Below are 72,089 nucleotides of genomic sequence, written 5' to 3'. Positions count from 1 at the left end.
GTCCTATTTATTTTTGAAATTTATATTTTGATCACTATCTTCGTTTCTTTTGAGTTAAATGCTAAATCTCGTCTGTTTGTTCTCATTTCATTCTTTTTTAGTCCTTTATTTTACTGTATAAAAATGATAATATACCTACCAGGTCCTTAAAGTCATCTTTGTAGGCATTTGTAGCCCCTGCTATTTAGTTTAATCTATTTACATGTTTAAACCTTATTATGTTAATTAAGTTTGTTTTAGACCTATTTTAAATTATGCATGCATTATTTTAGTACTTAATATTCTATTTTTAGGACCTTGTTTTTATGTCATGTGTATACATATTATTTAATAGATATTTTATTATTATAGCAAACTTTAATTAATTTATAACGTAGTTGTTAAACCTATATACTTTTAATTTGCTTGATATCGATAATTTCCTTTTTATGAATGTTACTCAAATATTTTCAAGAACTTTATTTGTAGAACGAGAGTAGAAAACACCATTTGATCGAAGTGGTATAATCTGATACGAAGTTCAAACGTAATATGAACTTGAAAGCACGAGCCTTTAATGTATTTTTTAAAATCATAGTTTTATATTTTTATTCTTTATAATGTTTTATGTTATTTTAATTTGTTTACTTTCATGTGGTTATATTTAATGTTGGTATTAATGATGTATGTTTTGGGAAAATGAGTCATATTTTATTTTGTGCAAAATTTTGATATTAATTTAAATTTTTTATATATATAATTCAAAGATAGAATATTCTTTACAGATAAGAAATAGGTGAGACAGATTTCCCGTTACGTCGAGTTTTTTGGTAAGCGCAGACCAACTTTTTTCTTAAAAAATGATTTTTCCTTAAAATGGTTTTAAATGAAGTTTTTAAGGTATTCGACCTACTAAACCCAAAGTTCGATGGTGACTCCCATTAAAAAAGTTTAAATTAATTCAAAATCATCAAATTTTCAAATAAAGTCATAATTATTTTTTAAAACTTAATTGTTTTTAAAAAATGGTTATGACATATACAATTTTTGGCATACTAGTTACTACGTTGGTAGACTCTGGGTCAACCCATTCTTATATTTGTTGTGACCTTATCCAAGAGAGTGGCATCTCAGCTAAAGACATAGAGGTGAAAGTTCGAATATCAAGTTCCCTAGGGCTAAATGTGCTAGTTGGCAAGGTCCACTGTAGGTGCCTGGTAGATATTAGAGCACAAATATTTTTTTTAACTAAATGGAACTACCCTTTCGAGAGTTCAATGTAATCATTGGGATAGATTGTCTATCCGAGCATGATACTAGCCTAAGGTGTAAGGCTAAATAACTCAAACTTCGTAGGTCAGATGGTACCAAGATTGTAATGGCAAGCTGAGAACAACTTACCATGTGACATTATATTCATTGGTAGAAACTTTTTAGCTCACATGGTCGACACTCGTGTTCCCAATCTAGTTTTATAAGAGATCCATGCTATGAGAAACTCTCCTGATGTGTTCCAAAGAAGTTGTCGGGTTTACCGCCCGATAGAGAATTAGAGTTTGGCATTGAAGTTATGCCAGGGTCAATCTCGGTGTCCATTGCTCTCTACCGCTTGGCACCAAGAGAGTCGAAAGAGCTTAAGTCTCAAATCCAATAACTTATAGAGTGAGGATTCATTCAACCAACTATCTCTCTGTGGAAAGTGATATTGTTGTTCGTAAAGAAGAATGATGGGTCGATGAGGTTGTGCATTGACTATCGCCAATTGAATAAGCTAACCGTGAAGAACCAATACCCGCTTTCGAAGATCAATGATTTGTTTGACCAGCTTAAGGGAGCCAAAGTTTTATCTAAGATTGATTTGAGGTCGGGTTACTGTCAGTTGAAGATTAAAGAGGCCGACATAGCGAAGACAACTTTTAGAACCCAATATGGACACTAAGAGTTTTTAGTGGTGTCGTTTGGTCTCACCAATGCCTCAAAAACGTTCATAGATTTGATAAATAGGATCTTTCATCAGTACTTAGATCAATTCGTAGTGGTGTTCAGTGATGTCATCTTGGTGTACTCGCGTTTAGAGGAGAAGAATGACCGTCACCTCTATATTTTACCATAAATCTTGAAAGAGCATCAACTATATGCCAAGTTCAGTAAGTGTGAATTTTGGCTATCAGAGGTATCATTCATGGGTCATGTGGTAGCCATCGAGGGTATCCAAGTTGACCCACAAAATATTTAAGCCCTAGTCGAGTGAAAGCACCAACAAACATGTCTTAGGTGTTGGGACCGTCGGCGCACCCCATGGCGCAGTGAAAACAAAACTCGACGGTCTCACCAGTGATCCAAGTACAAAAAACCAAAATCGAGAGAAAATGATGTGAATACTTATAATGGGTTCATTGAAAAATAGTAAAGGCAGCAGCGACTAATGGTGATCACGAACTATTCGAATCACAAGTCTCCACGAAAACATGTCTCGACCTCTACTTAGTTCACCCGATTGAGAGAAAAATTTACTTTTCCAAAAACAGTTTTGAGAAAAACAGCTGAAGAAGAAGTGGCTACTAGACCTTACCTCACTTTTAAATATATCAATTACCCTAACCTCTTAGGGATTTTAAGTTATTTTGAATTAATAAAAAATCTTTTTTAATTAATTCATATTAAATATCCATTAAAGACTTATAATTTGAATTATAATCTTTAACGTTTATTTAAACTCTTATTTAATTATTCTGAATTAAATATTTATTAAAATAGTTGTAATCAAAATTACATTCTTTTAATGTTTACTTATTATACTCGAGATAATTAAAATCATATGTATATCAAATATACATATATTAACTCCAGATATATTTTAGTAACATACAAAAAATTGTACATATTTGCTCATTTCAATCCTACGGTGTGACCCTGTAGGTTCTTGTAACGTTAGTAGTAATTATTAGAACAATTCTAATATTACATACAATGAGTGAAATCTAACAACATATCATATTCATGATTAACTCTTTTATGTATTACATCATTTTGTCCTTTATATCTAGAATAGGCACGAGTCTTGGAATAGCCACACTTGTATAACTCATCTATTGTTTCTTGATATCTAGAGTAGACTATAATTAATGAATAATTTATGATATCTCATATCAACTTATTCAAGCATGGTCAAGCATTTATAGTCTCACTCAATCAAGTGGCTTGTGATATATTTCCTATTATGTAGGAAGGACAAATCCTATTTTAATCATACGCACCCACTATATATATCGAGATATATTCAATAACAGTCTTTATAGTGCAACCAGTTATGGAGCATGTTTAACTGTATCAAAATATACAACAATATATATTGGGATAACATTGATTCAAGTCTAAGGATCACACATATAGTCATCACCATGAGCAATGTTATGAACGTTACATAATAATCCAAGACATATGCTCATGGTGGGTCAATCCAATACATTGTTCTTTAATAATATAATCATGTATCAATTCTGACATCTCTATGTCAATGACAACTCGTTGTCATCAATTAATAACATGTTAGTCTTAAGCGTATTATTTTGTCCATGCCCATAATAATACTTGGCAATGGATCTTTTAATAATAATAATAATGTTATTATATGGACTTTATTATATTTCAGTTTATTTTAAACACATACATATAACTGAAAATAATAGTGGCAATGCCTTTATTCAATAAAATCGGTAAACAAATGCATTATTACAATTATCATATGATTGGTCTTTGGGCATACTCTAACATGAGGTGCACAATTTTCTAGGACTTGCTGGTTATTACCAAATTTTTGTGAAGTGGTTTTCCATGTATGCTTCCCCAATGACTAAGCTACTTCAAAAGGGAGTGACATTTGTTTGGGATGAAAAGCATTAGTAGTGTTTCGAGAGACTAAATGAGATTTTGACTCAAGCATCGATGTTGATGCAGATGAAATTGGGAAAGTATTTCACTGTTTTAGTGATGCTTCACTGAATAGTTTGGTTGTGTTTTGATGCAAGATGGAAAGATAGTCGTGTATGTGTCCTGATAACTTAAACCACATGAACATAACTAACCCAATCATGATTTAGAACTAGTAGTTATGGTATTCACTAACCATAAGAGTTTCAAGTATTTGCTCTAGCAAAAAGAGTTGAATATGAGACAATGACTTTGGGTAGAGTTACTCAAGGATTATAACTGTGTGAAAGACTATCACCTGAGTAAAACGAATAGTGGCATATGCTTTGAGTCGAAAAAACATGTCTAATCTTTAAGCTTTGTTTGCACATCTGAGTTTTACCGTAGACGGTGGTTTGTTAGACAAATTACAACTTAAACTCAAGTTGGTTAAAGAGGTGAAGGAACATAGAGACGAAACCACTTTCTAGTTAAGGTTGAATAGACTCATCGTGGTGAGATCCTTGGTGAGGCTCATTGTAGTCTACTTTCGGTCCATTCCTAGAGGAAACAAGATGTACCAAGACCTTTATCAACAATATTGGTGGTCAAGCATGAAAAGTTAATATTTGAGTTCGTGTCTAGGTACTTAGCTTATCAACAAGTCAAAGCGAAACATTAGGTTCAATTAGGGTTACTTCAGCCCATCCAGATTCCATAATGGAAGTGGAATAGAGTAACCATGGATTTTGTATCTGGATTACCAAGGATATGAAGGAAGCACAACATAATATGGGTTGTGGCCGACCGGCTGACCAAGCCAGTTCAAGGAGTATTTCGTCAGATTTTGGATTTCCAGACTTGATCGCATATCAAAGTACATCTCGAGTATTAAGTGGGAATGTACTTTCACAGACTCTTATTATATATTTGAGTCATAAACTTTGTCATATTTCTATTTACACATTTAGAGACTGATGTTGGGAGCTCTCTAAATTTTAAATACTATATTTTATAAACGTATTCTATTTTGGTTTTTACGTCTCATGTGGATGATAAGTTAGTCAATGATTTTAAAAAAAATGGTTAGCTACTTAGGTGGTTCCATGTGACATTATAACACACCAGATTTTGGGTCGGATCATAGTAGGGTGTTACAATATATACATACGCACATACATATAAAACATATATATGTACACACATGCATATATATATACTTAAATATATACATATATTTATATATACATATATACATATAAAACATATATCATTGATCATACATAATTGTGAATAGCCCTGGTGGATGCTTTTGGAAATTTTATTTTCAGCCATCAGATTTAATATCAATCAATGGTTCAGATGTAAAGCCTCCTCCTTCACTAGGATCGCTGACGTGGTATCATCATCAATGTCACCCTAAAAAAGTTGGGCCCTCATTTATTAGATATATCTTTCAAATTTCAAAGTCAAACTTCTTTCCCTCCTACAACCAAAAGTGACGACAGCAACACATTTTCTTATGGGCTAGTGATGAGTGTCTAATTTCATTATTATTTTATTGTTTATTAAACCTTGATTCATCAATTTATGTTGCTAAGTTGGGCATTTTCTCTTATTTTCTATTCAGGACATTGGATTCCAGAAACTATGCTAAAAATGAAGAATTTCTAAAGTTTTTATTTTCTGGAATCAAGGTTGGACTAGTAGCATGACTTGGGGCATGACTCTACTGATTTGGCATCCAGTCAGCATCTTTTAGAAGGTACAGTCAGTATTTTAGTGCAAGCAGAAGACTTCTTGTGGACACACTTAGCATCGGTCTGCTATGGGAAACTGAGATTGGATTCGATTATCAGCGAGGCACTATCTGAGTCAAGTTTTCCCAAAGCTTTTAAATCAAGTGGTGCTAATAAAGATTGTCGTGATTTGTCTACATAAGGACTTACAATCAAAGATTATTTTGGATTGTCGGTTTAATTGAAATAAAAACAAGTTATAGGGTTTGAGCCATTTAGACTGTAATTGGCATGAATTTGAAGCTAAGATCTATTTCGATGATCGACGAAATTTAAGGCAAAAGGAAGGACTGATGCTGATTTTTATTATTCAAATTCATTTTAAGATATAATTTTTTTTTAATTTTACTTTCTTTATTCTTCGATCAAACAAAATCCCCCATTTTTACTTTCTTTGTAAATTCGCGCCTAGCCTTAAAACAAGACCAATTCATTGGCAAATATGATATTCCTTACGGATCTATCCTTGCTTTCTCTATTCTAATTTTTTCTATTTATTTTTATTGAGACTAAGGCATATTTTATTTGATATCAAAATGATGTGTTGTCAAATTGGTACAATTTTCAGGGAATACACCAAATTTATGATATTTTGTTTTTGTTTTTATGATCTGGCGAAACCTTGGCACATTAGAAGAATTTGACCCAAAGATCAAAGCAAGAGCTAGAAGAATTCACAGACAGATGCTTCGTGATAAAAGAAAAATATGACAAGAGAAATCAAATTCCAAAAAATTAGATACCACCTCCCATGAAGAGTTGTTGCATTCCATTAAATCATCACAAGCCGAATCGCACGACATACCTGAAGGATCAAATGCTATACTTGATGCCCCACCTAACACGATAGCATAGAACCATCAATATCGATGGACAATCAAACTATTAGAGAGTTAGACACAATCCCTGTGGTTCAAAAACCCCTTTATATCATCTTTCTTTAAGATAAAACCCGTTATAACTAAAGACAGGGCTCATTCATTGTCTTCCTACCTTCAACTATTTCCCAATGAGAGTCTGCGTAAGTATGAAACCATACGAAGTTTTCGATGACCAAATTAAATTAAGAGTTTTTGATGAACCCGAATTTTTCTAAATAAGTTTTCCCATTGGCAAATGCAAGGAAATTGAGGAGAAGCATTATGAGAATTAAACAAAAAGATGGGGAATCGTTTGACGATTATTGCAAGTGATTTAAAAAACTTTGTACAAGTTGTCTGCAACATGGATTAATTGAGCAAACACTTCTTCAATATTTCTACGAAGGGCTCACTCATTTAGAAATGAAAATGGTCAATGTTGTCAGTGGAGGAGCTCTAGTCAATATGATCCCTAAAGCAACAAATGAGTTGATTTTGACGATGGCAGTGAATTCACAACAATTTTTAAGTAAACCCTGTCGACGGGTTCACAAGATAAGTTATATTTAACTAACATAGTTAATTCTCTTACTGCATGTATAATTGGTGCAGCAAGACTATGTGGTATATGCACAATGCCTAACCATTTGACTGATTATTGCCTAATGCTACAAGAAGAAGCGAGCATTCAAGTGAATATCGTGGGTAATTTTCTAGGACCTCCCCAAAAGTCTTACAACCCACACATCAATACGTACAATCCATGATGGAAAGACTACCCAAAATTTAGCTATGTGGAAAACCTGATATTGAATCAAGCCTATCAACTAAGGCCACCACCACAGTAATAATATCAGTAGCAAAAGACATCACTTGAATCCATAGTTGAAAAGCTGGCCCTTTCCCATGAAAAATTACATACTCAAATTGGGGTGAACCTACAAAAGATTAACAAGAATATCATGCAATTAACTCAGACTATCGGGAACCTAGAGTCACAGGGTAAGCTTCTGTCGCAAACTGAAACAAACTCGATGGATAACATGAGCGCAATTACCCTCTGAAGTGGAACGTTATCGTACAACCCATCCCAAAGAGGGTAGATTCATAATCCTAAAGAAAAGAGGAAGAAATGGAATCCCATAATGAATATGAAGTAGGCGCAAACCTTTAGAAAGAAAAGAAAGTTGGCGCAAAATTTGGAAGTTGATTTCATGCTATCTCCCTATATCGTTCGACCACCTTTCCCCTCAATATTAATGAAAAGAGACAAACAAGCCCAGGAGAAAGAAATCTTGGAAGTATTCTGGAAGGTAGAAATTAACCTCCCACTTCTTAAAGTTATCCGAAAGTTTTCGAGGTATGCCCAATTTCTTAAAGAAATTTGAATGAAAAAAAGAGAAAACTTATCGGGCATGAGAAATTCAATTTGGGAGAGCATGTTTCAGTCTACTTCAACGAAAACTTCTGGCAAAGTTGAAGGACCAAAGTGTGTTTGCCATTCCTTGTAAAATAGGTAAAGTTGGAATAAAGCATGCGATGTGTGATTTGGGTACCTCTATTAACGTAATGTTATTATTTTTTTATAATCTAATTTCAATTGAGCCATTGAAGGATACCAGAGTCATGATACAATTGGAAGATCGCTCAGTAATTTATCCCAAAGGATTATTGGAGACTATTTTAGTAAAAGTAAATGATCTTATATTTTCGGTTGATTTCTATGTCATTGACGTGGAAAATGATGGCATAAATATTGCTTCTAAAATTCTCATTTTGGGCACCCATTTCTTAATATGGCATATACGAAGATTGACGTAAGAAGCAAAATTCTTATAATGGAATTTGATGAAGAAGTCGTGAAATTCGACATATACAAAGTGATGCGCATCCTGATAATGTCACAAGTTTAAATTTTGTTCATGTAATTGACCATGCAGTTGATGAATTTATGGAATCTAATTTTGTTGATGATTTATACAGTGAATTGGAGGAGTACGTCGAGGAAATTAAAGAGTTTGAAAGATTTTTTCTATTTTTCTGATTCATGGTTAATTATTTATTCATACTCAAGCTCTAAAATTTTACCTTCTATTTTTCAGCTCCTCAAAGCGAATTAAAGGAATTGTCGGAGCACTTGATATATCAATTTTGGGTGGAAATGAGACTTTATCGGTGATAATTTCGAACAAATTATCGAAAGAATAAGAGAAGGCCCTTGTCATAGTGTTTCGCACGCACAATGAGGCCAAAGAATGGACAATCGCCGACATTAAGGGTCTTAGTCCCTCAACATGTATGCAAAAAATCAAGATTAAAGAAGGAGATAAGTAGTTACGAGAAGGACAACAACAATTGAATCCACCGATGATGGAAGTAGTAAAAAAGGAGATTCAAATGTTTCTTGATGCCAATGTGATTTACACGATTTCATATAGTAATTGGGTAAGTCCAGTCCATGTGGTTCCAAATAAAATCGGAGTTACGATAATTAAGAACTCGAAAGGTGAGTTAGTTTCAACTAGAGTTCAAAATGGATGGTGCATCTTCATCGATTAAAGGAAGTTAAAATCTTCAACTCAAAAGACCATTTTCCTTTTCCATTTATAGACCAAATGATATAACATTAAACTGGAAAAAAAACTCATTATTGTTGTCTTGATAGATTTTCAGGTTTCTTCTAAATCCCTGTGGCGCCAACAGATCAAGAAAAATGACTTTTACATGCCCTTTCAAAAAGTTCGCTTATTATTGAATGCCTTTTAGACTATGCAATGTGCACGCCGTCTTTCAACGATGCATGCTTTGTATCTTTCGGACTACGTTGAGAAAAGTATTCAGTTCTTCATGTATGATTTCACGATATATTGTAACTCTTTCAACGAATGACTTCTCAATTTAACAAATGCATTGAAGCAATGCCTATAATACAACCTAGTTTTAAATTACATAAAATGTTATTTCATGGTTGATAAAGGGTTGATTCTATGCCATATCATTTCTTCGGATGGAATTGCAGTTTGAAAAAGCCAAGACCAACATTATACGCTCACTCCCTTACCCCGCAATAGTAAGGGAAAATAATATTTTCTTGGTTATGCAGGATTCTACCTTGGATATATTAAATATTTTTCAAAGATAGTTGTTCATGTTTAATATGGACGTGAAATATGTACAAGTATACACAATCGAAAAAGTAATAAAATGATGAGTGAGTATCGTCTCCATAGGGATTGGTTGAAATTTTGAGTTTAACCAAAGCAAAAAACTACTTTATCTAGTATAGTTAGTGTGATGGTATGTACCAATGGGAATGTTGAGGCAAAATGAAATGTATGTTGATGGTGTGATGTGATAACAAATGGAGATGTCGTGGTAAGAAAAATTAAATTTTCGTGACAAAATAAATTGTGTGTAGTGCAATCAAATGAAAATGTAAACAATGGATTTGAATAAAATGACTTGATAATCCTTGTACAACAAGCTACCATGGGAATTAATGATAGGAGTCACTTAGGAAACTTAAGTTTATCTTCTCAGGATGGTCTCACTTCTATGTTTTATTTTCCCGACAGAGTTTACTAAAGGTGCCTTATGTTATCTCTATTTAAGGGACTCGACATGATGAAAATGTCATGGCAGTAGCTCTTCGAGTTAGCAGGTACACGGATCTCATCAACTCAATAGAATATGTCATGGCAATACCACTTAGGATTAACACTAGCATCTAACCTCTTGACTGAGCACTACTTCTTTTAGTCGATTGAAATCCTAGCCTTATGTTTTAAGGGTGGATTAGGTCTAGTTACTATCTAAAATCCATTGCTTATGTTAATCCTCCTTAGTTTCTCTCGAACACTAAAGATGAGTTACTTAGTTTCTCTCAAATACTAAGTATTTTCCTAAGGAATGGCTACTCTCATAGCTCCTACAACCTTAAGTTAATAAGCACCATAAACAAAACAAATAAAATCATAGAAAAAGAAAAATCATCCTTTAAAGAAAAAGCTTAAACATCCATAGCGAACTCCCACCAATAAAATTATATCATGGTGGGGTTCGAACAATCCATGAAATAAATCATAAAATCCATTCGTTCCTTGCAACCCAAATATGATAAGTGATAAATAACAAGGGGAAGGAGGAAAAAACCTTCGACGTGCACTGCTAGAGCTCTCCTCGACCACCACAAACTGTCTTAGCTAGCTAGCTCTATTCGGATGACTAGCTCGCCACTCCTTAGAGCTTGCTAAAGGAGAAACACCATGAAAAGATGGAGGAAGAAGAACGATGGAGACTTTGAAAAAGATGATGATTTCTAAACTGGTGTAACCGTCTTTTCTTCTCTCTCTTATGTGGTGTCTTTTAATAATAAAAATATCCAAGGGTATTCTTAGGATTTTTCACTCAAAATGCCCATCACCCCTAGAGTCATTTCTTATGCATGAGGTCTATCTCTACAGGTGGTAGTGGTCCCCAACAGGTGGTTACATGCATCAGACACGTGCCTTGCCAGTTGTCTTTTTGTAAAAATATATTTTTGTCCTTTTCTATGCAGAAATGCCAAGGCATTGCAGTCTAATTCAGTAACATGTGATGCCACAACATTCTTTCCCAGCTCGCCCTTTTGTCGTTATTTCCTGCACATCACTAACAGCCACACCTTCCTCCTCAAATAACACGTTAACAAAATAAAATAACTCAACCACCACAAATGCAATTATATGCAGCTACATGCATCTAAAATTACTTAAATGAACCCTTTGAAAACAATAACTTAAGTGAAAAAGGCCTTAAAAATATCCTTTTTACGGAGTTATCAATAGCACAACCATTATGCAATTTGCTTCAAAAAGATCAAGTCTTAAACTTTAATCCGAAGTGCAAGGAGTCATTCACTATATTGAAAGATAAGCTTATATCGACTATGAATGTACAATCGCCACATTTGGACAACCTCTTTTAACTCATGTGTAATGACTTGGATACAATCGTGGGTGTCGTTCTTGGACAAAAGATCGACAAAGTGTCGCACGTCGTCATAGCGTATGCATCTCATACTTTGGATTCAGTGTTTGCTTTAGAAAAATTTAAATTGTATTTTCTTGGGACTAAAATAATTGTTTTTTCTGATCATGCAACATTACGATACTTGATGAGTAAAAAAGAAGCAAAGTCAAGACTTATAGGATGGATTCTACTTATTTAAGAATTTAATTTGGAGATTAAGACAAAAAGGGATGCGAGAACTTAGTAGTTGATCACCTTAGTCGCATAACCCTTTCCTCGTCTGACCCGCCAATTCACGAAGAATTTCCTAAAGAGAATATAATGTTGGCGCACAAAATTACTCCCTGGTTCGCTGGTATGGTAAATTATTTGGCCAAAGGTAAATTACCTTTAGATTTACCAAGAGCAAAAATTAATCGGATTAAAAGGGAATATTGGTTTTATATTTAGGATGTCCTTACCTTTGGAAGCACTACTCTGATCAGGTAATTCAGTAATGCAGAGCCGTAGAAGAGGTAAATTCAATTATGAATTTTTGTCATTCATATTCATGTGACAGTAATTTTGGACTGAAGCGAACTACTCATAAAATTTTAGAATATAATTTCTTTTCACTACACTTTTCCGCGATGCTTATCTATTTTGTAAAACTTGTGAGTGATGTCAATATGCAGGAAATTTAGGCCAAAGGAACGAAATTCCCCAAAATTTGATTCAAATATGTAAGATTTTTTATGTCTGGGGAAACGATCATATGTATCCCTTTACTATGTCATTTAGAAACACTTACATTGTTTTAGCAGTTGATTATGTTTCTAAATGGGTAGAAGTTAAGGCTACGCGAAATAATGATGCCATAACCACTGTTAATTTTTTAAAAAAATTTATTTTTTTCCAGGTTCTGTACACCCCGGGTGATTATTAGTGATAGAGGGACTTATTTCATTAATCGGATCATTGAGGCGCTAATGAAGAAATTTGGAGTAACTCAAATAATTACCACTGCATACCATCCGCAAATAAATGGGCAAGCAGAAGTATCAAATCGTGAAATCAAGGCAATTCTTGAGAAGATCGTCAAGCCATATCGAAAATATTGGAGTCTAATGCTTTCCGATGTGCCATGGGCGTACATAATAGCTTATAAAGGCCCCATTAGAATATCTCCTTACCGCCTCATTTTTGATAAATTGTGTCATTTACCGGTTGAATTGGAACATGGAGATGGAAGTAATTGGCGAAATGCAAAATCTATATATTCCAAAATTAGAGAAAATTTGACTAAATGCTTACGATAACAGTCGAATCTTCGAAGAAAAAACAAAAGAATTTCATGAACACAAGATTTCTTTTAAATCTTTTTTTGGCAGTCAAAGAGTTTTAGTGTTTAATTATAAACTTAAACATTTCATGTTAGTTTTAAGCCTAATGATCATACATTTACTTTCTTGCTCTTTGTTTGATTTGAGTGTGCCAACTAATTCTTTGCATTCCAGAACTTGTAACATAATGCTTGTCGAAACTATAAGATTGAATGTGATGCTTTAGTGTGATAGAGTCATTAGGATTTAACCTCTTTCTCTTCCCAAAAAAATAGCCTACCCTTTTATTTATTTTACCCTTTAGTTAGCCAATTTTTAGTCTTATCATTTTCTTTGTTCACCACATTTTTAAACTCGAGCCTATTTTATTTCCCCCTCTTTTGTTACCCTTTTCAGGACAAAGGTGAGGTTATTTCGAAAAAACAAAAAAATTGTTCGAAATAATGCAGAATTGAACAAAACATACCACAAAATTCGATTGTTCGAACTGCAAAAAAAAGTGCAGTTTGATTCGAACAGTGCATAAAGTCATTGCAAAAAATATGAGCAATGTAGTTTTGATTCGAAGACAAAAAAACAATTTGATTCGAACAACAACAAAAAAAGAAAAAATAGAAAGTTTTGAAGAAAAAGAAAGAAAGTGAATAAAGTTTTGATTGTTTGATTTCTTTTCTTTGATTTTTCCTTCCCTTTGAATAATTCTTTGGAATAATTTTCTCTTTGCCTTGAATCTTTTAAACCTGGTTTTAGGCCTTTACTCTACCCAAACCTTAGCTCAGTTACAACGCTGTTTAAAGATCTCTTGATTATTGCATCATGTTCATACTTAGTATTGGAGATTGGATTTAGTTACAAGCCTATGGTAATGCTTTGATTAGTTAGGCTTGAGCGGCTCTTTTACCCGAAACACTTGAGCAGAATGAACGAACCATGGTGGGGTACTAAGTCATATTTCTTTGAGATTAACAGATTATTGGAATGACATGCTTTGTGTCATAACTGTTTTTCGGTGAAACAATCGTTTATTGTTTTTTTCAAAACAGTTATGACTTTCATTTGAAAAATTCAACGGCTTTGAATTTGATTGGAATTAAAATAAAAAGGAGTCGCCATCGACCTTTGGGTTAGATAGGTTGAATACGTAAAACGAATTTTAAAAATAATTTTAAGAAAAATCATTTTATAAGACAAAATCGGTATGCGTTAACCAGAAATTCGATTTGATGGGTCCGGGAGTCAGTTACGCGTGGGGAAGGATTAGCACTCCCACAACGCCCAAAAATTGGTATTGTGTCACTTACACGTTGTTGTAATTGTGGAAAATATAAATCAAATATAAAGTTAAAATATGATCCATTTATTGAAATTTAATTAATTTACTTCCAATTAATTAATTAGAGAAACTTCATTAACTCGATAAGAAATATCGAAATCAGTAATCCTCCATCGGGAAAGCTAAGTCGACTATTTCTTGTCAGTAAAAGAATATTCCCTCCTCATTGATTTAAAAAATGTGAATCGAATATAAAATGAAAATTGATCTTTGCATAAAGTAAACCGCTATTTAGTAATATGCATCACATTATTTAATATAAAATTAATTAAGAAAATAAAATCAATTTTATTTCAAGTTCACATTTGTTCCAACGTCATATCGGATTACAACACTTCCATCAAGCGAAGCTTTCTACACTCATTCTACAAATTGTGGTTCTTGAAAATATTCGAATAAATAAAGTATTAGCAACTAGATATTTTTACAAGTTAAAATAAATCATATTGAATGAAATGGAATAAACATTTACAACATATTTTCATATATGAATATACAAGGACAAAAAATAAATTTAATAAATATGTGTATAATTACATATGATACAACATGTGCGCGAAATAAAATAAATTAATATGCATGAGTACATTTGAGACATGATATATGTAAATATTACAATGCGGTTAAAAATATAAATATATAAATATGGCAGACCATAACACAAATAACATGAAATAACTAAACTTTATAAACAAGTGACTAAAATAAAATAAAATTGAACATGCAACCCGAATTGAAATAACCAAAACAAACGGTCAACCTAGTGCTCTAAATAAAACACAATAAAAGTATAAAGGATCTAAGGGAGATTTACCCACGAAAATGGTGACTGAAACACAAAATGCACTAATTTTCTGGGGACCTGAGCGTGGTATTCCCTAAAATTCCTAAATATAATTTCTTTTTCTTCTTTTGGTTTCACTCGGCCTGAACCTTTTCTACACCATAACAGCTCTCTTCCTCTCCTGTTCGTGCACACACAGTGGCTGACCCTGAAGAACCAGAGCCCGACGCTCATGCCACCCTGCACGGGTGGTCATTCCCCTCGACTAGCTACCATCGACGCCCTAAAACCCAACACCAACAGACACCCGATGAAAACCGAGCCTAATCCCTTATCCTTTCCTTGGCCGAGAGGTCCCAATTGTAAGGTAAGCCACCACACACGATGGCGCTGCGGCCTAAACCATGCTAGCTCGATCTCTACCCTCTCCTTGGTGACCCTATTTCTCCGACGAACACCATAGCCAGGTAAACTTTGATCCCTCTTAATTTGCTTGAAAAAATGTTCCTTCCTGAGAAATTTTGTTACCGTGTTTTTATTGCTCAATTTTCGTTCACATTAAAACACATACACACACGAACACCATCTGAAAATAAAAAGAAAAATGACTCTAAAAAATGCTTGTATTTGTTTTATTTCTGATCAGAAAAATGGGGAGCGAGAGACCAATTTTTACAATGCTTTTTCGGATCTTTTCTCTGAAATGGGACCCCCCCTTTACATTGTTCATTTCATTGGGCTTTATATCCATTACATATGTAAAGATAATAAAATAATTGTTTGTTGGTAGATGTGGATGGGGAACCAAACTACTCAGTCAGAGTGCTGTCGGGCGTGTGTGCTCGTGGAACAGTATTGGCATGGTCACGATATGGGGGCTGTTGGTAGTGGTCAACCAACATATGCATGGGAAAATGCACAGCTTTGGGAACAGCAAGGTATGGGCAGCTCGTTGGCCAAGGTGGAGGCATGGGCATGGTGGATTAGTGCTTCAAGTGGGGCATGGGTGAGTGGATGGTTTTTTCATTCAAATATGGTGCTCACAGCTTCCCCTCTTTGCTCATTGCTGTGAAACGGGAATGAAGCAAAGATAATATAGCATCATTTTCCATCTTGGTATATTCTTGTCACATTGTGAACTCTTCACAGGGAATATCAATTCTTTCCTTTCTGTGAAATTGTTGAGTCTTTGCTGCAAATGATGTCATCTTGTTTTGTTCCCTTGGCTGAGTCTTTATCTTCCGTTCTTCGAGTCGCGGGTTCTTATGGAAATGTTGATCTAAGGTTGAACAAGTTCTACATTATGAATTATCTACTAGCAATGTTGGTCCCTTGAATGAGGCGTGCTGATTCAACTCTATTTGTGATGAACCGAGTATCAAAAATATTGAAAACACCCTGCCCGAAGGTCTTATGGATGGCCCGAAGGACTTACAAATCAAGAAACCCCTGAAGGCTTAGTTTCTAAATCTCATTTGAAAACATCCTGCACTGAAGGTCTTATGGATGGCCCGAAGGACTTACAAATCAAGAAACCCCCGAAGGCTTAGTTTCTAAAATCTCATTTGAAAACATCCTGCACTGAAGGTCTTATGGATGGCCCGAAGGACTTAAGCATCATGCTCGAAAGATTTACTGATGGCCCAAAGGACTTACAAACCAAGAAACCCTTGAAGGCTTAGTTTCTTAAATTTGAAAATATCCTGCACTGAAGGTCTTATGGATGGCCCAAAGGATTTACACATCATGCTCGAAAGACTTACTGATGGCCTGGAGGACTTAATCATTAAGAAACTCTTGAAAATCAAGCTCATTTTCTTAGTTGTCATCAAGGAACCCCTACATATCACGATGGTCCCTCAAACTTGTCCTCAAGAAACCCCTAAAAATCATGCTTAGTTTCTTAGTTGTCACCAATGAACCCCTACATATCATGTTGGTCCCTCACGTGTATCATTAAGGAACCCCTACATATCACGATGGTCCCTCAAACTTGTCCTCAAGAAACCCCTACATATCACGATGGTCCCTCAAACTTGTCCTCAAGAAACCCCTACATATCACGATGGTCTCTCAAGCTTTTCTTCAAGAAACCCCTGAAAATCATGCTTAGTTTCTTAGTTGTCACCAAGGAACCCCTACATATCACGTTGGTCCCTCAAGTGTGTCATCAAGGAACCCCTATATATTAAAATAGTCCCTCAAACTTGTCCTCAAGAAACCTCTACATATCATGATGGTCTCTCAAGCTTTTCTTCAAGAAACCCCTGAAAATCAGGCTTAGTTTCTAAAAATATTGTGTTTTGAGCGAAACTATCTCAAGCGAGATAAAATCTTCTGTTTCAAGTGAAACAATCTCAAGCGAGATAAAATCTTCTGTTTCAAATGAAATTGTCTCAAGGCAGACTATCTCAATGGAGACTGTCTCAAGGGAGATAAAATTTGTTTCAAGGGAAACCGTCTCAAGGGAGACAAAATTCCTTTCAAGGGAAACTGTCTTAAGGGAGACTGTCTCAAGGGAGACAAAATTTGTTTTAAGGGAAACCGTCTCAAGGGAGACAAAATTTGTTTCAAGGGAAACGGTCTCGAGGGAGACTGTCTCAATGGAGACAAAAATATTTTCGGGAAACTGTCTCAAGCGAGATAAAATCTTCTTTAAAAACAATCTTCAGTGAAATGAAAAGTCTTTTTTGAGTAAAAAATGTTTCAAGTGAGACAAACCGTTTTTTTGAAAAACAATAAATCTTCTGTATTAAATGAGATTGTCTCAAGCGAGACAAAATTTATATTGGAAATATTGAATCTGAAGATTATTGTTTCCTCTTGTTGAGGACGTCTTGTTATCTTTGAATCTCAATCTTTCCTGAAAGATTTGCAAAAATATAGCTGAATGCAACTATCATGAATAGATGTTTGATGCAAAGTTACAAATTCATGTAGGTGTAATTCATGTTCTTCAGTGAAAAGGTGCTCAAGCAATCTTGGTTTTCTTCTTGATCTGTTCGTCTTCTCCTACTAGGGTTTACCACCGCATTTCTTTGCAAACATCTGCTTTCCTGGCTCCCTCACATTCAAATTCTTTGCCTCAATTTTTGATTCTGAGCTTCTAGGTCTGAGGGACCTCTGTTAATTTCCAGGCTAAACTCTCCAGAGATATTGTCCTGTTTGAAAATGTTTTCTTTCTTCTTTTATTTTCGAGATCTGGAAATATCAATTAGAAGAGTTTTGAAAAATGTTTGATCAAAAAGTTTTGAAAATATTACCCCTTTCTCGGTTTCATAATTGAGACGAATCATAAAACTAGAGTTCATTGGACATCAAAGAATTAATTACACTATTAATCCTTCAATAAATTATAGCTATTTGACAAGTGTCAAGATCAAAGTTATCTTTGGGAAATGGTTAAGTAAGAAAATGATAAAAAAAGTCTTAGGTTATTGTGTTTGGTCAATGGTTTGGCCTTCTTATTTCTTTGATGTTCACTGATTTGACGGGGTAGCTTGTAGACTTCTTCAATGGAAGTGTTCTCCGACTCCCAACTCTCTTGGTCACACTCGGATTGTGCAATGCCTTATAAAGGAATTTGTGTGATTACTTCAGCCACACTATTTTATATTCGAGCCACCTTTTCAGTTTTTCAACTCGAATCCTCTTTTGGTTTCAAAACATCATTCAAAATTTACGTCTTGAACCCTCCTTTGTTATTTTTCTCTATCATGCATTAAAGATTTTAGAAAACCTTTTGCAAATAAAAAGTAATCCTGATGTGCGGGATGAAATCTGAAGATAGTCTCTTCTGTTTAGAAATCCATGTATGATTAGAAGAGACTTTTTAGGCGCGTAATGTGGGCCATGGTTCATGGTTATGAAAGAAAATGATAAATAGGCACAAACAAGTGTTTCAGGGTATTGAACCAATGATCAATTTATTCTGATGTCTTCAATCATGTCTTGCTCAATTTGAATATGCTCGTATGTGTCTCTCTCTTGATGCTCTATGATCTTCGAGTGAAGTGATTCTGGAATAATTGCGCTTGATCAATCTCATAGTTTGAAGCTTGATGCGCCATTTGACTCGAGGGAATCTTTACATGTGTTTCTTGTTCCTTTTTCTTTTTCTTCTTTTTCTTCTTTTTCTTTACTTTTTAGTTTCTTTTTCTTTTTTCCCTTTTTGCTCTTTGTTCTGATTAGATTTTCATACTTGTCATTTGATTCACCTTTTGATGTCTCCTATGGATTAATGTCTTCACTCATGTGAGCATATTTCTTTCACATTGCCCCCCAGTGTGGAGGGTAATCCTTGGTTAGAAGAAAATACTATAGGCTCAAAAGGGGACAACAAGGGATATATATATATATATGGATAAATGAAACAAAGTCGTTCATAATCTCATACACGGAAGTCTTTGTAAAAGAGGTATCCCCAGGGGGACGAGTATTCAAGATTAATTGTATTTACATGAAAACAATGTAATTAATGCATGATAAAATTATTACTTTTCTGCTTCTTGCTCCCAGTATGTCTCAATGTTCGGGCTCATCTTCAGGAAGTTGATGTGTGATGCCCCGAGTTGTGTCTTCTGATAGAAAGGTTCATGCTCAAGTGAACATCTTGCACTCAATATCTTTAGGTTTTATTGGTAGAAGAAAATGTATGTTTTACGTCTAAGAAGACGATGGTGTAACTTATTGACTCAAAGAAAGGTATGAGTATGACATTTTTTTGTGTATCGAAAAGATAAAGGCAACATTTCAAAGTCTCAAAGAGAGTGAATGTAAAAATTTGGCTATATGGTAATGACCATGAATTATTTTGGGCAGAGAATCAAGAGATTTTATTTATGGGGTTTTAGACAGGATAAGAAAGGTCTAATCTTGTCATATATCAAAAATCCATAATTCTTGAAGAATTAGGAGAATCTTTAACTCATTTGATATTCAAAGAACTAAAGATTAAAACTCATTCAATTATTACTCCTTAGAAGGTAGCATAAATTCAGTCGTTTAAAAGATTAAACAAATATGAAAGACAGAACAAAAACGTGTTCAAACAAAACAATGCTCTTGATGAAAATGGTAAATGCAATGCCCCAATTTTTCTTTGATTGTTCATGCCCCTGAATTTATCAGGTTTGCGCTTCAGTTCCTTACAGTTCTCAGAGGAATGTCTGAAGCTTTCTATGTGGTAACTGTACACGAGATTAACATCGTAGCCCTCAGGATATGGGGACTCTTTTCTCAGATCATTTTGGAATGCTCAGTCCTACAACCAGCTGAACAAGCTCTAACTGTATTGATTTTAGCTTTTTGCTTCCATGTGGTGTAACGTGGTTAGGACCACTTTATAGAATCCTCCATGAATATATTTCTCATGAAAATGCTTAAAAATGAAATGCAAATGCAAAGATGTAAATGCAGATGCAGATGCAAAAATGTTGATCCCAACGATGAATATCGTAGAATAATTTTCACCAGTGATAAAAGCTTTCACATTACAAGACATTCCACTTTACAGACATGCCTTCGATTAGATATTGAGCCTGAAGTGGATCGTCGCTTCATCATGGACCTTCGTCCTTGAAAATACCCCTCAAGTATTATGTATCTTAATTCTGTTAATGCCCCAGCGATACGGAAGTCAGTGCGTTGCTCCTTGATAACTAACGACGATATGATCGTAGATGAGAATATACTGCTGGGTTAGTCCTCGAATCGATGGATCGTCTTTTCCATCTTGAATGTTGCATAATCTTCGAGCTCACTACTTCGTCTCAGATCTTCATATTTGGAACTGATGTCCCTCAATGTTCTGTAAACTAACTCCATTAATGCCTCGGCGATGTTGAAGCCAGTGTGTTGCTCTTTGGTGGTAAGCAATGAGATGATTGTAGTTAAGACTCCACTGTTGGATTACTCCTCGGATTAGCGGATCATCATTTCAATCTTGAATGTTGCACGATCTTCGAGCAAGTCTCATTCTTGAAATCTAAACTTCCTTTAGCCCTTGGTGCATGTGTGTGTATGTGATTGCTTGATTGAAAACTTTTATCTCTTCTTGTGAAGATTTTCTCATGAGTATCCCCTTGCTGATCAACACTCTTGCATTATGTTATGACGATGCAATGTAATGCAAAAATGATTAAATATGACAGACAAAAGAGGAAAAAAGGTTAGTGTACACAAACAAAAGAAGTGAAAAATAGTTAATATAGGTAAGACGATCGGTACAAATAAAAATGTTATTCAAAGATAAATATAACACCTAACCCATCATGATATCTACCCCAACATGCTTTTTATTAGATAACATTCCTACCCATACATGTTATCTACCCAAAATGATTTTTCAAGAAATTAATCCTAACCGCATGGTATCTAGTTCGCATGCTTTTATTCAAAAATAAATATATTCTATAAACTTAAAGCAAAAGATAAGGGTTTAGAAACACTCATCCTTTGTGTATACTTATTTTGGGTACCTACTAACGGACAGAGGTTCAGTATGATTATACCTAGGGTGATCATTCTATGGTTCACTATATGCATGGTTTCAGCTCTAACGAGGAAAAAGGTACTCGAATTGTCCTTGATGTAGGTGGCCCTTGGGCTACCAAACCCTCAATCCTCACCCATTATAGGCTTAAATGGATCGAGTTCAATTCGAGGGGATACATTCCCTTATGCCCATACGGAGAATAAATTCACACGAAGACATAAGGTATATGAATCCCGAAGGTTACTTGCTAGGCCCATACGGAGAATAAATTCCCACGAAGGCGTCGCTTTCACCCCCTCACTTAAAAGGGTTCGAAGCTCGTGTCTAGAGCTCATGTCATGCAATTGCACGTGATGTGTGTGAGGAGGACCATTCAACCATTTGACTGAAAAAGTAAAACGAAATCACTCGATAAAAACTTAGACAGATCTGAAAACAAAAATCAAAATGTTAGTATAACAAAAAATGAAGCAATTACAAACTTCAATAAACGAATAATAAATTAACTAAAAACTCGAACTCATAATTTCCACCAAAACAACAATGTGTAAGCGACTTTAAGCATGACTCTCTAAAAATATCCCCAGCGGAGTCGCCAAGCTGTCGTAACCATTTCTCGGCGGAACAATCGTTTATTATTTTTTAAAAAGAAAACAGTTATGACTTTCATTTGAAAAATTCACCGGCTTTGAATTTGATTGGAATTAAAATAAAAAGGAGTCGCCATCGACCTTTGGGTTAGGTAGGTCGAATACCTAAAAACGTCTTTTAAAAATAATTTTAAGAAAAATCATTTTATAAGACAAAATTGGTCTGCGTTTACCAGAAATTCGATTTAATGGGTCCGAGAGTCTATTATGCGTGGGGAAGGATTAGTACCCCCACAATGCCTAAAATTGGTATTGTGTCACTTACACGTTGTCGTAATGGTGGAAAATATAAATCAAATAAAAAGTTAAAATATGATCCATTTATTGAAATTTAATTAATTTGCTTCCAATTAATTAATTAGAGAAACTTCCTTAACTCGAAAAGAAATCTCGAAATCAGTAATCCTCCATCGGGAAAGCTAACTCGACTATTTCTTGTCAATAAAAGAATATTCCTTCCTCATTGATTTAAAAAAAGTGAATCGAATATAAAATGAAATTTGATATTTGCATAAAGTAAACCGCTATTTAGTAATATGCATCACATTATTTAACTTAAAATTAATTAACAAAATAAAATCAATTTTATTTCAAGTTCACATTTGTTCGAACGTCATATCAGATTACAACACTTCGATCAAGCGATGCTTTCCACACCCATTCTATAAATTGTGGTTCTTGAAAATATTCGAATAAATAAAGTATAGGCAACTAGATATTTTTACAAGTTCAAATAAATCATATTGAATGAAATGGAATAACATTTACAACATATTTTCATATATGAATATACAAGGACAAAAAATAAATTTAATAAATATGTGTATAATTACATATGATACAACATGTGCGCGAAATAAAATAAATTAATATGCATGAGTACATTTGAGACATGATATATGTAAATATTACAATGTGGCTAAAAATATAAATATATAAATATGGCAAACCATAACACAAATAACATGAAATAACTAAACTTTATAAACAAGTGACTAAAATAAAATTGAACATGCAACCGGAATTGAAATAACCAAAACAAACGGTCAACCTAGTGCTCTAAATAAAACACAGTAAAAGTATAAAGGATCTAAGGGATATTTACCCACGAAAATGGTGACTGAAACACAAAATGCGCTAATTTTATGGGGACCTGAGCGTGGTATTCCCTAAAATTCCTAAATATAATTTCTTTTTCTTCTTTTGGTTTCACTCGGCCTGAACCTTTTCTACACCATAACAGCTCTCTTCCTCTCCTGTTCGTGCACACACAGTGGCTGACCTTGAAGAACCGGAGCCCGACGCTCATGCCACCCTGCACGGGTGGTCATTCCCCTCGACTAGCTACCATCGACGCCCTAAAACCCAACGCCAGCAGACACCCGATGAACATCGAGCCTAATCCCTTATCCCTCCCTTGGCTGAGAGGTCCCAATTGTAAGGCAGACCACCACACACGGTGGCGCTGCGGCCTAAACCATGCTAGCTCGATCTCTACCCTCTCCTTGGCGACCCTATTTCTCCGACGAACACCACAGCCAGGTAAACTTCGATCCCTCTTAATTTGCTTGAAAAAATGTTCCTTTCTGAGAAATTGTGTTACCGTGTTTTTATTGCTCAATTTTCGTTCACAATAAAACACATACACACACAAACACCATCTGAAAATAAAAAGAAAATTGACTCTAAAAAATGCTTGTATTTGTTTTATTTCCGATCGGAAAAATAAAGAGTGAGAGACCCATTTTTACAATGCTTTTTCGGATCTTTTCTCTGAAATGGGATCCCCCATTTACATTGTTTGTTTCATTGGATTTTATATCCATTACATATGTAAAGATAATAAAATAATTGTTTGTTGGTAGATGTGGATGGGGAACTGAGCTGCTCAGTCAGAGTGCTGTCGGGCGTGTATGCTCGTGGATTAGCATCGGCATTGTCACTGTATGGGGGCTGCTGGTAGTGGTCGACCAACATAAGCATGGGAAAATGCACAGCTTTAGGAACAGCAAGGTATGGGCATCTCGTTGGCCAAGGTGGAGGCATAGGCATAGTGGGTTAGTGCTTCACGTGGGGCATGGGTGAGTGGATGGTTTTTTAATTCAAATAAGATGCTCACACTTTGCTTAAACGTGCTTTTAATCGTTTCTTTTGCTTGGTTGCTATTTAATTTTATCAAATGTTATGATTCTGATTCACTTGAAAGTCTTTGGAATTTTAATTCATTGTTTGAGAAATGTTTGAGGAAAAGCATTAAGTAAGTGAGAGGAATTTGATGAGTGTTTAATTTTGTTATTATTTTATTATTAATTAACCCTTGTTTCGTCGGTTTATGTTGCTAAGTTGGACATTTTCTCTTATTTTCTGTGCAGGACATTGGATTCTAGAAACTATGCTAAAAAGGGCGAATTTCTAAAAAAAATATTTTTATGGAATCGGGGTTGGACTAGTAGGCATGACTCTACTGACGTGGCATCCAGTCAACATCTTCTAAAAGGTCCATTTAGCATTTTCATGCAAGAACAAGTCTCAACCGTAATTTCCAACTTGAATTTAGGAATTATCTTTGTTTTTGAGATTTTATTCAAACAATTAGGGGAATTATCTTTTGTGATTTTTAGGGATTTATCTTTTATGATTTTTAGGAATTATCTTGAGCATTTTTAGGGTCTTAAGAAGCTATAAATACCCATTATGGTGAGCTTCGAACACATCTACCACCTTCTGGTTTTTACTTGTTCTTATTTATTTTAGTTTTATAAAATTTCATTCTTTTATAGCCAAAGGCTAAAACGACGAGTCAATTCCTATCGTGATAATAGAAAAGCACTCAATACCCTTCGGGTTACATTTTTAGTTTTCTGGAATCAAGGATTGGTAATTAACCATCCTTTTATAATCAAAACAATTTCAAATCAAAAAGAGCTCGTTGGCTTGTTAATTGTTTCGATTAACATTTGGGAATGAAGGATCGGCTTGTAGCACATTGGACTTCCTGTGAGCACACTTAGCAGCGGTCCGCTAAGGGAAATTGAGATCGGATTCAATTCTCAACGAGACATTATCTGAGTTAGGTTTTTCCAAAGCTTTTAAATCAAGTGGCACTAATAACGATTGTCGCAATTAGTCCACATAAGGACTAAAATCAAATATTATTTTGGATTGTTGGTTCAATTGAGAGAAAAACAAGTTATAGGGGTTGGGCCCTATAGATTGTAACTGGCATGAATCCGAAACTAAGATCTATTTCAATGATCGGCGGAATTTGAGGCAAAGCGAAGGCTTGAGGCTGATTTTTATTATTGAATTTTACTTTTAGATTTATTTTGTTTTAGTTTTACTTTCTTTATTGTTCGATCAAACAATATCCCTTTTTTTTCTTTCTTTCCAAATTCACACCTAGCCTTAAAACAAGACCAATTCATTGGCAATTACGATATTCCCTGCAGATCAACCCTTACTCTCTCTATTCTACTTATTTATATTTATTTTTATTGAGACTAAGACATATTTTATTTGACATCAAAACGATGCGTTGTTAGATAGGTTTTTTAAAATTTCTAACAAATTATAGGCTTGTAATGGGCTAGAGTTTTTATTTTGTAAAATGGGTATTTATTTTGTAAATGGACCATATATATATATATATATATATATATATATATACATGAAAATGGACTTATTCATTTTGTAAATGTACCATATATAGATTTTTTTCCTAATAGGGCAAACAATTTTATTAATAAACCCAATAAGGCATAAAGAAGTTTATTTTGAGATATATGACATTTGTTACAGTGTTCAAGGAACATGTCACGTCGAGATGATGAGTTTACCAAATAATATTTTTTATTCTCGTCACGTTGAGGTGATGAGTTCTAATAAAATAAAATAAAATAATTAAATTTTATTACATCAAAGGTAAAAAGTTTGAATAAAAAATATTTTTTATTAGAAGTCACTGAAGTAAAATGCCGAAAATTCCAAAATAAACTTCTATATGCCATGTTGGGATAATTAATTAATTGTTTGCCCTATTGAGCAAAAAACCCATATATATGGATAAGTATATTATATATATATATAGATATAGATATAATGGATGCATAAATGTAATGTACATAATATACACATGTATCATAACATTCATCATACATATATTATATAATACATATATTATAGTTGTTTTAATTTGATCCTTTCATGTTGTTTAATTTATTTAAATTATAGTTTGTAATTTCATGTTTAATCAATTTAGTTCTTAAAATTATATAGTAATATCTAAACTCTATAAACTTTTGTTCACCAACTTTTTAAATGGATTCAATTTAGTCTATTTTCATTTTAATTTCAACTTAACATTTTGTAATTATTTTGATTTGATCCCTCGTCTATGCCTGTTGTTTAATTTATTTAAATTTCAATTTTAAATTTCATGTTTTTAATTTTAGTCATTAAAATTATATTTTATTAAAATTGACCCATAATTATTTATATTTTTTTATAATTTATTCCAAATCATATACAATTACAATTCGTCGCTTATGAAAGACAAATAATTAACCAAAAAATGACCCGACATGAACTCAATTCATAACCAGTAAGATCCGACCTAAATTTTGTCCTTCAATGATGTGATCTGATCTGAATGAGATCTGACTGAAGTCCATCCGAACCTGAATTAACCTGATATTTAACTGTTTCGAACCTGAACCGTTTTGGCCTAAATTGACATCGATCCGAACTTAAACTAACCCGACCCGAATCCGAATTGAATCTGATGTCAAATCAACCTGAAAATGACTCGAATTGATTTGACTCAGACCCGACCTGATCTGGGTCAAGTCATCAAATTGACCTGACACGATTTGAATCCGATTTGAGCTGACCTGACAAAAGCCGACTGAAACCTGAACGATTACCTAATTTCACATCCATAAAATTTAGGTTTCAATTTGATACTCACAATTAAAAAAATAGAAAAATTGTTGACTTGATATTTCAATTTTTTAATTATAATATGACATTATATTATAGTGACACATCAACATCATCGTTAAATAAAACTAAACTAAACATTAGGTACGGTTTTGAAAAAAATAAAGTTTGGGGTATCAAAATAGACCAAAAGTAATCTTTTAAATATTAAACATGTAGTTTACCCTAAATAGTAATACAAAACATTTGAGATATCCATACATACATATAGTGTGTTAGTTTTGCATTATTGTATTGATGGCGAGGGCTCCTGGATGCCATACTGTTTTCGTTGTAAAATCATTCCCCAAAACTAGTTTGGAAGATGTTTGAATTCTATGGTGCTGTCATTGATGGTTTCATACCAAGGAAACGCAGCACATGCACTGAACAAAAGATTTAGCTTTGTTGGATTCCCCAACGCATCAAAAGCCATCGTTAGATTAATGGTTTATGGCAATATGGATGGATACTCTCGGTCTCCTTGATGAGTAGACAGACTAATTAAATTGGGTTGAATTTGATAGAAAGAAGTAATTATTATTAATAATGGTAGGATTATAATAAACGTAGCCCGGATAGAAGTATATCACAATTAGACCAAATCTTACAAAGTTGAGGCTATAATCATGGTAAATAATATTACAGAAACCAAGAACATTGAATATATAAATGTCGGGTTTGGGCAATGGATTATAGCGATACATACGACTGAAAGCATTCGTCTTATTTTGCCGGAATCATCAATGCCATCTCGTTATATTGAATACAGTTTCAGTGTCTTCTTGCCTACTCAACACGATGCCTGTGATTGTTCGTTGATCCATCTTCTTTGATCTCCATATTTTCTGAATAAGCTCCGACGAAACGTTTGACAAATAAACCTGTTTCAGATCACGCAAACTTTTCCAACCATGCGGCAACATCGTAAACCCTCGACATTCAACGATAAACAGCTCTTGAAGACCAGGCATCACTCCTTCATTGATCACAATTTCTTTCAATCCAGGGCATCCTCCAATTCTTAAAATCTTGAGCTTTTGGAATCCTTCAAGGAAGTCTAACCGCTGTCCCTGGTATGCATTTAGTAGTCTGAGTTCTCCAAGATTAGGCAATGTTTGGATTTGAGGGAGAAAATCATCCCTCAATCTAGACCAGCGTAGAGACAATTGTGTGAGGCTGTGGAGCGAGTTAAACCAGTTGGGTAACTTGTCCAATTTCCCGGCTAAAACAAGATTTTCGATGTCAGAGGGAGCTGATTCAAGAGCATCCATCTTCACTCGCTCGTATTCATTACACGACTTCACCCCCAACGATCGGAGGTGTATCATTTTCGCAACGGCGAAGCACAACTTTTCCTCGTCAGCTTCCTTGACATTGTCAATGTCAAGCTTTCTCAGTTGTGTCATTTTGCTGAGTCGACTGATGAAATCACCTCTTGCTTCCACAGCGGTCAAGACTTGTAAGTTGTTTAGCAAACAAATGCCGGATGGAACTACCGTGTTGAACCAAGCGTCGAATGCCCATTGGTTTACATTGTAACGATAAGCAATTAGATACCGAAGACATTTCAGCCTCACGATTCCTGCAGGAAGCTCTTTGATTTTGGTCCGCTTCATAACTAGAGACTGTAAGTTGTAAAGCTTGCCAATGTTTTTCGGAAGCTCTTTGACTTGAGTTCCTGTAATGTTAAGATATCTCAAGTTGAATAAGTTCACCAATTCATCTGGTAATTCATGGATTGGAGTGTCTTCTAAATCCAACACTCTCATCAACTTAAAACCAGAGGGCAGTCTGTTGAAGGAAGATTTAGAGGTTTCACTAACAGCAAAAACAAGCAATGAACGAACCCGAGATAGTGCAGTCGTTCTTTTAGTTTTCATCTCTCCCTCCTTTGCTTCAATTGACCAACGACGGATTCCATCATCTTCTACTTCTTCTTTCCCATCAAATTTGGTGAAAAACTTTATGGATTTCGATATGGAAACAGCAAACTCCCTCAAAATGTCGTGCATCTTACATTTTTCAGGCCTCCCTGATTCATTCCTCCTTACAACTTGAAGCAGGCCTCTGCAAATCAACTCGCTTAGGTATCCTTCTGCAATAACTTCTGGACTTGTTTCACTCAGTGGTTCAACAAAGCCTTCTGCCATCCATAGTCTAATAAGTCTTTTACGTTTAATCACATAGTCTTCTGGGAATATGCAACAATATAGGAAACATTGCTTGAGTTTGTAAGACAAATCATGGTAGCTAAGCAATGAAATGTACTTGAGCCTTTCAAAATATGCATCATTTTCGCTCAGCTCCCGGTGCAGGTTATTGTAAACTCCATTCCATTCAGCAATTGAGTTCTTGGAAGCCATCAAACCACCCAAAGCAACTATAGCTAATGGCAAGCCTTCACATTTTGCAACTAGCTTTCTTGCTGAAGATACAAGATATGGAGGGCATTGTCCGCCCTTGCCAACAAAAGCTTTCTTACAGAAAAGAGCCAGACTATCATCAAACGGTAAGGGTTGAAGCGGAAGGATGTGCTTCACAACTCCGAATTCAAAGGAAGCAACGTCCTCCTTTCGTGTAGTGAGCAAGATTCGGCTTCCATTCATATTGGCAGGAAGAGCTACGCTAATATCTTGCCAGAATTTGGTGTTCCAAACATCATCTATCACAATAAGATACCTCCTTGGCTCCAAGAAGTCCACCAGTGCCCCCACCAAATCTCGATAGCTCATGGAGTCGAGGTTGATCGCTCGATCGGTTTTTCCTTTTGCCTTGTCATAGAGCTCTTTGATCATGGACTTGAATAGCTCGTTTACAACATATCGTTGGGAGACAGAAACCCATGCACAACAATCGAAATGTTGCTCGACAACTTGTTTGTTGAAAGTGTTGGCAACGAGAGTTGTTTTACCTAAACCGCCCATCCCGACAACAGAAATCACGGTCCTTTGGAGCTCTTGATCCATTAACCATCCCAACAATTCACATTGTGCCTTATTGATTCCAACAAGACCATCATCCTTAAAAAAGAGAGAAGATTCACTCAGATTTTTCACCCAGTTGTTACAATGATGTTGTACTCCAATCTGCTTTTCATCAGATTTTCCTGATTCTGACCAAGAAACTCGATATCGATGGCTTCTCTCTGCAATGCTTTTGATCCTTCTGTTGATATTTTGTAACTTGACAGCTACTCCATGCCTGACCAATACATTCTTGGGAAAATGAATAAGCTTCAAGAAAAATCTTGAGGGTTTACCCCTCCATTGTTGTTGCTTGTTGAAGTGGTACTTGAATTCGTCTATGACATCTTCAACTTCATAGGCAATGTCTCTGACGCTTGCGACCCATTGATTATCAGTTTCACTGATGGTTACTACTCCTGTTCTTCTGTCAGCATCCTGAAGGAAAGCTGCAATGGCCTTGAGCTCAAGCTTGATTTCATTGATTTCAGCTCCAATCTTTGTCAACAACGAGGCTTCATTTTCTAAAATGGAGATGACCTTGCTCGTTATCGGATCTAGAGAGCTTGATAACTCCATTATTGTTTCCGATTCCAAAGGAGCAGAATTATATGATGTTTATCTCTGCACATGAAAAACAATTCCCAGGAAAAGGTTTGTACATTCAATTTCTTATATCACTAAATAAATAAACCACCATAATGATTATGATAACAAACCAGAAAACATTTAAAGTAGCATGGAATTCAGCTCTCTTCCAGAGAGAACAAATGAGAAAGTGCCAAAATTCAATCCGGAACTTGGAGAAGCAGAGATGAAAATGAAAGAAATCTTGAGTTAACTGTAGTCGGGCGACGAATGCCCGAAACTGAAAGAGTTGATTTTTGACTTGCGGAAATTTTCATTGACCGGCACCAAAAGGGTCGGTCAAGATGCATTTCAAACGTGCCTTAGACATATTGAAACGTAACATAGATGATGTCAATACTATAATCTATATTTTACACTAGGCGTTAGGGTTCTATACTTACTTAACTAGTAATTTTATAAATTTGACTTGGTCAAAAAAAATTAAATTTGAGTTGAATTATAAAATAGAAATCAAATAACTCGAATTTTTTAATAATTAGTGGATTGATTTTTAAGTTCAAGTCGAGTTTCTCAACTTTACATTGTATATGTTTATTACATATGAAAAAAATATATATCTCATATATAAATATAGAAAATAATTTAAATTGAGATCAAATAGTACTATAACATTATAAATATTTACAATTAAATCTAAACACAAACTCAAACGACTCGACTTGGAAAAATGAAACCAAAGTGTAATGCTTTGTGAGAATTTGAGAGTGAAAATAGTTAGATGACAAAAACATAATAAAAGATATATTTGGGGTCTTAAACATGTACTTTACCCTGAATTTTTTAAATGCAAATGATCAAAGTGTAAAATTCAGTATGACTTAAAGAAAAATATAATTGAATGACCAAAATAAAACCGTAAAAATAGATAAGTAATTAATAGAGTTGGCTAATAAGGGGAGCAAGGTGAGCGATTACTCAGAGCCCCATTTTCTATTGGGCCCTTAACTTTTCAATCATACATTTTCTAAGATTTATTAATATAATATAAATTAATTACTTAAATTAATAGAATATAGGGTTAATTACTTCAAATAACACTCACCTCTAAGCCCATGTTCGTTTATGTCACTAAAATTTCAATTTTGCCAATTTTAACACTAACGTTCAAACCATAGACCTTTTAGAATAAAAGCTAAACACCCAACCACCAAGCTAACTTAATAACTTATTAAAAACTTAACAAAACTATTATAAAACTTAAATAACATTTTGAATTTTGAATTTTTATAAACACAGCTTAATAGTCATCTCCTTCCTTCCTCAACAAAACCCTAAAAATGGAAGCTTCCTCCCATCATCATCTTCTCCATTCTTCCTTTACCTTACATTAACAACCACAAAAACCCAAACTTTCTCAATCTATTCCAACGTCATTGTTAAAAAAAATGGAAGAAACTAAAGAACCCAATCAATACCAATGTGAGAATGAGGGTGGCTGGCAAGTTTTAGGGTGGGAAAGAGTTTAGCACAGTCAATACCAACGTGGAAGCTATACATCTCGCACATATATCCAAGTTTAGCATATCTTTTACAAGCATAGCAGCACCCGTAGTTATACATTATGCTAAGAGTGTGGCTAAGATGAAAAGGATGAGCAACTGTCCTTGGTATCTTATCACTGCATTCGATGTGAAGATAGAATTTGCATCTTTTTTCGAAACAACCGTAGCACACTCCCGATAGATGTTTTTCACACCAGAAACAATCCAAGTCTTCTCCATGTATCTTCCTATATTTGACGAAGCTCAGCTTGTGAACGTGGTTGTAATGCTGGATTGTATTTTTCTTCCCATCTTTAAACCTCAGCGGCTCTTCATCTTTAGGAAGCTGACCACTGGTCGAAGAAGCACAGGCGAAATTAAGTGGGAAATCACAGGAAACACAACTGTATCTATAGCCAACATATATATACAAACATTTATCACAATGACATTGGAATGAACTGAGAAAGTTTGAGTTTTTGTTGTTATGGATGTAAGGGCAAAGAAGAATGGAGAAGATGATGATGGGAGGAAGCTTCCATTTTTAGGGTTTTGTTGAGGAAGAAAGGAAGGAGATGACTATTAGTATGTGTTTATAAAATTAAAAAATTCAAAATGTTATTTAAGTTTTATAATAGTTTTATTAAGTTTTTAATAAGTTATTAAGTTAGCTTGGTGGTTGGATGTTTAGTTTTAATTCCTAAAGGTTTATGGTTTGAATCTCATTGAAACCATTTTTTATCAACAAAACGTCATTTTGAGCTTTTTGAACATCAAAACAGTCGTGCCAAAACGACGTTTTTTTGGTGAGGGAGCCATATCATCACCGTCACAGAATGGAGATGTCATGTCATCGTCCCATTAATGGATTAACGAAGGGATGGCATAATTGCAGTTAAAAATAAATGCCGGTGTTAAAATTGACAATTCGTTAGTGGCATAAACGAACCTGAGTTTTAAAACTCATAAAAAGACATGAACCGTAAAACTCATAAAAAGAAATTCCAAACATGCATGTGAGCTTTTAAGAATAATTTTCAACTTTTTTCAAAGAGGAAAGATTCGATATTTAAACACAAAATGAACCCTGGCATGGATAAAAAAAACCCTGTTATCTGACGTAATAAGATTTCTTTAATAGAGATTGGAGAATTTCCTAGAAAGAAGCAGCTCCTCACCATCATCTTCTTATTGTGTTTCATGCTTGTTCATTTTGCGTATACCGAGTTCTCGTATTTTCCATCCCGCCTATAATTTGGTTTGGATAATATACCAAATGACAAAATGGAAAGAAAGATCAGTCCTTTTAGCTATATCCTGACATTAGTAAATGACATATGAGAGGACTTGAGGTCCCAGAGTAATACCCTATGTTACTCGAACTCGGATACGAGTGTCTGATATAGGAATGTGTCCAAGACAAGTACATTCGATTTCTTTTATACATGATGTATTTCAAGAAAAAATGAAACAATCTAGGTTCTACTCACCTGAAGTCTTCCTGTTCTGGAATTCTGAGCTCCAAATCCTTTGTAAATGGCTGAAATACTAGGTTTATCTTCTCATCATCCACTTGATCAAGAGCTGGTGGATCCCACTGTAGCAGTTTGACACAGGAGAAGTTATGAGATGCTTGGAGCTCCCCTTAAAATTTTAGTTACCTATTTTATCAGGTTCGAAAAATTCATCCAGTGATAACATATATTGATTACAGACTCTTCCCAAGTGCAGAATGTTTAACAAGCAAATGACAAATAAAGCTCGCATGTTATTACACCCGGTGTGAGTTTTTTCATGTGACCAAAACATGTTTCCAGGGAAATGAAAGAGAAAAATGAGTTGGAGCAACATAGCATACAATAATGCATTAGTGAAAAAGAGTACCTTTGGTGCATTATCCTTGTCAATGGTGAGGGCTCTAATACCCTTTCAACAAAAAACAGAATATCCATTCAAGAAGTTAGAAGAAGCTCATTTTTGAAGTTTCCATAAGAGGTTAAACTCAACATTTACCTCATAGACATCTGCAGATATTGCGGTCCGTAATATATTCATTGTTAGTCGAAATTCTTTCTTCAGACATTCAGCCAGCGTCTGCTTTTTCCCTTCACGAATCTGGAAATATCAATCTGATAAGTAATGGTAAGTTACCATGAAAACTCAGTAATTAACTACCATTTGGGGAAAAACCAAGTCAACCAGTGGTGATTTGTTAGTAGATATCAGTTTTATATTCCACCACTCTAAAAAAAAAAAAAAGACAGACATTCGTGTAGACATCAGAAAGATCATGATGAAGTCACTGATCTCATGTTTGAAATCAAGACAATGCATCAATTTTAACATGAAAAAGATAAGACACTTTTATGGATCGAAGTCAAGATTAGACACCATGTTAGTAGGAAAAGTGATGAATATAATGCAAGGAATTTATTTCGAGTTAGTAGGAAAAGTATATGCCAGAGTTCTGCAAACCAGTGAAATTCATGAATGAAATGGTCTTTCAAAGTAAAAAAACTATTACCGATCTCAATGTTACTTTCAATCCCGTTGGTGATGATCTTTTTAACCCTTTCAGTATAGGACCAATCCATCCATTGCCGTCTTTGCTCGCCTCCATTTCCTGTCAGAGAACATGCAAACAAAATGAATATTACGATGAGTTTTTCCAACTGAAACTATATTGCTATTCTTTTCTATGTTCAGAGATTAAAGAAGAAAAATAACTTACAAATGATTTTATAATGTCTGCAACTGTATCCTTCGAGAAACACTCATTTTTTATCTCCTTCCTGGAAAGTAATAAAAACTATCAGCTTTCATTAGTGCTGAGGTCAATGATCATTTCCCAATTTACACTCTATTTGACACCTATGAACCCGAGTAATGAATATGGTCATCTATTCGATAAAGGTACGTCCAATTTGTTCTAAGTTTTATGTGTTTAGAGAGTCATATCGGATGCCTATTTTGAATGTGTATAAAACAGAGCAGTGTCAAAGATGCTTCAAACAAAATAAAGAGTGGGAGCAATATAACTTGACACAGGTTTTCTTACTTGTTTAAAACGCTGTCTTCATCAAGCTGCACATGTAAAGAAAATTCCTCAATTGTAGCCTTGACTGCATTCTCATCCCCAATGTTCAAGCTAATCAGACGCTTCTCTAGCTCGGGAAGTCTCTGATTACAATAGAAAATAAATTGTTATCGTTCCATATTACTCAAATCTAAGGGGGAAAACGTAGACAAATTGATGATTTAAAAGGACTAAAAAGATGAAAAACACCTCATCAATTTCAGTCCATGGGTACAAAGATGAAAATATCTAAATTTCAAGTCAAATCCTTCTTTAAATTGAATCGATGAGGTGTTTTCGAAGTACAATGTAGAATGAGAAAATAAAGTTCACCAAGGAAGTCAGAGAACAAATTTGTTTATAGATTATTGTTCCTTTTATATGTCCTCAACTGTAGAGCATTACTAACTTCAGCATGGTTGGCCGCTTTCATATGTACGACTCTTCATTTTTTATGAAGTATTTGTATTTGATACCCATATCGATGACATGGTATGAGGGTATATGATCCTTCAAGACCCTTTAAATAAATAAAAATCTTTATATTTTTAAAATTGAACATACGAGCATGTGTCGAACATGTACTCATGCCTGACATCACACCCAAGTTCAACATAGCCATATACCATTTAAATTTGCATGCTTCAGAGCAAAGTTGATATCAGCTTCCCACCCAAACCTCCCATATAAATTGAAATATGTATTGACTTTTTGAAATAGGAAGAAAACGGAGATTTTCTTTTGTTTGAAGTGAACCCCAAAAGTTAATGCTACTATTACATGCTTAAAAAGAAATGTTAGGTAAATCTTCAAATCTTGCGCCAGCAGCAGGACAAAATAAAATAGATTAAATATGATGAGCATAGATGGAATGTGATCCAAAGGAAGGAATTTAATCATGAAATCAAATTAAGATTGAGTTCAGATTTGATTGGGTGGTTAATTTGACAGGAGGGGAAGCACTTTATGCTAATTGTTTCTGTGTACAATCAATCTCACAGCTGTTACATAATCATAGTTTAGGTTTACTTGAACTTGGATGTGAATAGCAGAAACATTTATCTAACACAGATATTGTTTCGAAGTTTTTTCCATGCATTTGGAGAGTCCTTGGAGATATAACTCTTATATCTCCATATCTATATCCAGGTATGTGTTCTAATATGGGCATTTCATGAAAAATGAAGATTCAAAGCAACATAGATAACCAAACTCACCTCGAGGGGGACAAAATGGGTTGCTAGTCCAGCTACAACCAATTCCTTACCATTTCGCCTAGCTCCTGTTAAAGCTAAATATTCCCCTGTAATGAATGACAAAATAATCTCAATTGAATACCAAAAGAAACCAAATACATATCAATATCTACTTTGGTAAGTCATTCTTACCCAAATGGCCAGGGAGATGGGAAAGGATGTACGAGAAACCGCAGTCCACATGGAAACCAATACTTGCTTCTGGTGTTGCAAAGACCTAAACACAAAGCATTTAAAAGCATAGCATACAGAAGATTCAGCATGTCAAAGCAGTAACAGATAACAGAAAGGTAAACTTGAAACTTGAAAGCATTGATGTATGTATGAAAAATGTCTAGATAATGACAATATACTCACAGTTTTTTCGGTTATGACTGAGAACTTCATCGGGACCATGAATGATGCACCACCTCCCATTGAAATTCCATGAACAAGAGCAACCTATCAGACAAGAATATCAATTAGACCGGTAGCTTTACTTAGTGATGCAGATCTCACATTCAGTGAAATCCTTGTGCAATGGTATGAGAATGCAGTGTGAAGATTTAAAAGAACACCTGGGTTTTCTTATAGGTATGAATGTGGTAGCAAAGCCAATACATTCGATAAACTACTTCAAGGCAAGAATCCCCTGTCAGAAGAATAATTCAATACAAGTTAAAATCCATAATGTTATGCAAATAAGAGCAGTCAGAAAGTGTTACTCTGGCTTCGGCGAGTAATATATTCTGGAAGTAATAGAATTCAAAACTTATCTTACTCTGAATTCAGTGAGAGTGTCTGATATGCGTATATATCAGATATGAATATGTTCAATTTTCTTCAAATATTCCATGTATTTGGAAGGTCATATCCTATACTCGAATCCACACAACAAACTTTAAAACATAATAGAATATAACCAAAAGGTCCAATTTCAGGATAAGATCAATAGAACATTTACTTGATTTCCTTCCCTCGTAGAACATTTTTAAATCTCCGCCAGCAGAAAAAGAACGACCGGCTCCCTGTTTAAGAACGAAAAACACTATGATTTAACAATAAAGAAACATATTGACTGAGAAATCCAGAACTAGGAAACATCGGAAATGACCCAATCTAACGACCTTGATCAGTATAAGCAGAGATTGTTCATCTTTTTCCCATTTTTCTAAGTATTCAGCTAGCAGAGAGACCTGATTACGGTGAAAGAAACAAGAAATTCAGACGATTTGACTTGAACAACTTAAACAAAAGCCCGAAGGAAAATGCAGCTTGAATTTATAAAAACCGCTTTGAATGAAGTGTTGAACATTACATACCACTTCGGATGAGATGACATTCAGATGTCGAGGCCTGTTCAAAGTGATAATTCTTACACGGTCTAATTCCTCTCCAACAACGACCTTAATTGATTTTTAAAAAAAGCATTATTTCTGAGCTAAGTACAATATGCAAAAAAAAAACATAGCAAGTACTCTTAAATTTTGAACTTTAAAAAACAGGTAAAATTGAAGCAGTAGAAGGGGTGATTACCGGTTCATCGGGATTAACAATTTATTTTGCCATTTGATTCGCCGGAACTGATTCTTCAAGTCGGAACCCACAAACTGCAAAGAAAAGAAAGGGGGGTTGCGAATGACAGTAAAAGAGAGAATGGCTTGAAAGGAATTGCAGATAGTGTTTAGAGAGAAGCAGATACATACGAAAGAAGTAAATTTGGCGAAGAAAAATGGAAATGGAAGAAGAGATATACAGAGAGGCAGGCGAAGGAGCGAATTGTTTGGCAGGTGTAGAAAGTAGGTGAGTAGTCTGTCATTCTTAAAAACTTCTCCTTCTTCTTACCTACCGCCCCCAATTCTGTAATAGTTGAGTTGCTGTGGTGGTAATAACGCATACCTTCCATGATCGTGAGTATGATAAGTTGACATGCGTTTGATGGATTATTAGTGAGAATATGAATATACGTGTAAATAAGATGAATGTTATATTATTGTGTTTGGTTCGTTTAGTAGAAATGTAAGATTTTAGTGTTTGATTAGAGGAATAAAGGATTATTGAAATGTATATTTTATCAAATTATCTTTATTATATATTTATTTTTTTAACAAGTTGAATTCTATTATAATTAATTTATATATTTTCTTTAAAAAATTTAAATTAATAAAATTTATATAATTTTTTTTATAAAATTAAAAATATAAATAGATTTAATGAAATGGTAAAATTTTATTTTAACCCCTGAACTTCATATAAAATTTTAATTATGGATTTTTTTGTAAATCTAAAATAGTTTAAAGATAAATATACAATTTAACCTTCGTAGAATTTTTTTATTCAACGACAGAAAAATGATATTTTTGAAAAAAAAAATTAAACATTTTAGTCCAAAACAACGGGAATGTAACAATACGTAAGAGAATAGAGGAATCACATTTCCGGTAATATATCCCCAAAATACCACTGTTGGGAATAACTTATTACCAGAGATTGAGAATGTTTGCAATCTAAATAGGGAATAATATTTCATTCCCTCGATAATGTGAGATACCCTAAATTAAACGCCACCTCCAAGTCAAAATGGCTGAAAATGTTTAAGTTTGTGGATTTGATCAGTATTATTTTATTATTTAAATATTATCATTTGTGTTGAGTTTATGAGATTAAATTTAATATATTTATTTAAATTTTCATATAAATTTAAATATAGCTATGTATTATAATATGATATTAATTTAATTATATATGATATTTATATGATTAATGTTTTTAATTTTGTTTTCTTAAATATTTTCTTAAATAATGTTGCATGGCAATAATGTAAAGCGGTATAAATTATTAGAAAGTGGAATATATGTTGCATGCTAATAATGTAAAGTATCTCTTGAATAAATAATGTTTATGCACAATTATTATGTGCATCAATTGATACGTTGAAATGAGCAACTATCTATTTTAATCTAAAGGTAATATTATTTAGTCCCGATAATCAAAAGTGAAAATAATTTTAATTTGTTGCATTAATAATTTCTTTTGAGAAATTTATAATGGTATCAGAATATTTTCAATTTTGGAGAAGTACGAAGATGATGAAGTTGAAATGAAAAATTATTCAATTTAAGTTGTTCTTAAATTAGAGTTTGATTTCCACAATCTGTTGAAAATAAGTAACCAAAGTTCTAAAGTTAAAGATCTTGTTAGTATCATTAAATTATTTTTATTTTATTTTATTACTATTAGTAAATTATTTTTGTGACTAATCATGTAAAATCTTCATTTGATTTTAGAAGGTTCAAAAGAGATGTTGATTCAGATAAATGGATTGTCACGATAAATTTTGGGGTCATTCTCGTTCAATAAGTTGTGAATAGTGAAGATCACATGCATGATGAGAATGAGCAAGTATACTTGAATATTACGATTCTACTCATGAGGTCAGCCTATTTTGACTTGTTGCTTATTAATTCATACTTAGAGTGATACGAATTAGTGTAAATGAGCTTTAAAGTTAGTCTTTAAACTTAGTGGATATATTATGGAGTGAGATAAACCACTAGTAAAACTAAAGTAGTAAAAAATTACTAAGGCTGAGACAATATTGAGCCCAAAATGTGTGTGCTTAATAAGTATTATTGTTAGTAAAAGTATCAAGCATAATTTTTTAAGAGACTTTAAAGAAATTATTGTGATAAGTATGAAATTAAATGTCTAGGATTGGTTCTATGAATACATGATACTTAAGTGTGTCTAGTGCGCCACCTTTTTTTCATAGAAACCTACCTGGTGTACTATTCATTACTATGCTCACTATTCCAATTTATAAAATTCTATGATGTGTTAAGAACTCTTTAAACTTAGTGCAAAAGTTTAAAAGAATAGAGATTAATTTGGTTAACTAAAATATCAAATTTCGTCGTAGTAAATAAAATATGTGACTGTCTCTTTAAAGTTAATATGTTAAATTTATGAATGAAAAGTGATAGACATTAGTGCTACTAAAAGTTGGTTGTAGCTACTAAATCTCTTTAATTTTTTTTCCTAAGTAGAGGAAAGAAAATAGATGAACTATTTAAGGAGTTGTGTTAAAATCTCTTACAATAAACTTGAGATAAATTTTTTGTTGTTAGAAAAAGTTGAAAACTCCTCATAAGATTTATAATTTCCTAAACATTTTTTATGAAGAACTAGGAAAAATTGAAACTCCTTCTGAATGAACAAAGTCGTGGAAGACTAAAATAGAATATAAAGAATTTCATGATTTCGAGATTATGAATACTAATCTTAATCATTAGGAACTTTTCAACAATTTGAGAATATAATTATGTATAAAAAATTGAGTTTGTTAAAGTATAGTTTTATGGATAAAACTGATAACAAACTTTACTATAGTATGATTGAGTATATGTGTAAGAGAATTTGTTTACACATTGTTCAAGACACTTACGGATTTATTTATATCCTAAAAATATTAGAAATGTGAGGGTATCTTAAATAATGATCAAAGTGGGAGAGAAACCTAGTTAATCCTCTTACCAAAGGTTAAAATCGAATGTTGGTTCTTGTTTCATCGATGAGGATGAGTTTAAAGCCCATTGGTTGAGGAATTCATGGTGGATACCCAACTTAGTTATCTAAGTTCAATGTGGTCAAATGAAACCATGAAAAGACTCATAGTTTACATTTATACCTACATATCCCTATGAAAAATAATGTACATGCAGAGGATGAGCTTAATTGCTCTTAATAAATTCATAGCCCATGCTTTGGGTGGTCTTAGTGAGAAAGACTTTATGAATTTATCGATTGTTTTTAATATTTATTCTTAATAAGTTCATAACCTAATATAAAGTGGGTTAGATAAACTTATCGTTAGAGAGGGTGAGTTTTCTTAAAACTCTTAATAAATTCAAACCTAAGAGTTTGGGTGATCCTAGTGAGAACAACATATTGAATTTATAAATTAATGAAGTTGAATATTTATTCTTAATGATTTCTTATCCCTAAGTTTGGGTGGTTCATTTAATATGAACTTGAAGAAATTCACCTTACTTATTATAAGGATGAGTTGTTGTAAAAGCTCTTAATTATTTCATAGCCTTGTTTTGAGTGGTTTATATTGAGATAAACCTTATGAAATAACCTACGTAAGTGAGAAGGATTAGCCACTTTCTATGAAAAACTTCGGGTCGTTTTTTCTAATACACATACTAGAATCCTGAGAAAAGAAGGTTACACACACACATACATGCATGCATGCATACATACAACATACATACATACATATGTATATATATACGTACATACATATATACATACGTACATACATATATATATATATACATACATACATACATACATACATACATACATACATACATACATACATACATACATACATACATACATACATACATACATACATACATACATACATACATACATACATACATACATACATACATACATACATACATACATACATACATACATACATACATACATACATACATACATACATACATACATACATACATACATACATACATACATACATACATACATACATACATACATACATACATACATACATACATACATACATACATACATACATACATACATACATACATACATACATACATACATACATACATACATCATACATACATACATACATACATACATACATACATACATACATACATACATACATACACATACACATACATACATACATACATACATACATACATACATACATACATACATACATACATACATACATACATACATACATACATACATACATACATACATACATACATACATACATACATACATACATACATACATACATACATACATACATACATACATACATACATACATACATACATACTTATATATGTTTTTGTTGACATATTGTTGAACCATTTTTTATAATGTTTTGATATAACAATTTATGGCAAAATGTTTTTGGACTTGAATTGAATTTATTCAAAGTTTTTCAAAGTTTTCAAAAATAATTCAAAGTCCATTTAACTTGGAATTGAGCACAAAATACTTTTCTGCACAAGAAGTACTGATATTGTTCTTACAGTATCGATACCTCATGAACAGTATCGATACCTCATGAACATTATCGATACCTCATGAACAGTACCGATACTGTTCATATGGTACATATATCAAAGGTAAGGGAAGTATCGATTCTCACTAGGTAGTTAGATACTACCAACATTGCTCAAATTCTAGAATGCAAAAATGGTATCGATACCCAAAGGGGTGCCGATACTACTTTACATAGTAGTATCAATATCATAGTCGTAGTATCGATACCATCAGGCCTAACAGCTAGTAACGGCTAGTTTTATTTAAAAAAACAAAGGTAGTACCGATACTCCCTATAGGAGTATCGATACCTTTTTGTACTGGGCAATTTTATTTTGCAGAGAAAAGCATCCCCAACTACTTCAAATCACTCCCAACGGCTAGAATGACCACAACTTCATTCTAACATATAAATACAAGTTCAAGACACTTAAAGAAAGATTAAAACACCTATCCAAGCAATCAAACACAAGAGAAGAGTTTTTCACTCTTTATTCTATTCTCTTGTAAATATTTTTGTTCTTGTGAGCTTTATTTTGTAAACACCCTACCTTTAAGAGGTTTTATTGTTTACTTCTTTTTATGATTTTTGTAAAGGGGATTGGTTCTAGTTTAACCAAGTGAAAAACTAGGGAGTTGTAAAGGTTATTCTTCATCCTTGAAAAAGAAAGAACAAATTAGTGAATTTGTTATAAAACCCTTAGTGAGGAGCTAAGATAGTGGAGATAGACTTAGTTGAGAAGTCGAACCACTATAAATCAATATGCGAAATTTTCTATCTTTTACTCTCCTTACTCTCTAAATTGTTTTTACCAATTTACCCCTTGTGCAATTTTCAGTTAATCAATTTGAGCCTCTTAGATCCTAACAATTTGTATCATAGCTTGACTCATTAGAAGGTTTAACCACCTTGAAACCATCCTCGAAGAAGCTCTATCGATTCTTGATGCAACCGACAAAAAGATGGCTTCAACCTCCGGTGCCTATTACATTGAAGATTCATAACCGTTCAACAAGCAACCCTACTTCAACGGAGTAAATTATGCCTACTGGAAGAATAGGATGATGTTCTTCATTCAAGAGAAAGATTTAGGAGCTTGGAACTCTATCATGAAAGGATACAACATTCCAACCGGTGAGATGGACAATTGGAGTGATGGAGAGAAGAAGAAGTTCCAACTCAATGTTAAGGCTATGCACATTCTCTTTTGTGCATTAGGTTTGGATGAATATGAAAGAGTATTCTTTTGTTCTAATGCCAAGGAGATATCGGATAAACTCCAAGTCACTCATGAAGGAGCCAATAAAGTAAAGGAAACCAAGATAAGTCTTCTCAACCATAGCTATGAGAATTTCAAGATGAAACCCGATGGAGACATCAAAGCTATGACAAATAGATTTTCCGTGATTGTCAACAGTCTCAAGGGATTTTGAGAAGTAATCCCTAATGAGAAACTTGTGAGGAATATGATCTACTCTATTCCAAAGTCTTGGCAATCGAAAAAGATGACGATTATCGAAGCTAAAAACATAAAGTCTCTTACTCTCGATGAGCTAATTGGTTCTCTTCTAACTCATGAGTTGATGGTGAAGGAAAAGGAAGAAGATAAAGAGAAGGAAAAGAAGGAAAAGAATAAGGAGGTAGGCATTGCTTTCAAATACACCAATGAGATCAATCAAGAGTCAAATTAGAGGTGGATGAAGATGATGATGATGATGAAGAGATGGTCAAGCTCTTCAAAAGATTCAAGAGATTCATTACTTCCAAGGAAGTGAAGCATGAATCAAGCAAGAAGAAGAGTCCCTATGTGTGCTTCGAATGTCAAAGAACGGGGCATGTCAAATATGAATGTCCCCTCCTAAAGAATAAGGGATCAAGTAAGAAAAAAGCATTTGTGGCAGCTTGAAGTGATGAAGATGACTCCAATAATAAAGATTAAGTAGCCAACCTCTGCCTTATGGCCATCGAAAATATTCAATGGTAACTTCTAACTCAATTGAATTAGATTTTTATTCTTTTGACGAGTTACAAGTTGCTTGCAATGAGTTGTATTTGGAATTTGAGACCATGAATTCCAAATATAAAAAATTAATTTCAAAACTTAAAGTTGAAAATGATTTGGTTTTGAAAACAAAAGTTGATTTTGAAAAACAAAATAAATCTTTGAAAAATTATTTAGATCTTTCAAAAGTCAAAATTAACGATTTAGAAAAAAATTGATTTGAAGGTTAAGCTTGAGAGCTTAACAAAAGAAAAATAATTAATTTCTAAAAACAACTCATTATGTTTAAAAATGGCAAAATGCTCACATTTTCATTTTCATGGTCATTTGGAACATACTTGTCCTTTGAAGAAAGGAAATGTTTTAAATTTAGACAAGTATAGGTTCCTAAGGGAACAAGGGGCATTGAAACTAATTTTCAAGGATCCAAAGCAATTTGGATACCAAAATCAACTTAAATGTCTCTTGTAGGTGTGTGGGAGCAATAGTGATGAAAGTGACGATACTCAAATGTTCTAGCCACACTTGAAAAGGAATGGGTAACCTCTAAGCTTAATACTTTTGTTTTTGATTATTTGGTTGCTCATTTTGATTTAATCATTCATTAGTTTTGATTTTAAATGATTTTATGCTTTCTATCTAATGTATGTTAAAAGGGTGTTATGATGAACACTTTAAAGCTTTAATGATTTTTCATAATTTTTAGTTCATCATAATGAATTTTGGTTAAAATTAGTTTTTAATGCAAAAAAATATCTCTCTAACAATTGATATCAATTTTCAAAATGCTTTGATTTTAAAAATCTAAAGTTTTTGACCTAAATTTAAATGTTTATGCATGTAATTTAAAATGCAAATGATATCTCTCTAACAATTGATATCGAATTTTTTTCAAATGCATAACATTTTTGAAAGGATTTATGCATATGCACTTAATTTCAACAATTGATATTGCATAAAGTATTTAAGATTTTTATATATTGAATTTCTGTGTTACTAACATGTTTGTTATTCTTTTTTAAAATTCAATTTTTTGCTTAAGTGTCAAGTTTTTAAAGTCAAAATTTGTTTGGAATGCTATTTTTTAGGGGAAGCTTTGATTTTTCAAATGCTTTTAATGTGAAATTTATCACTTACTCTCCAAAGTTATTTTTAAACTTTAAAGTTGAATTATTTTTTATAATAACAAAAAAGGGGATAAGTATGAGTTTGAAAATTTCAATTTCTTAATGAAAAAGGGGGAGCTGAACATTTTCCAACAATTGATATCTTTTTCATTAAATATTTTATTAAGGGGGAGTTTTGCCAAAAATAATTTTTCAAATATTTTTGTTATATCAAAAAGGGGGAGATTGTTGAACCACTTTTTATAATGTTTTGATATAAAAATTTATCCAAAATGTTTTTGGACTTGAATTAAATTTATTCAAAGTTTTCAAAAATAATTCAAAGTCCATTTAACTTGGAATTGAGCACAAAATGTTTTTCTAGACAAGAAGTATCGATACTGTTCTTACAGTATAAATACCTCATGAACAATATCGATATTGTTCATATGGTACCGATACCAAAAGTAAGGGAAGTATCGATATTTATTAGGTAGTATCGATACTACCAGCATTGCTCAAATTTTAGAATGCAAAATTAGTATCGATACCCAAAGGGGTACCGATATTACTTTACACAGTATTATCGATACCATTAGGTCCAACGGCTAGTAACGGCTAGTTTTATTTAAAAATAACAAAGGTAGTACTGATACTCCCTATAGGAGTACCGATACCCTCTATACTGGGTGGTTTTATTTTGCAGAGAAAAACAGTTGAGTTAATCGATCGATGGAATTGGCCAAGAGGGGGGGTGAATTGGCAATAAAAATTTTGGTGGAAGCTTTTGCAAAAAGTTGAAAAGATTTGCAAAGCGATTTAGAGTGGTTCGACTTTCTCAACCAAAGTCTACGTCCACTACCTTAGCTATTCACACTAAGGATTTTCCAACAAATTCACTAATTTAATCTTTCTTTTGAGGCCAAAGAGATAACCTTACAACTCCCTCAAGAATATACCCCAATTCTTGAGAACACTCTTTCTCAAAGAGAAGATTACAAATTTGCAAACTTACAAGGAAATCCTCACAAGGTAGATTGTTTGCACAATTCTAGAACAAAGAAAAGAACACTAAAAAATGAATACAATTGAGTACAAGTAGTGTTCTTGAAAGCAAAATGAATATTGAATGAAAAATAGGCTTGAAATGGTCAAACTTGAGGTTTGATGCTTTCTCTTTGATTCTCTATTGATTCTTGTTTCTTGTTTTTTTTTATTGTTGATCAATGGCTTCTAAGCTTGTTTAAATACTCCTTCAAATGATTCTGAACGTTGGGGATGATTAGTGGAGTCAATAGAGCCGTTTAAGTGTGAAAACAATTAATTAAATCAGTTGGGAGCGTCAGTGCATCGATGCATACCCAAGGTGCATCGGTGCATCAAGTGTAAAATTCAAATATTTTGACCGTTGGACCCTTAGTGCATCGGTGCAATAAGAGTGCATCGATGCATGAAATGTATTCGATGTTTCAAAATAGCCAGAGTGCATCGATGCATGGCTGGTGCATCGATGCATCAAATGCATTTGATGTTTCCATAAAAACTCTGAGTGCATCGATGCATGAAATGCATTTGATGTTCAATTTATTCCATGGTGCATCGATGCATGGATTGGTGCATCAGTGCATCACTTTGAAAAATTGATTTTAGGCTTGATTTTGGTTTAAAATACTTTGTGAAAATTTTTTCAAAAATATATTAAGTAAAAAAAGACAATTTTACACATTTAGTAAGGTTTGAATTTGATCTTGAAAAGACTTGTAGTAATTGATTTGATATTCGAATAATTGAGTCGAATATACTTATAAAATCATTTGTAAAATCTTAAAATTCATTTAACTTAATTTGTTATATCGAAACATCAAAATGTTTTCAACAATCTCCCCTTTTTTGATATAACAAAACATGTGTGTAATTTTAAGATTTTCTTTAAAAATAAATTTTGAAAAATTAAGTTTGAAATTACTCTCCCTTACTTTAACACTTATCCCCTTTAAAACATTTTAACACTTAACACTTCTCCCCCTTTTTGTTAAATCAAAAAGACTTAAAAATTGATTTAAACAAGGTTTTGAAAAAAATAGCCAATTTATTAAATATATATATATAGCTTAAGCTGCTAAGATAAAAGATCAAAAGAGAGATTAGCCATAAGTTTTCATAAAAAATATTCATAATCAAATGTGAAATGACATAATTGGTCATATATGTCTAATGATGCAAAAATAAGAAAATTCAACCAAACAAAATATATATATATATTAAGTTCAAACATCCAATCATCCAACTCTTAACAAATCGTCTCTACGACGTTCAGGCATATTAAAACAGGATCCTATAAGAGATGTAGGTGGAGGAGGAACGGGATTAGAGGTTGGTTTGAACGAGAACGACTCGAAGAAGTTCTAGGGCGTTTGGGATTAGACATGGTTTAGGAATCAGAAAAAAAGGAATATAACCTACAAATTGAAACACATGTATGCAATTTAATCAATCCCAAAACTCAATTGAGTCTCAATAATTCAAGGTTCTCTAAATCAAATCCTAATGGGCATAGTTTTGAAAAACTATTTAGAAAAATAATGTTTGAAAATTTATAATATGTATAGTTTTTCATGAAAACAACATAATTAAATCAAAAACATCATATTTAAAAATTAAATTCAGATTTCTGATAATTTTTTTTAATTTCAAAAATTCAAAAATTCATTGAAAATTTATGAGTTTTTGATGAAAATTGGTTGTAAAATCTAGTTTGAAATCATCAATCAATCAATGGCCGATATAATGTTCATCCTAGAACTAGTCCTAAGATCAAAATATGATAAACTAAAAGTTTTTAGAAAAATACCTTGATAATTTTGGATTGAAGAGAATGAGATGTTGTGTTGCACGATTTAATGATAGTAGCAGGATATAGAGATGAAAAGCTCAAAGATTCCGACAAATATTTGTTGATTTTGAGCAAATGGAGGATTTAGAGAGGAAGAGGGGCGTACGGCTAGAGAGGGTTTAGTTTTAGGGTTTAAAACAAATAAGAAAATAAGCCTTTTAAACCCAAAACCCGACGGATGCATCGATGTACATTCAAGGCGTGCATCGGAGCACCTTCATGGTGTATCGATGCACATTCAAAGGGATGCATCTGTAACATCCCAAAACTAGATCAAATGACTAAAATGAAAGTTTTGAAAATTTGAAGTCTAATTTCGAAAGATCTGAAAGTTTAGAGACTTAATTAAGAATATTTTGAGGACTATTTGGTAAATATATAAGAAAGTAAGGGTAAATAGGTCTTTTCAAAGAAATATTTTTATTATCTCTTTATAAAAGAGATAACCACGTGTAAATAGGAAAGTAAATTCTGGAGAGACGGGGTTTAGTTTTTTCTTCTTCCTGTGTCTTCATGTATAAGGTAAGTTGGATTTAATTTGCTTGTTTCTTCAATCTTATGGTTTCTTTTGATTCTTCAGTGATCATAAAGAGTAAGGGAAGAGTTATGGTGACCTAAAACTCTAAAATTAACAAGTTATAAGAGATTTAGAAAAAGGAGTTCTTAAGTGAATTATTGAAATAGAAGGAGTTAACAGAATTTGAAGTTAAATTTGACTTGTCAAAGGGTTAATTAAGAAGTTAGAGGTGGTAGAATTGAATTAAGAACACATGGAAAATTTGATGAAATTCTTTGATTTAAGAATTGGGGTGAATTATGAGGAACAATTAAGTGTTATAGTGTTATAAGAATGTTTATATATGTATAGATGAGTTTTAAGGCATAAGGAGGGGTTAATAAGTATAATTTGAGGTCAAAGTAAGAATTTTAGGGCTCAAATGGAATTTCTGGGTTGTGTACATCAATGCATATTCAATGTGCATCAACGCACTCTCAAATAAATGAACATCGAATGCAATTAGTGCATCGATACATAAGGAGTGCATCGATGCACCCCTTTAAAAGGAAAACATTGAAGGTGATTTGTGTATCGATGCATGAGTAGTGCATCGATGCACATGTTAAGGGATGCATCGATACACTGTAGAATGTATCTATGCACTTTAATAGGAAATGGAATAAATCTTTCTTTTGGTTTAAGAAATGATAGATTAGAATACATCAATTGGATACTGATATGGATCCGTGTATGATTATGTAGATACTGAACTCGAACAAGTTCCGAAACGATCATCAAATTAAGATTCGATCGAAAGAAAAGAAATCATAAAAGTGGATTGGAACTTAGTGAGGCCAAGGTGAGTGAATCTTATTGCATAGGATTATATGGAAATTGACTTACGATAAGTCTATTCCGATAATATAGTACATGAAATATGTGATTAATATGAAACGTATGTATGCTTGATAGTATGAGTGTATATGTGCTATGTGAATATATGGTTATGGAATAAAGTATGTAATAATACAATGTTATTTGAGTTACTTAACAATAAGTCATAAGATTACAGGCATAGGTAACATAAGTTATAAGATAAGAAAATATGTGTTTACATGTGGTTGTGGATATATATATATATGAATAATATATGATATATGTTTATGTAAGACCATGCAAAATGATATGAGAAGTGAACTACATGATTATATGATCATATGAGAATGAGATAAAGAGCCCTGTGATATATAACATGAGATATATGAAAGAGAAGGTATATGTGAAAAGTGAAAGTGAATCATATGATTATATGAAGATGGGAAACGATATAAAGATATTGTCCATGTTATGTGTTATGAGATCTAGAGATATAGTTGGCATGCCAAGAGTCGAGGGTCTGTGCTGTCCTTCGGGACACAGTGGTCCTTCGGGACATTTCATAGTGGTCATTCGAGACAAATTTCATAGTCCCTAGTAGGACCCCACATAAGCTGTGATGACAGCATAGTGTACAACCTCAATAGACTCGCATATCTATAGATCTCAAAAGTGTACATAGGCTAAACAAGGATATAACAATAAATATATTATATGTGATGTATATGCTTTTGTGAGAGGAATTGTATCATATGATTTGAATGATGATATGTGTATTGCGTGATTAAATGAGTCATGTTGGTTAAAATGTTAAGTACGAAAGGATATGATTACAAGATATAAATAATAATCATATTGATAGTAAAGTAAGGTTAATGATGGAAAGAATGAATGATGTGTATATGTGTACATTTGATTACATGAAATGCTATATTTTTTTGTGTAATAGCATGATATGATATGTTCATGCATGATTAAGTAGTTAGAGTCATTTTTATGTGTTTAATGTCTCACTAAGTCATAGACTTAGCGTGTGAGTGTTTCACACGTAGGTTCCGGATAGCAAGAAGAGGAGTTTAGAGGAGCAAGACAGGTCAGATTCTCCTTTCTACAATTCAGATCAGAAATATGTTTTAATTATATGTATTTTGTCATATGAAATGTAGTTGGCATGTAAGATAAAAGATTTGTATTGTATACGCTCTGACCAATTTGTAAAACCATACGTTTTATACAATAGATATTATTTGGATTTTATTGGAAATGTCTAATTGAATTTCATTAGATTTTGTCAAAGTAAACATTTTGAACGGGCAATGTGACTCCTCGGACTCATATTCAGGTCGGGTACAGGTTGGGGGTGTTACATTTAATGGTATCAGAGCTATGGTTTAGCCGATTCTAGGCTTAAAACGAAATCAAAAGTGTTTTAAAAAGTATACATGCCAACACAAAGTGGAATTTTTTTTTGATCTGATAGTGTAAGAAGTGTATTATCTTATTAATAAAGTTAAATTGTTATGTTATGCTAGATGTTTGATCATGAGAATTTCCAAAGTGAAACAGAAGGCGATACACCTGAAGGTAATAGCAATTCACCTGCCCTGGCTAGGCAGGGAGAAGAGAAAACACCTCAGGGAATGCCTGTATAAGATTAGAGAATGATTCATGATGTTGAATGAATGTATCGAAATAGTTAAAAGAGTTATGAGCACCCGAGCTCAAGAGTAAGTTTGAGGAAGGTTCTGTTGTTACAGACCTTTAGATAAATGATATGAAGATAATGCTAGAAGGTGTTCATTTTTCCAAAGTGGAGAAATTAAATCGAGAAGTTCGTTATTAAGTGGATAAGATAGAATATGGTGAACAAGTGTCACCATAAGGACGTTACAAGATCAATAATGTGGTGAGAATTCGTAGAAGATTTCAATAATAAGTGCATCAGTGACAAGCGTATAAAATATATAACGTCAGAGCTTATGAGTTTGAAACAAAGAAATAGTATGGTGTATAAGCAAAAGTGTGGATATGATAAGGGTTTGTACTATAGAATGAGAGAGTTAGCATGGGCTAACAAGATTTCGTGATGAAAATGTATTGGATATAGTTGTATATTTTGATCATAGTAAGGTGATATCGTGAAAGAAGTGAGGATTCATATAGTTGAGTAAAGATGGGGATTGATAAGAAGAGTTTATGATAAGTATATTGGTGAACAGTTTATAAGACAAAGAAAGTTACAACATTTGACTCTCAAACAGGGGAATAGTATAGTGTACAAGTAAAAGTATGAGTTTGAATAGTTGAGTACGATACCGTGAAGGGAAAATTTTGACGAAGAAAAAGATATATGATTGGTTGATTAGGGCCTATGCCCTGGATTGAACAGTTGTTATTGACTAGATATCAGAATAAAAGAGATAGAGTTATAAGATTGGAAGAAAAGATAAAGTTGAGTTAATCAATTGTGATGTGGATCTGAATATAATTGTGTATTCGGACCAGATAACTATGATGTAGATAAGGAGATAAGTAATTGTATTGAGCTTTAAGAAAGGAAAATACAAGTATAAGAGATAGTAAAGAATTAGGGTTGTATAAGTGCATTTGGTTATCGAAGTTAAGAAAATATTATGATTTATGTATAAGGAGATTTCAATGTTGAATGAATAAATGAATAATAGAGTAAATAAATGAAAACGATTGAGTTTTAAGATCAAAGATGATAAAAGTTATATGGAAGTGTAGATGATAATTTCGATATAGAAGTAAGAAATGTGTGCAAGGTGATGTGAAGATATTGTTTGATTCTTTAAAGTGTATGTTTAATCATATTTAAAGAAGATTTAAGGTTGTGTTCTTGGTCAAATGATGATGGAAAAAAAAGAGTTTGATTATTGTTATAAGGTAATTAGAGATGGATGTTATTGTCTACGTAATGAGTGAAATTATATGGAATTTTAGAAAGGTCAAAGGAAAATGCAGAATCGAATGAGAGAAAAAGACAGAAATGGAATGAAGTTACTGGTTACTATGATAAGTGACAGTAAATGAATGTATAAAGGAAAAAAGAAGTCGAAGAACTAAATGAAGGAAAGGATAAGTAAATGAGGCAACATGAGAACATTAGAAGGTATGTTCTTATTGGTATGTGCAATGAAAATTCGAGGACGAATTTTCTTAAAAGGAGGGGAGATTTGTAACATCCCAAAACTAGAGCAAGTGACTAAAATGGAAGTTTTGAAAATTTAAAGTCTAATTTCGAAAGATCTGAAAGTTCAGAGACTTAATTAGGAATATTTTGAGAACTATTTGGAAAATATATAAGGAAGTAAGGGTAAATTGGTCTTTGCAAAGAAAGATTTTTATTACCTCTTTATAAAAGAGATAACTACGTGTAAATGGGAAAGAAAATTCTGGAGAGATGGGGTTCAGTTTCTTCTTCTTCCCGTGTCTTCATGTATAAGGTGAGTTGGATTTAATTTGCTTGTTTCTTCAATGTTATGGTTTCTTTTGATTCTTGAGTGATAAGAAAGAGTAAGGGAAGAGTTATGGTGACCTAAAACTCCAAAATTAACAAGTTATAAGAGATTTAGAAAAAAGAGTTCTTAAGTGAATTATTGAAATAGAATGAGTTAACAGAATTTGAAGTTAAATTTGACTTGTCAAAGGGTTAATTAAGAAGTTAGAGGTGATAGAATTGAATTAAGAACACATGGAAAATTTGATGAAATTCTTTGATTCAAGAATTGGGGTGAATTATGAGGGATAGTTAAGTGTTATAGTGTTATAAGAAGGTTTGCATATGTATAGTTGAGTTTTAAGGCATAATGAGGGGTTAATAAGTAGAATTTGAGGTTAAAGTAAGAATTTTTGGGCTCATACGGAATTTTTGGGTTGTGATTTTTGGGCTCAAATGGAATTCCTGGGTTGTGTGCATCGATGCATATTCAATGTGCATCGATGCACTCTCAAATAAATGAACATCGAATACAATTAGTGTTTCGATGCACCCCCTTAAAAGGAAAACATCGAAGGTGATTTGTGTATCGATGCATGAGCAGTGTATCGATGCACGAGCAGTGTATCGATGCACATATTAAGGGATGCATCTATACACTGTAGAATGTATCTATGCACTTCAATAGGAAATTGAATAAATCTTTCTTTTGGTTTAAGAAATGATAGATTAGAATGCATCAATTGGATATTGATATGGATCCGTGTATGATTATGTAGATACCAAACTCGAGCAAGTTCCGGAGCGATCATCAAATTAAGATTCGATCGAAAGAAAGGAAATCATAAAAGTGGATTGGAACTTAGTGAGGCCAAGGTGAGTGCATCTTATTGCATAGGATTATATGGCAATTGACTTGCGATAAGTCTATTCTGATAATATAGTACATGAATTATGCGATTAATATGAAATGTATGTATGCTTGATAGTATGAGTGCATATGTGCTATGTGAATATATGGTTATGGAATAAAGTATGTAATAATACAATGTTATTTGAGTTACTTAACAATATGTCATAAGATTACAGGCATAGGTAACATAAGTTATAAGATAAGAAAATATGTGTTTACATGTGGTTGCGGATATATATATATATATATATATATGAATAAGATATGATATATGTTTATGTAAGACCATGCAAAATGATATGAGAAGTGAACTACATGATTATATAATCATATGAGAATGAGATAAAGAGCCCTGTGATATATGACATGAGATATATGAAAGAGAAGGTATATGTGACAAGTGAAAGTGGATCATATGATTATATGAAGATGGGAAACGATATAAAGATATTGGCCATGTTATGTTTTATGAGATCTAGAGATATAGTTGGCATGCCAAGAGTCGAGGGTCTACGCGGTCCTTCGGGACACAGTGGTCCTTCGGGACATAGTGGTCCTTCGGGACAAATTTCATAGCCCCTAGTGGAACCCCATAAGAGCTGTGGTGACAGCATAGTGCACAACCTCAATAGACTCACATATCTATAATTCTCAAAAGTGTACATGGGCTAAACAAGGATATAACAATAAATATATTACATGTGATGTATATGCTTTTATGAGAGGAATTGTATCATATGATTTGAATGATGATATGTGTATTACGTGATTAAATGAGTCATGTTGGTTAAAATGTTAAGTACGAAAGAATATGATTACAAGATATAAATAATAATCATATTGATAGTAAAGTAAGGTTAATGATGGAAAGAATGAATGATGTGTATATGTGTACATTTGATTACATGAAAAGCTATATTGTTTTGTGTGATAGCATGATATGATATGTTCATGCATGATTAAGTAGTTAGAGTTACTTTTATGTGTTTTTAATGTCTCACTAAGTCATAGACTTAGCGTGTGAGTGTTTCACACATAGGTTCCGGATAGAAAGAAGAGAAGTTTAGAGGAGCAAGACAAGTCAGATTCTCCTTTCCACAATTCAGATCAGAAATATGTTTAAATTATATGTATTTTGTCATATGAAATGTAGTTGGCATGTAAGATAAAAGATTTGTATTGGATTTTTATACAATAGTAATTATTTTAATTTTATTGGAAATGTCTAACTGAATTTCATTAGATTTTGTCAAAGTAAACGTTTTGAACGGGCAATGTGACACCTCAGACTCGTATTTAGGTCGGGTACGGGTTAGGGGTGTTACAACATCGATGCACTGTTAAGTGTATCGATGCTTGAAGCACAAAAATGATAAAAATCCATTTTAAACACTCAAAAATGCTAAATTAATTAGCTCTAGTGGTATTGGCGACTCATATATTGAAAATTAATCATGTTCAATCAATCAAATTAATCCTTAAACTATATTTGAACATAAAGTTAATTTTCACCAAAGAACATGAACTCTCCCTAACTAATAGTATAGAATGCAATCAAAAATTATTATTATAAACATTTTTCATTTATTCTTAAAAGTGCTAAAAGTATTTTAAACACTAAGTGAAGATAGGTTAGTTAAACCTAATTCTCTCCTAAGTGTCCAAAATATTTCTTTGTCTAAAGGTTTTGTAAAGATATCCGCTAATTGGTGAAAAGTATCAACAAATTCTAGAACTACATCTTCCTTAGCGACATGGTCTCTAATGAAATGATGTCTTATTTCAATATGCTTAGTTCTAGAGTGTTGGATGGGATCTTTACTGAGACAAATAACACTAGTATTGTCACACTTGATAGGAATGGTACCTACTTCAATTCCATAATCAAAAAGTTGTTGTTTCATCCATAAAACCTATACACAACAACTACCGGCTGAAATGTATTCTGCTTCAGTGGTAGATAATGCAACACAATTTTGTTTCTTTGAAAACCAAGAAATCAACATATTTCCAAGGAATTGGCAAGTACCGGAGGTGTTTTTCCTATCTAATTTGCATCCTCCATAATCCGCATCAGAAAATGCATGCAAGCTAAAGCTAGAGTCTCTTGGATACCAAAGTCCTAAACTAGGAGTGTCCTTAAGGTATCTAAAGATTCTCTTAACATCTAGTAAATATGATTCCTTAGGGCATGATTGAAATCTAGCACATAAGCAAACACTAAACATAATGTTCGGTCTACTTGCAGTTAGATAAAGCAAAGAACCAATCATTGACTTATATAATTTAACATCAACACATTTACTTCCATCATCTATGTCAAGCTTTGTTGATGAGCTCATTGGAGTGTCATGAGGTTTCCCATTTTCCAGTCCAAACTTCTTGAGCATATCTTTGACGTACTTAGCTTGATTGATGAAGATGCCATCTTTTCTTTGCTTGATTTGGAGTCCCAAGAAAAATGAGAGCTCCCCCATCATGCTCATCTCAAATTCACTTTGCATTAGCTTAGAAAATTCTTCGCAAAGAACATCATTAGTAGAACCAAATATTATATCATCAACATAAATTTGAACTACTAATAAATCTTTACCTTTATGCTTTAAAAACAATGTAGTGTCAACCTTCCCTTTTGAAAAACCTTTTTCAATTAAAAAGTTTGACAATCTTTCATACCAAGCTCTAGGAGCTTGTTTTAAACCATAAAGCGCTTTTGTCAATTTAAGAACATGATTTGGAAATTTTAAATCTTCAAAACCTGGAGGTTGTTCCACATACACTTCTTCTTTTATAAACCTATTTAAAAATGCACTTTTAACATCCATTTGATATAATTTAAATTCATGAAAATATGCAAATGCTAATAACATTCTAATTGCTTTCATCCTAGCTACGAGAGCGTATGTTTCATCATAGTCTATACATTCTTCTTGAGTATACCCTTGAGCAACAAGTCTAGCCTTGTTTCTCACTATATTACCACTCTCATCAAGCTTATTCCTAAATACCCATCTAGTACCTATAGTAGATTTATTACTAGGCCTTTCAACTAATGTCCAAACTTTACTCCTCTCAAATTGATTTAACTCTTCTTGCATAGCCATAATCCGATGTTCATCATTTAATGCTTCTTTAATATTTTTAGGCTCTATGCATGAGATAAATACAACATAACAAATATTTCTAAGACAAGATCGAGTTGTTACCCCTTTGGATGGATCACCTATAATTTCACCATCCTTGACGTAGTTGTACTCTCTTGGGTAAGATATTTCCCTTTCTTCAATGGTTAGATTCTCAAGAGGATCATGATTTTCCTCATCTTTCATTTCTTCCTTTGATGATGGTTCTCCAACGTCATGTCCAACGTCATTTATATTTATAACGCCTACATCATCATTCACACAAGAATCCTTCCTTGAAAGGGGATTATCATCGAAAACAACATGTATAGATTCTTCTACAACTAAAGTTCTTTTATTAAATATTCGATAAGATTTAGAATTTAAGGAATAACCCATAAAAATTCCTTCATCACTTTTAGCATTAAATTTGCCAAGATTGTCTTTACCGTTGTTTAAAACAAAACATTTACATCCAAAAGGATGAAAATAGCTAATGTTAGTCTTTTTATTTTTAAAAAGTTCATATGGAGTTTTCTTCAAAATAGGCCTAATCATTACTCGATTAATAACATAACAAGCGGTATTTGTGGCTTCCGCCCAAAAATATTTTGGCAAATTATTTTCACAAAGCATGGTTCTAGCCATTTCTTCTAAAGTTCAATTTTTTCCTCTCAACAACTCCATTTTGTTGAGGGGTTCTAGGTGTAGAAAAATTATGGCTAATACCATTAGAATTACAAAACTCATTAAATCCAAGATTTTCAAATTCAGTGCCATGATCACTCATAACACTAGTTATAGAGTAACCTTTTTCATTTTGGATTATTTTTGAAAATGTGATGAAATGTTCTAATGCTTCATTTTTAGTACTTAAAAATATAATCCAAGTATATCTAGAATAGTCATCTACCAAGACAAATAAATATTTTTTTCACCCAAGCTAGTACTTCTAGTTGGCCCAAAAAGATCTATATGGATCAATTGTAATACTCTACTAGTTGATACATCATTAATGGATTTAAAAGAAATTCCTTTTGTTTTCCTTTAGCACAAGCATCACAGATTTTATCATTATCAAATTTTAGTTTAGGCAACCCCCGAACTAAATCTCCTTGAATTAGCCGTTGCAAAACACTCATACTAGCATGTCCTAGTCTCATGTGCCATAACCAACTATCATGCTCATCCTTAGCAACTAGGCATAAATTAGTCATATTAATAAAGTCTAAATGCACCATGTATATGTTTCCTATTCTATGACCAACAAGCATAATCCAATTAGATGCAATGTCAATGACTTTACAACCATTAATATCAAACATGACAATTAGATGCAATGTCAATGACTTTACAACCATTAATATCAAACATGACAATGAATCCCTTATCACACAATTGACTAATACTCAATAGATTATGCTTTAATCCATTCACATATAAAACATTCTTAATTTGTATGGAAGAGGTATTACCTATAGTACTTATACCTTCAATGTGACCTTTTGAATCATCACTAAAAGTCACTTCTCCTCCATTTTTGGCGTTGAGCTCTATGAACCGGCTTTTGTCTCCGATCATGTGTCTTGAGCATCCACTATCAAGGTACCATGAGTTTGAATTTGTTTCCCGTGCCTTGTAGCAATGCTCCTTTTCCTACAAACATAGATTAATTTTTGATTTTTGGTACCCAAATTCTTTTGGGTCCATATTCATTAGTTTCCAAAATCCTAGTCCCCTTAGGTATCCATTTGTGTAGGATATCCTTAACTTTAGTAGTAATGAGTCCTTTAGGAACCCATACACTTTTAACGATTTTTTCATTAGAGGTTCTTCAGGGACCTCTATGATTGTAGTTTTTAAAACTTTTTTCTAACAAAGTTGGTTTTTGAATTTTCTTCTTTTTCAAAATGTTACCAACTCTATCAAAAGAAGTTTTAAGATCATCAATTTTCTTTTGATGATTACCATTGACCTTTGAAAGTAAATTTTGCAAATCTAAATTTTTCTTTTCAAACTCTTTTAGTTTGATTTGCAAATCAATAATTTTACTTTGAAAATCATTGTTGGTTTTGGATATGAGCTTATTTTCATTTTTCAATTTTGAAACATCATTTTTATATTTTAAAAACTATTTCTCATAATCCGAAGCCAACCCATTATATTCCTCTAATAACTCGTCATAAGATAAATCATCTAATTCAAATGAGTTAGAGGTTACCTTAGAATCTTCCCCGAATGCCATCAAGCACAAGTTTGCTACTTCTTGTTCGTCTTCATCGGAACCTTCTTCACCACTCTATGTAGCCATGTGAGCCTTGTGCTTATTCTTTGATTGACCCTTTCTCTTCAATTGTGGGCAATCATATTTGACATGCCCCAGCTTTTTGCATTCATAGCAAATGATAGGGTCCTTCTCTTTTGGTTCATTTTTGAGGCCTTCATTTCATTTGAATTTTCTTCCTCGGTAAGGTCTCATCATTTTTCTGAACCGTTTGGCAAACAATGCCATTTCCTCGTCATCTTCATCCGAATCACTCTCATCTTTTGTGGATTTGAGAGCAACTCCAATGTTTTTCTTCTTCTCATTCTCCTTTGTATCATCAATATTATCGAGGTTCACCTCATCTTCAAGCATCATTTTATGAGTGAGGAGGGAACCGATTAGCTCTTCAAGAGTTCAGGACTTTAGGTTCTTAGCCTCGATGATTGTTGTCTTCTTGGATTGCCACGATTTTGGAAGTGAGTAAATTAACTTCCTCACAAGCATTTCGTTTGGAATGATCTCTCCATATGACTTGAGATCATTGATTATCGTTGAGAATCTATCCGTCATAGCTTTGATATCTTCATTTGGTTTCATCCTGAAATTTTCATAGCTATGTGTTAGAAGACTAATTTTAGATTCTTTTACCTCGTCGGTGCCTTCATGAGTGACTTGTAGTTTATCCCATATTTCTTTGGCAGTTGTATAAGATGAAACTCTTCCATATTCATCTGGTCCAAGAGCACAAAATATGATATGGATGGCTTTGGAGTTGAGCTGGAACATTCTTGTCTCTCATTTACTCCACAATCTTAGATGAGTGAGAGGTTTGATATATCCATCTTCTACAACATTCCAAGCTCCCATGTCACTTGCTTGAATGAAATACATCATTCTATTCTTCCAATAGGCATAGTTAGCTCCATTGAATAAAGGAGGCTTGTTGACGGGCATCGAATTGAGACCGGAGTTGATATTTGAAGTAGAGGTCATTGATGACTTGATAATCGATGTAACTCTTCCCGAATCGACTCAAGAGGCGATTAAACCTTCAAATGAGTGAGGCTTTGATACCAATTGTTGAGTTAATCGATCGATGGAATTGGCCAAGAGGGGGGTGAATTGGCAATAAAAATTTTGGTGGAAGCTTTTGCAGAAAATTGAAAAGATTTGCACAACGATTTAGAGTGGTTCGACTTTCTCAACCAAAGTCTACGTCCACTACCTTAGTTATCCAAACTAAGGATTTTCCAACAAATTCACTAATTTGTTCTTTCTTTTGAGGCCAAAGATATAACCTTACAACTCCCTCAAGAATATACCACAATTCTTGAGAACACTCTTTCTCAAAGAGAAAATTACAAATTTGCAAACTTTCAAGGAAATCCTCACAAGGTAGATTGTTTGCACAATTCTAGAACAAATAAAAGAACGCTTAAAATGAATACAATTGAGTACAAGTAGTGTTCTTGAAAGTAAAATGAATATTAAATGAAAAACAGGCTTGAAATGCTCAAACTTGAGGTTTGATGCTTTCTCTTTGATTCTCTCTTGATTCTTGTTTCTTGTGTTTTTTTGTTATTGATCAATGGCTTCTAAGCTTGTTTAAATACTCATTCAAATGATTCTGAACATTGGGGATAATTAGTGGAGTCAATAGAGCCGTTTAAGTGTGAAAAAATTAATTAAATCAGTTGGGAGGGTCAGTGCATCGATGCATACCCAAGGTGTATCGGTGCATCAAGTGTAAAATTCAAATATTTTGACCGTTGGACCCTTAGTGCATCGGTGCACTAAGAGTGCATCGATGCATGAAATGCATTCGATGTTTCAAAATAGCCAGAGTGCATCGATGCATGGCTGGTGCATCGATGCATCAAATGCATTTGATGTTTTCATAAAACTCTGAGTGCATCGATGCATAGTATATGCATCGATGCATGAAATGCATTCGATGTTCAATTTATTCCATGGTGCATCGATGCATGGATTGGTGCATCGGTGCATCACTTTGAAAAATTGATTTTGGGCTTGATTTTAGTTCAAAATACTTATTTCAAAAATATATTAAGTATAAAACACAATTTTACACATTTAGTAAGGTTTGATTTTGATCTTGAAAAGACTTGGAGTAATTGATTTGATATTCGAATAATTGAGTCGAATATACTTATAAAATCATTTGTAAAATCTTAAAATTCATTTAACTTAATTTGTTATATCGAAACATAAAAATGTTTTCAACAAACATCCCCAACGGCTCCAAATCACTCCCAACGGCTAGAAACGGCCACAACTTTATTCCAACACATAAATACAAGTTCAAGACACTTGAAGAAGGGTTAGAACATCTATCCAAGCAATCAAACACAAGAGAAAGAGCTTTTCACTCTTTATTTTATTCTCTTCTAAATATTTTTGTTCTCATGAGCTTTATTTTGTAAACACCCTACCTTTAAGAGATTTTATTGTTTACTTCTTTTTATCATTTTGTAAAGGAATTTGGTTCTAGTTTAGCCAAGTGAAAAACTAGGGAGTTGTAAAGGTTACTCTTGATCCTTGAAAATGAAAGAACAAACTAGTGAATTTGTTAGAAAATCCTTAATGATGAGCTAAAGTAGTGGAGGTAGACTTAGTTGAGAAGTCAAACCACTATAAATCGCTGTACCAAATTTTCCATCTTTTACTCTCCTTACTCCCTAATTTTTTTTACCAATATACCCCATTGTGCAATTTTCGGTTGATCAATTTGAGCCTCTTCGATCCTAACACACATCGTATACTTCGGTGGATGAAAGGGTCAGTTGTGTGTTATGAGTTCACCCTACTCTTAGAAAGTTCAAGATTCATTCACTTATTTGAGAGAAGAATTACTCATCGTCACTATGGACTAGTTCAAGATAGGTTCACTAGTGCTTAAGCAACTAATCTCGCTATTGCTTTTTTAGTGTTTTAACTTCAATGCTCTTATTTATTTATGAAATATTTCTTTCACATTAGTGGGGGAACGTTGTTAATTATCAATTCAATTGTAACATATTTTAAAATGTTGTTTATTTTTATTTTAAATAGCTTTAAATTGTGTTTTTGAAATGACATTTTTAGCCTCACTATTTAGCCTATAAATAATGGGGAACTTCATTCATTTTATATCATCCTTAATAAAAATTTTACTTTGAAACACTCTTCCTTTTTTAGTGTTGTTTGAGTTGAGAGAAGAACAAAATACCATTCATGTCCACTCTAGTTTTTTTTATGTACGAATTCTTGATGAGTCGTGCTAACCTCAGGGGGTTGTTCGTCCATTGTAGCGATTACACACAATGAGCCAAATTTTCTTCTAAAGTAGTGAATTAACACGATACAATTATCGTTTGATTTTATTATTTTATTTAATATTTTTCAGTTAGTGTTTACACCTCGTTTTTTCGTAGTCAATTTTTTTCAACAATATTAATACTTTAATCTCTTTCAATAAATCCAATGAGACTAAATTTTAGGTATCTTGTTTGTCTTATTGAAATAATGATTTTCATTATACTTTTTCAAACAAATACCCAAAATCAAGTAAATCTAAGGAAGTCTCAAATTATCTAAATATGATAAATTTCTTGTTTAATTTCGTCGATTTTGATTGTGTTTCAAGTTCCAATAAACACCTCAAAAGTTTTAAATTTGAATAATTATATATACAAAATATGTACTCCCTCTGTCCTATTAAATTTGTCCATTGTTGACTTTTTTTAGTCAAACATTTTTAACTTTGACTCATTATTATTTAAAATTTCTTATTTATAAAAATATGAAAAATATATTTTAAAAACCTTAAATCAATTAGTTTTCAAATATATATTTTATAAAATCTAATTAGTTAAAGTATTTAAAATAATTATGGTCAAAGTTTAAAATTTTTTACTTTTTAAAAGTCAATAATGGACACATTTAATTGGACGGAGGGAGTATATATTAGTAATAGTTAAATAATTTTTTTATTAAGCTAATGTAATTACAAAGTTGTATCTAATCTAAATACTCTCAATCATTTGACAATGAACGCTCAATCATTCTGCTGCCAGGGCCGTGGCTGGGGCGGCGCGAACTGCGCGACCGCGCAGGGCCCCCAAAAAATGGGGCCCAAAAAAAGAATATATATAGTGACGTTTTTTCAATAAACACCACTATAGATGGACCTATTGCGATATTTTTTTTAAAAAAACGCCACTATTATTGCGGCTTTATTAATAAAATGCCATTATAGATGGATCTATCGCGGTATTTGTCAAGAAAACGCTACTATTGTTGCCCCGAAATCGAATATATCTAAAAAATAGGAGTCCCTTTATAAGAATTTGTACAGGTGGTGTTCGAACCCTGATCTCTAAGAACAACAACAATTTATTTAACTACTTAAGTGAATTGATGTGTTGTAGTTAAATAAAATTTTAAATAAATATTATCGTATGAGTCTAAATGGAAAGAAGGAACAAGGGTGCTTCTGGTTTTCACGTACTCGAAGGTTTTACGACATTTTTGAAGACCGACTAAAACGGCAAGGGTAGTGAATGTCCGCCAAACCACTGAAAATTACAAATTTGCAAACTTTCAAGGAAATCCTCACAATGTAGATTGTTTGCACAATTCTAGAACAAATAAAAGAACGCTAAAAATGAATACAATTGAGTACAAGTAGTGTTCTTGAAAGTAAAATGAATATTAAATGAAAAACAGGCTTGAAATGCTCAAACTTGAGGTTTGATGCTTTCTCTTTGATTCTCTCTTGATTCTTGTTTCTTGTGTTTTTTTTGTTATTGATCAATGGCTTCTAAGCTTGTTTAAATACTCATTCAAATGATTCTGAACATTGGGGATAATTAGTGGAGTCAATAGAGCCGTTTAAGTGTGAAAAAATTAATTAAATCAGTTGGGAGGGTCAGTGCATCGATGCATACCCAAGGTGTATCGGTGCATCAAGTGTAAAATTCAAATATTTTGACCGTTGGACCCTTAGTGCATCGGTGCACTAAGAGTGCATCAATGCATGAAATGCATTCGATGTTTCAAAATAGCCAGAGTGCATCGATGCATGGCTGGTGCATCGATGCATCAAATGCATTTGATGTTTTCATAAAACTCTGAGTGCATCGATGCATAGTATATGCATCGATGCATGAAATGCATTCGATGTTCAATTTATTCCATGGTGCATCGATGCATGGATTGGTGCATCGGTGCATCACTTTGAAAAATTGATTTTGGGCTTGATTTTAGTTCAAAATACTTATTTCAAAAATATATTAAGTATAAAACACAATTTTACACATTTAGTAAGGTTTGATTTTGATCTTGAAAAGACTTGGAGTAATTGATTTGATATTCGAATAATTGAGTCGAATATACTTATAAAATCATTTGTAAAATCTTAAAATTCATTTAACTTAATTTGTTATATCGAAACATAAAAATGTTTTCAACAAACATCCCCAACGGCTCCAAATCACTCCCAACGGCTAGAAACGGCCACAACTTTATTCCAACACATAAATACAAGTTCAAGACACTTGAAGAAGGGTTAGAACATCTATCCAAGCAATCAAACACAAGAGAAAGAGCTTTTCACTCTTTATTTTATTCTCTTCTAAATATTTTTGTTCTCATGAGCTTTATTTTGTAAACACCCTACCTTTAAGAGATTTTATTGTTTACTTCTTTTTATCATTTTGTAAAGGAATTTGGTTCTAGTTTAGCCAAGTGAAAAACTAGGGAGTTGTAAAGGTTACTCTTGATCCTTGAAAATGAAAGAACAAATTAGTGAATTTGTTAGAAAATCCTTAATGATGAGCTAAAGTAGTGGAGGTAGACTTAGTTGAGAAGTCAAACCACTATAAATCGCTGTACCAAATTTTCCATCTTTTACTCTCCTTACTCCCTAATTTTTTTTACCAATATACCCCATTGTGCAATTTTCGGTTGATCAATTTGAGCCTCTTCGATCCTAACACACATCGTATACTTCGGTGGATGAAAGGGTCAGTTGTGTGTTATGAGTTCACCCTACTCTTAGAAAGTTCAAGATTCATTCACTTATTTGAGAGAAGAATTACTCATCGTCACTATGGACTAGTTCAAGATAGGTTCACTAGTGCTTAAGCAACTAATCTCGCTATTGCTTTTTTAGTGTTTTAACTTCAATGCTCTTATTTATTTATGAAATATTTCTTTCACATTAGTGGGGGAACGTTGTTAATTATCAATTCAATTGTAACATATTTTAAAATGTTGTTTATTTTTATTTTAAATAGCTTTAAATTGTGTTTTTGAAATGATATTTTTAGCCTCACTATTTAGCCTATAAATAATGGGGAACTTCATTCATTTTATATCATCCTTAATAAAAATTTTACTTTGAAACACTCTTCCTTTTTTAGTGTTGTTTGAGTTCAGAGAAGAACAAAATACCATTCATGTCCACTCTAGTTTTTTTGATGTACGAATTCTTGATGAGTCGTGCTAACCTCAGGGGGTTGTTCGTCCATTGTAGCGATTACACACAATGAGCCAAATTTTCTTCTAAAGCAGTGAATTACCACGATACAATTATCGTTTGATTTTATTATTTTATTTAATATTTTTCAGTTAGTGTTTACACCTCGTTTTTCCGTAGTCAATTTTTTTCAACAATATTAATACTTTAATCTCTTTCAATAAATCCAATGAGACTAAATTTTAGGTATCTTGTTTGTCTTATTGAAATAATGATTTTCATTATACTTTTTCAAACAAATACCCAAAATCCAGTAAATCTAAGGAAGTCTCAAATTATCTAAATATGATAAATTTCTTGTTTAATTTCGTCGATTTTGATTGTGTTTCAAGTTCCAATAAACACCTCAAAAGTTTTAAATTTGAATAATTATATATACAAAATATGTACTCCCTCTGTCCTATTAAATTTGTCCATTGTTGACTTTTTTTAGTCAAACATTTTTAACTTTAACTCATTATTATTTAAAATTTCTTATTTATAAAAATATGAAAAATATATTTTAAAAACCTTAAATCAATTAGTTTTCAAATATATATTTTATAAAATCTAATTAGTTAAAGTATTTAAAATAATTATGGTCAAAGTTTAAAATTTTTTACTTTTTAAAAGTCAATAATGGACACATTTAATTGGACGGATGGAGTATATATTAGTAATAGTTAAATAATTTTTTATTAAGCTAATGTAATTACAAAGTTGTATCTAATCTAAATACTCTCAATCATTTGACAATGAACGCTCAATCATTCTGCTGCCAGGGCCGTGGCTGGGGCGGCGCGAACTGCGCGACCGCGCAGGGCCCCCAAAAAATGGGGCCCAAAAAAAGAATATATATAGTGACGTTTTTTCAATAAACACCACTATAGATGGACCTATTGCGATATTTTTTAAAAAAAAAACGCCACTATTATTGCAGCTTTATTAATAAAATGCCATTATATATGGATCTATCGCGGTATTTGTCAAGAAAACGCTACTATTGTTGCCCCGAAATCGAATATATCTAAAAAATAGGGGTCCCTTTATAAGAATTTATACAGGTTGTGTTCGAACCCTGATCTCTAAGAACAACAACAATTTATTTAACTACTTAAGTGAATTGATGTGTTGTAGTTAAATAAAATTTTAAATAAATATTATCGTATGAGTCTAAATGGAAAGAAGGAACAAGGGTGCTTCTGGTTTTCACGTACTCGAAGGTTTTACGACATTTTTGAAGACCGACTAAAACGGCAAGGGTAGTGAATGTCCGCCAAACCACTGAAAAAGGGGTCAAATCATTGTTTCTGACCCTTTATATTAGGATTTAGACTTTTATGTCCTTCATAATACCTTTAGTTTTATAATGTTACAAATTAATTATTGATATTATAGCAATCGGGATAAAATTATTAGATCAATCAAATTTTTAATTTTCTATCAAACTTATCGAATTACATTTTAATGTTGTAAAAATAAATTTCATATCAATATTTCTAAAACCTTTATAAGATTTGTCTTAAAAACAATAACTTCAATGTAAAAAGATATATTATTAAAAAGTTACGTTAGTACAATGAGCTAGACGATATATATATTTTTTAAATATAGTATTATTTTGATTTAAATAGCTAAGAATATTAATATTTAAATCAACTAATAAAATTCAAATTATATTAAATTTAAATATCATAAAGGGGTCAAAACATAATTTGGGCAAAGAAAACAGTCCTAATCTGACGTGGTTATTGAATAGATGACGTCAACGTGATAAGGAATAATTTGCTGCTTCGACGAAACTACACCCCCTACTTCCAGAACGCCCATTTTCTGCCAAGCATTTCTTTGTTCTTTTTCCGCCATATCCCTCACGTGTCATGTCACATGTCTAGTAATGGTAAATTATCCAGATAGTCGCCGACTATGAATAGGTTTCATTTGAAGCACTCAACTTTAAAATATTACAAACTATTTATTTGGATTATTCAAAAATAAGTTCTGTGATGATTTTTATTTAAAGTTAAAATTTATAAAAGCCGTCATCAAATTGATATAATAAGTAGACTTTGATGATTAAATCTATTCTTTTATCAAATTTATAAATTGTAATAACATTTTTTTATCAATTATTTAACAGAAATAGATTATTTTATAATTTTGTATAATTTAGTAATTTTTTAGAGTCGAGTAACCATATTAGAAACTATCCTTAGGCAAAAACTTGAATAATTTAACCATTGAATATAATACACAAGTCCCTAAATTATGATCTTTTTAATCATTAAAATTTTAAAAATTATAAAATAATCATTAAATTTATCAAACTATTACAAAATATAATGATATAATACTAACAATAACAATAATAAAGTTTGATATATAAATTCAATGATCGTTTTATAATATTGCAATAATTGATTTTTAGAAATTAAATGACTAAAACGATCATGATCATAGTTAAGGCACCTCTTGTGTACTTTAACCTTAAACAATTAATAAATCTTTAACCGAAATCAACGACCATGATTTTCTCATATTCTTCTTTGACCACCTTGAAAACCAAACTTACGCTCTCTTCTTCCCTTCTTATATATAAAAATTAGCTTGACCCTTATTCCCTTCTTATATATATACCCAATTAATTCTTCTATAGTTTTAGCTTATTTTACTCTTTGGACATGAACCATGTCTGATTGGCCACAGTTCTACGATCAAAGTCTTTCTAGTCAGCAAATATCGAATGGCGTTCGTGTTCTCACATCGGAATCTGTGTTCGGCAGCCAAGGTTCCGATACTTCCGGCTTCGTTAACACTCCTGCGATCACCACGACCACCGGTCCGGCGAACTCGTTAGGCTCGGGACTAGGTGGTGGATCGAGTGGTGGCCATTTGAGTCCCGAAGGCGGCGTCGGGAAGCCAGCTAGAAGACGACCAAGAGCTTCAAGGCGAACCCCCACTACCTTGCTCAACACGGATACCACGAATTTCCGAGCCATGGTGCAACAATTCACCGGTGGTCCGAGTGCTCCTTTCGCAGCAGGAGGTTCTCACCCCAGTGGGGCGAATTTCGGGTTCGGGACCCGCCAACCCCATGTTAACCCTAATAATAACCCCCTCATGCTTCCTCCCGCTGGTTTTCAACTGCAATATCAACAGCAGCAGCACCACTACCTCCAAAACCAGCCCTTGGTTTTCCCATTGAATGGAAACGATGATAATAATCCGGGGAGGGGGGAGGTTCTACTTCAAAGACTGGGCGGCGGAGGTGGCAATCAAAGGACAACCGTGGAAGGTGGTGGTGGAGTGTCGCAAGGGTTAGTTGGGGAGGGCGTTTCCAGACGGGTTCCTGCTTCTAGAACATCAACCTCATCCAATGAGAGTAGGCTCATGTTTTGAGAGGGACGTAAAGCAGAATGTTAGGTACAACTTAAACATTGACCAATGTATATATTTCTTTATGTTTTAATTTCTCTTTTTTTATAAATATGATTTTCTAATTGTTTTATTAAAAAAGCCCACTAATTAGCAATTAACTAATGGGGGTGGAGATTCTTGTTTTCAAAAACCATGGGCCTAATTAAGTTTCATATTAGGTTTCTTCTTGCTTTGAAAAAATATATAAAAATTAGATGCGACTTTATATAGGGTTCATCAGATTATCGTAACTTAATGGATTTTAACTCAATTTTATATATTTAGATTGGGTAAAGTACACTAGTCATCATTGAGCTTACTTTTGTCTCCTATTTTGTTCACTAAACTTTAAAAGTTTTCAGTTTACTCATACTTTATTCATTGGATATTTTGATCACTCCAACATCAAATAATTAAAAGCGTTATGACGTAGAAACTTATACTAAAATGATGTATTTTTGAATCTCTAAACAAAATTAAATTTTGACCAAAACAACATCGCTTTAGTCTAAATAAAAATTTATATTTCTGTTGTTTCCTTTATTTTTCCCTTTTCCCTCTTTATTATTGTCTTCATCCTCCTATTTCTCTCCATTTCTCTATTGTAAAAGCTGAGGAGAAACATGCAATGGCCTTGATCGTGCTGGAGCCAACGAAGAAGACAAAGACGACATAAAGGAAAATCAAGCAGAGATGAAAAATTGACATAAAAATCGAAGTATTATTAACATCGAGCTCAAAGAGACCAAATCTCTCTTTCTTTACCACCCATTGCTCTTTCAACCTAAACACGACCATCAAGCTCCTAACATTTTCCTTTGTTTTTCATCGTCTACATATAAATCTTCACCAAACATCTCTTGTGGATGCTGTTGTTTTACATTTTTCATAATCAAATATCTCCCTTTATTTTGGTTTAAAAAATACACTGAAAATGGTTGCTTTAATCTTCTAGTTATTCCTATTTGACCTGAAATCGATCGATTTAACCATGAGCAGGTTGAATAGAGCTCTAACATGCCTTGGAGCACTGAACCCACATATGTGGCAAAATACGGGGATGATTTGTGGCTAGGGGTGAAAGGCCAACCAAGATCGGATATAACTGGTTTTCCGTGAAATCTATTTCAGTAATGCGTATAATTTTTTTTCTCCATCTATGTACATATGAATGGCTATTTTATTGTGTTTTTTTGGTTCTTGGAACAAATTTATAAGAGCTCCATTAGAGCTTAGAGCTGTTTGTGGACTTTCATAGCCGTCTAATTAATTTACAGACTAGAATATAGGGATTAGGATTTGGTATAGGGTGATGGGTGTTAGTAATTCTTTAAAACTATTTTTTAGAAGTTAATTTTTTATTTTATTAAATATAAATATTATGTAACATCTTGTGGTTAAGTTTTAATATTAAATTAAGCCACATTATATCATTGTTATAAAATTAACGTTTGAGTGACCAAAAAATCTAATACATAAAGTTCAGTGAGTAAATTGAAAACTTTTAAAGTACAATGAATGAAATAACAAAGAGAATAATGTTCAGTGAGTAAATTTATAATTTACCCATTTAGATTTTAGAAAAGTATTGAACTCGTCAAACGACCTTACCTTAGTAGTTAAAAATGTTGTTTCCCTAGAATTTTTTAGCTCGAATAGCTACGTCTCTAAGATATATATTATCAATGATTAAAAAAAATTATAAACATACACTACCTTGTAATTATTTAAGATCATTTTTAAAAAAGAAAAAGAAATATTGAGAAGAGTCTTGTGAGGAAGAGAAATACTTTTAGTTTTCTTCTAGATACCAACTTGACTTTTTGAGTATTGCTAATTTTTAATTACTTTGAATGCTTTTTTTAAACCATGATTTGACTCCAAATTGATGAAATTTAGGAGGAAAATTGAACTTTGGCACTAAACAGGAATATTGTTCCCAAACATCAAAAGTGAAAATAAAAACATATGTTAATGAATAAAGTGGTCAATTAATTATTTTTATTGGAAGTACAACAAAACTTCAAAAATTAATGTTTTAAGCAACTCTTGATCAATGTTATATAAATACAAATTTATATATTAAAAAGAATTGAAATTATTATAAAATTCAATCAATGAAAAATATATTAAACATAAAAATTTAAGAACAATAATTAATGTTTTTTAAGCATGTTAAAAAAGGAGGAAAAGTACATTAGAAATCGAAATGTGTGGGAAAAGAAGTTTGGGAGTGAAACGAATGGGGAAGGGGGGGTTGAACCAAAACGTGTAATGGGACCCAATTGGCATAAAGAGGAGAAAATGGAATTGACAAAGCCAAATTTAGGCCAATTTGAAAGAAAAAAATAAACAGAGTGATTCGCTAAGATTGC

General features: G+C 32.9%; 3 protein-coding genes and 1 long non-coding RNA gene across 5 annotated transcripts; 2 read left to right on the top strand and 2 right to left on the bottom strand.

The window, feature by feature from the left end:
* The first annotated feature begins 23,372 nt into the window (after positions 1 to 23,372).
* Positions 23,373 to 24,803, top strand: LOC120139174. Its single transcript, XR_005517600.1, has 3 exons — positions 23,373 to 23,684; positions 24,008 to 24,223; positions 24,515 to 24,803. It is a non-coding gene; the product is annotated as an uncharacterized LOC120139174 (long non-coding RNA).
* Positions 24,804 to 27,832: 3,029 nt separating this feature from the next.
* LOC120139138 (disease resistance protein RPM1-like) lies at positions 27,833 to 30,684 on the bottom strand. Its single transcript, XM_039154457.1, has one exon. It carries the CDS (start codon positions 30,662 to 30,664, stop codon positions 27,863 to 27,865), a length of 2,802 nt encoding a protein of 933 aa, XP_039010388.1. The 5' UTR covers positions 30,665 to 30,684; the 3' UTR covers positions 27,833 to 27,862.
* Positions 30,685 to 33,257: 2,573 nt separating this feature from the next.
* LOC120139159 (3-hydroxyisobutyryl-CoA hydrolase-like protein 5) lies at positions 33,258 to 38,292 on the bottom strand. Of its 2 annotated transcripts, XM_039154475.1 has the most exons (16): positions 38,235 to 38,292; positions 38,065 to 38,138; positions 37,851 to 37,934; positions 37,656 to 37,724; positions 37,493 to 37,556; positions 37,107 to 37,180; positions 36,907 to 36,990; positions 36,682 to 36,766; positions 36,511 to 36,596; positions 35,276 to 35,397; positions 34,949 to 35,009; positions 34,742 to 34,840; positions 34,231 to 34,332; positions 34,102 to 34,143; positions 33,708 to 33,814; positions 33,258 to 33,465 (listed from the first exon to the last, which is right to left on the bottom strand). In XM_039154475.1, the coding sequence occupies exons 5-16, from the start codon at positions 37,515 to 37,517 to the stop codon at positions 33,426 to 33,428; spliced, it is 927 nt and encodes a 308-aa protein (XP_039010406.1). In that variant the 5' UTR covers positions 37,518 to 37,556; positions 37,656 to 37,724; positions 37,851 to 37,934; positions 38,065 to 38,138; positions 38,235 to 38,292; the 3' UTR covers positions 33,258 to 33,425. The 2 variants fall into 2 exon arrangements, with proteins under 2 accessions (XP_039010406.1, XP_039010405.1); XM_039154474.1 differs by lacking the exon at positions 38,235 to 38,292 and having other exon boundaries at positions 38,065 to 38,200.
* Positions 38,293 to 68,930: 30,638 nt separating this feature from the next.
* Positions 68,931 to 69,745, top strand: LOC120139140 (VQ motif-containing protein 22-like). The gene has a single exon (XM_039154458.1). It carries the CDS (start codon positions 68,986 to 68,988, stop codon positions 69,694 to 69,696), a length of 711 nt encoding a protein of 236 aa, XP_039010389.1. The 5' UTR covers positions 68,931 to 68,985; the 3' UTR covers positions 69,697 to 69,745.
* Positions 69,746 to 72,089: the final 2,344 nt, after the last annotated feature.

This window comes from Hibiscus syriacus, unplaced genomic scaffold (assembly GCF_006381635.1).
Source record: "Hibiscus syriacus cultivar Baekdansim isolate YM2019G1 unplaced genomic scaffold, ASM638163v2 tig00110729_pilon, whole genome shotgun sequence".
In the NCBI taxonomy this organism is placed as follows: Eukaryota; Viridiplantae; Streptophyta; class Magnoliopsida; order Malvales; family Malvaceae; genus Hibiscus; species Hibiscus syriacus.
Note: the sequence above shows the minus strand (reverse complement) of the source record. Positions and strands in the feature narration are given on the sequence as shown.

Bases quoted from the DNA above. Each gene is read 5' to 3' on its own strand.
- LOC120139140 (XM_039154458.1), top strand. From the start codon at position 68,986: ATGTCTGATTGGCCACAGTTCTACGATCAAAGTCTTTCTAGTCAGCAA.
- LOC120139159 (XM_039154475.1), bottom strand. From the start codon at position 37,517: ATGTTCTACGAGGGAAGGAAATCAA. The intron at 36,767-36,906 runs GTGAGTATATTG...CTTTGTGTTTAG, and splicing joins CAGTCATAACCGAAAAAACT to GTCTTTGCAACACCAGAAGC. The intron at 34,333-34,741 runs GTAATAGTTTTT...TGATATTTCCAG, and splicing joins TGAAAGTAACATTGAGATCG to ATTCGTGAAGGGAAAAAGCA.
- LOC120139138 (XM_039154457.1), bottom strand. From the start codon at position 30,664: ATGGAGTTATCAAGCTCTCTAGATCCGATAACGAGCAAGGTCATCTCC.